Source organism: Beta vulgaris, chromosome 1, assembly GCF_026745355.1.
Source record: "Beta vulgaris subsp. vulgaris cultivar EL10 chromosome 1, EL10.2, whole genome shotgun sequence".
In the NCBI taxonomy this organism is placed as follows: Eukaryota; Viridiplantae; Streptophyta; class Magnoliopsida; order Caryophyllales; family Amaranthaceae; genus Beta; species Beta vulgaris.
Window position 1 is genome coordinate 45,692,077 of NC_079202.1, and position 72,089 is coordinate 45,764,165.

General features: G+C 37.9%; 3 protein-coding genes and 1 non-coding gene across 7 annotated transcripts; 2 read left to right on the top strand and 2 right to left on the bottom strand.

The window, feature by feature from the left end:
• Positions 1 to 24,777: 24,777 nt before the first annotated feature.
• LOC104892639 (uncharacterized WD repeat-containing protein C2A9.03) lies at positions 24,778 to 31,397 on the top strand. 4 transcript variants are annotated; one of them, XM_010678624.3, is made up of 8 exons: positions 24,778 to 24,956; positions 25,077 to 25,259; positions 25,356 to 25,529; positions 27,001 to 27,087; positions 29,688 to 29,822; positions 29,923 to 30,033; positions 30,151 to 30,348; positions 30,461 to 31,397. In XM_010678624.3, the coding sequence occupies exons 2-8, from the start codon at positions 25,089 to 25,091 to the stop codon at positions 30,962 to 30,964; spliced, it is 1,380 nt and encodes a 459-aa protein (XP_010676926.2). In that variant the 5' UTR covers positions 24,778 to 24,956; positions 25,077 to 25,088; the 3' UTR covers positions 30,965 to 31,397. The 4 variants fall into 4 exon arrangements, with proteins under 4 accessions (XP_010676926.2, XP_048498449.1, XP_019104484.2 ...); XM_019248939.3 differs by lacking the exons at positions 24,778 to 24,956; positions 25,077 to 25,259 and adding an exon at positions 28,749 to 28,798 and having other exon boundaries at positions 25,496 to 25,529; XM_048642492.1 differs by lacking the exons at positions 24,778 to 24,956; positions 25,077 to 25,259 and having other exon boundaries at positions 25,465 to 25,529; positions 27,001 to 28,798.
• A 9,215-nt stretch (positions 31,398 to 40,612) lies between these two features.
• Positions 40,613 to 43,003, bottom strand: LOC125492382 (uncharacterized). Its single transcript, XM_048634796.1, has one exon. The coding sequence runs from the start codon at positions 43,001 to 43,003 to the stop codon at positions 40,613 to 40,615; it is 2,391 nt and encodes a 796-aa protein (XP_048490753.1).
• A 27,367-nt stretch (positions 43,004 to 70,370) lies between these two features.
• LOC104893987 (uncharacterized) lies at positions 70,371 to 71,643 on the bottom strand. The gene is made up of 3 exons (XM_057392181.1): positions 71,544 to 71,643; positions 70,642 to 71,432; positions 70,371 to 70,550 (listed from the first exon to the last, which is right to left on the bottom strand). The coding sequence occupies exons 1-3, from the start codon at positions 71,641 to 71,643 to the stop codon at positions 70,371 to 70,373; spliced, it is 1,071 nt and encodes a 356-aa protein (XP_057248164.1).
• An 87-nt stretch (positions 71,644 to 71,730) lies between these two features.
• Positions 71,731 to 71,836, top strand: LOC125494585 (small nucleolar RNA R71). The gene has a single exon (XR_007270824.2). It is a non-coding gene; the product is annotated as a small nucleolar RNA R71 (small nucleolar RNA).
• The last annotated feature ends 253 nt before the right edge of the window (positions 71,837 to 72,089 follow it).

Consider the following 72,089-nt stretch of genomic DNA (forward strand, 5'->3'; position numbering starts at 1 on the left):
ATTCAGCCGCTTGCAGGCCAGATTCGATCGTTCGACGGCTTAGATCACCGACGGGTTTTGAATTTTTCGTCGTTGCTGAAGACGAGTTTACTCGTCGGCCTTATGTCTTGCTGACCGACGGGTTTTGAAGCTAGGGTTTTGAATTAGGATTTTTTTTTTGGGGATTTTTTTTGGTTATTGTGCAGATCTAGTGATGTTTTTTTTATTGGATTTTTTTTATTTTTTAGAATGAATATAATGTTAGTTTTTTAAATTTTTGGTTTTTTTCTTGTGTATTTTTCCTTTATATCTCTTTTTTCATATGAGCTGAATATTTTTTGTAAGAGCACATCTAAAAGTTTTTTATCATTACTTTAAATTGTTGTGTTTTATCTTTTTTTCAACAGTTTTATTTTTAAATTTGATGGTAAAATGCAAATAAAAAAACTTACCCGTACTAGTACCTATTACCGCGGTTTTGGCTAGGAACCGCAGCAATAGGTGTAACATATTGCTACTATTTTGGCTAGGAATTGCAGCAATATATTGAAATATATTATTTACCTATTGTTGCGCCCTTAATTGCTGTACGGCCAAAACCACCGCAATAGGCCACTTAATGACCGCATCCATAAGCAATTATTCTACTAGTGACTATTGTATCTGAAATCTAATATTATACTAACTAATGACTCAGATGTAAAAAAATATCAACTAAGGGAAAGACTAGTGAACGGTTCACCATATATGTAATTCAGGATATATCAAGAACGATGATTAAATAACTCGATGAAATAATCCAACTTGGGCACATATAATTTCTCTCGAACATTACCTCGCTCGAAGCTCACTAAGCCGCTCTTGCATGGTCATAGATCGCTAAGCCTACTATTGAGAGTCTATACAAAATCCTACCTCTCGGTCCATAACTTTGTACTGCAACAATAATCAACACAGTTGGTCAAAGTTGTAGATTAACTTAATTAAATAACTCAATAGCAAGAACAAACAAATCAATGAATTAAAAAATCATTGAATTAATCGCTCATATGCATACATAGATCCCCAAATCCCTAGAAAATAAGCTATTCGCACATAATTGGGAAAAACATAATCACCATTAAATAAGAAGTCACATGATGGAATAACTAAGAAGAATTGAAAAGGGAATAATAAGGGATGAGAAGTAATACCAATTGAAGAAAGAATCCTGAAAACAATTACGACTCTATTGAATCCTTAATGAATTTCTAAATAAAGTAGAATAAACTAGGGTTCTAGAGAGAATACAAGTGTTTAGAAAACTAATGACTGAAATAATAAAAATAAAACATAGTGTATTTACTATAAAAGGATAAGTATTTATATAAAAAATAATAAAATGCACAACACGCTCTTCAAAACACATAAAATTCGCCCCACACAGGTTACCGGGCGGATCTCGCCTGACCGGACGGTTGTCAGGTCATTTTCGTAGAAGTGAAATAGCTCCCGCCCAGTCGAGCGAGATACCGCCTAGTCGGGCCCGCAACATTTTTTTTGTTTTCTTCCAAATCTTCTCCAAACATTGAAATTTGGCTAAGTAAAGGCACTCGAGCAGCCGACGGTCATCAGCCTGCACAATCTCTATTTTCAAAATGCCATAACTTTAGTGTTATTTGGGAATCAAGAAAGTGACCACGCGTTGGAAATATCTTGAAGTTTAGAATCTAAACCAATTTAAATCACTGCATTTGCATTTGTAGAACTTGAGATATGATTAGAAGATTGGACTGTAGTCATTTTTCTACTTCTTTCACTATTCGCTTTCTTTCAAAACTCTTCCAACTCAATGCTCGTGCTCTCAAAAGTACATCATCTCTTGTAGTGATATAATTGAGTAGGAAATATACAAAAAATATGCTAATTCCTACAATGATCAACCTGAAACTACAAACACACTACAACGAGCACATTAGTATTAAAATAGCTGCAAAGAGCACAATTATAAAGACTAATAATCAGTGAGGAACGAGGGTAAAATTCTATGTAAAATAGGTATATCAAAATCCCCCAAGCTAGACTTTTGCTTGTCCCCAAGTAAAGCACAATATGAACATAATTGCTTCACCCCTCGGATAGAAAATTCAGGCTCAAACATTTTCAATACTAAAAAACTTCCAAGCAAGCAAAATTCAAGTTCAGTTGTTCAGATCACACTAACCACCAATCACTCAAGCAAATAATCAAATGCCGCTACCTTACATAACATGCAAATCTTGAAAAGGTTTTCACCAAGGTGTCACTCCTCTAAATTTTGTGGCATGCATAATAAGTGCCGAAAACTCACCAACCCAACCATAATATCCCTTCCCGCTCACACTCTTATGTGTTTAGAAAGGTATAATATCGCTCATCCTAATCAGGTGGACTAAAATAACAAACTTACTCTTTAACTTTGGGAAATACACTCAGCACAATCTAATAAACAATCAAACACGTGCTTAAGAGGCCTTTCTTAGGGTTGTAGTAGCATTCGGTTAGAGGTAACGAAATTATTTAGGGAATGTGGTGGAAGCCAAGAAAAAGGGCAAAAAACACTAGTAACAGTGTTAGGTGTGGCCGAAACAACTCCCATGGCATCAACAACATGACCAAAACAATCACCAACTTTAAAGTCTCACGAACCATCCAATATAGTCTCTTTTAGTATAATTTTCAATAATTTTTGAAATTTAATGAATGAAAATCATAGAGATTTTTCACTTAGTTATTATTCTTTTTTTTTTCTTTGTATCACATAAATATTATTTCCAACCAACCATAAAATCAACCACACATCATAATGTCAACCTAACGAAGGCTCCCCTAAGCTAGGCTAGGGATAATGATCATTGTAAAGGCTCACGGTGTATGATGTGGCTTAATATCAAAATAAAAAGTCATTAGGCTCAACAGGTCTAGGAGGGAAATTAATCTATTTATCAACTCTAAGGCTTAAAATTAAACAAAAGAACGGCTCTATCACAACACACGTCCAAAGTCACCAGAAATCAACTAGTATATTACTAAAATAAAGATCAGATTGCTACGAAAAACTAACATACAATAATAAATTGGATATGGATGTAAATCCATAAGCAACAATGAATTCTCACAGTATAACCAGTTCAAGTATATATGCAGCCAAAATATACGCGTTATCATCAAAATTCACTCAAAATAAAGGCAGTCAAAGATCACATCACAACATCACAATCAAAAATGCCTAACTATCCAGTATAGTGAGTTAAATCATATGTTTTTTCAAAGCACAGTATGAGGAACATGGAATCAATCAATTCACTTGATATTAAACTCGTATTTTTAGTATTTTTTGGCAATTTTTATCATTTTTTGAAAGCAATTAATTTAACTAAACTAAACTAGAAAGCAATAAAAGAGTAAAAGGAAAATAGTACTTACATAAATCCTCCCCCAAGCTGAACTTGGAAATGACCTCATTGCAACAAGGGAAATGCAAGACACATGGACATTAATTGTCCATCAACCTTCCAACAATTTCGTAATGTCTTTCTTTACGCCCTTCCAACCCGAGTTGGACCCGAATGCAGGGGTGATGGCCCTCCTCTTGATGAACTCGATGTGCATTTAAGTCGGGGCTTATTGATGTCAAGTCATTAGTGCTATACCCAATTGCCTTTGTATGAGTCGTCAAGACCGTTAGAAAATGTTCTTCACCTGTATTAGACTCTAAGACAAGCAAATCATCTGAAGTATCACCAGAGGGGGAATGGGGTATGTAATCATGGGTCGCGTTATCAACAACATCAACTTTATAGCATGCTTTCTCTAATATTGGGCTTTTTGGGGCAGCGGTCAGGCTAAAAATAATTTTATCATCCCCCACAGTCAATGTCAATTTCCCACTTTTAACGTCTAAACTGCTCCAGCAGTGTGGACGAAAGGTCTCCCGGGTATAATGGGTGTTTGGGTATCTTCTACCATGCCTAATATTACAAAGTCCACAGGGATAAAGAATTTACCTACTCTAACGGGAAAATCCTCTAATATACCTAGGGGGTATTTCACAGAACGGTCAACCATTTGTATAATAATGGTAGTACATTTTAAGTCACCCATGTTCAGTTGCTTGCGGATAGAAAGAGGCGTGACACTCACACTAGCAGCCAAATCACATAAAGCTTTGTCACTAAATATGGTGCTAATGTGACAGGGGATGGGAAAAATCTCTGGAGCTTTCAATTTTATGTGGAGACTAGTTTGTAAAAGACCGCTGCATTCAATAGTAAAAGCAACAGTTTCCACCTCATTGAGAGTCCTTTTCCGCATCAAAAGTTCTTTTAAAAATTTAGAATAGGCAGTCACTTGATTGAATAATTCTGTAAAAGAAACTGTTACATGCAGGTTCTTTACCACCTCTAGAAACTTATCATACTAGTGGTCAAGCTTCTTTTCGGGCATTCGGTTTGGGAATGGTAGCTTGATCACTGGAGTCGCGGTTTTCTCCTTAGTCACCTTTGTAGTCTTGTCTACAGCTCCTTGCTTTGCCTGAGTTCAGCATCCTCGGGACGTAATGTAATATCCTGAAAATTTAAACTTGCTTAAATTAAATAATAATAATTAGTGGTTAATATTTTCCTTTAATCAAAATTTATTATTGAAATTTTGTTACTCTATATTCACATAATGATAATTAATTTATAAATAAATATATGTTGTAAATAATAACAAGTTATGTTAGATTAAACGATGACATTAGTTAAAGTAGGGAAACAAAGTAATAAACAAATTTGTTACTATAAAAATTAGTAGTATTAAGAATAAAAAGAAAAAGAAAAAGAGAAAAGAAAAGAAAAAGGAAAAGAAAAAGGAAAAAGAAAAAAAAGAAAAAGAAAGAAAACTTAAGGAAACAACAGAATACTTTCATCAACCCATTTCCATTTCCTTCACAAACAACCGGTACAACCCGACAATGGATTTTAATTCAGGACAGATTTTTTTCACATAAACAAATTCAACTGCAATTAGAAACTTCAATTCAATCCAAACCCATCCAAAAATCTAATATTTATCAAATCAAACCCACCCAAATTTCAGTTTTTCTTCATCAAATCAACCCACCAAATTCATGAAATCTATCCCCCAACTATGCCTATAAGTACCCATTACTTCCTCCCTCAATTCACCACCACAACCATTCCATTTTCTTCGCCGGAAACCCGCAAACCCTCGCCGGAAAAAGCCACCAAAACGCTCCCCAAAGCTTCTTTTTTTTTTTTCGCAACCACCCTTCCTCTGTCCTCTGCTTCAGGGCAGCCACCACAGCCCCGCCACAACACCACCACCGTCCGCCATCAGCATCGTCGCGCCTCCTGTGCGCTACCATAGCCACCACCACACCTACCCACCGCCGCCTTCTCCCTCACTCGCTTGCCCCTTCTTTCTTCTTCTCTCTCTCTCTCTCGCGCCTTACCTTATGTTTCTCGCCGTACCGCCATCGCTCGACGAATCCAACGAACCCCTCTGTGCCGCCACTTGCTGTCGGAGCTCCACCACGCCGCACCCAACCTCCCTCCTCCCCTGTTTTTCGTGTTTGCTCATCTGAGCAGGAGGTATGAAAAATACCTCTTCCCCGGTTGTTTTCATTTAGTTTATGTAGATAAGCCCAAATATAATCCATGATTAGTTACTTTTATTATTGGGCCTAAAATCTAGTTTTAGTTTTAATTAAACCAATTAATAAAATCCATATACTTAGTTTGTTAGGCTTAATAGATATTTCATAATTAAGTTGATGAATTGTTCTATAAACTAAATAAATAAAGTTGTGTAACACTAATTGTCAAATTATTCTTGTAATATGAAAATAATGAATGAACATTAGTAATTTACGATTTGCTGGGTTACGACAATTGAAATTGTTTTATTAACTTGTTAGAGATAATTTATGTATTAAATTGAACAAGTTACTTAATAGTATAACATATGATACGTTAAATTATAATTCTATTAATTATAGTAAGGTAAGTAAAGTTAAGTATAAAAGCTTAAATAATGAATCTATGTAACGTCACCAACGACACTCCATAATAAAAGTAATACTAATAAATAAAGGTCAGTTGTTAAAATAAATCGAATATTTATATTTCGTTGAGTCATTTCATGATTAGATTAAAGGGAAAGGATATTACAGCCTCCCCCAGCTTTCAAGTTATTACGCGGGAACCGAGGTAACATCTATTGCTAACACCCACGATCCCCTTCGAAATGTGTTTATGAAATAATGATGTTTATAATTATGTTAAGGATCTTGCAATGTGATTCTTATATGGATTGTGGGATTAAATTATTTTCGAATGAGTTTCGTAAATGATGATCTTATGAGTTATTGATGCTCAAGTATGATTCATGAAAGATTTATGGCTTATGCCGATGAATGCTAAACAAACGAAACATAATAAATAAAAGTGAAAGAGGTTATGGCAGTATAATGTTATGCTTATCTACTTTATGGTCGTGCACGTACCTTCGCACCTGCCGTACACCCGAAAAGGGAGCTGGGCTCCTTGAGGAGTACCGCATGCTATTTTGGTGCGAGCGGTGTATCCAAAAAGGAGCGGGGCTCCTTGAGGATCATCAAGGTGGTGTATCCAAAAAGGGAGCTGGGCTCCTTGAGGATCATCACATGGTGGTGTACCCAAAAAGGGAGCTGGGCTCCTTGAGGGTCATCACATGTCTATACTCGCCAGTTACCAAGCTAAAAGATGAAAAGATAATGGGAATTATGAAGTATCAAGATGATTTATAATTGTTTACTTTGCTATTATTTTGAAATATGTTTACTATATTCTCTTCTCTGTTTGCAAATAAAATGAATTGAAATGAATTTACGTTGTTAGGGTAGTATGTTACTGAGCTTCGGCTCACGATGTTGCTTTTGGTTTTAGGTACGATGAAGATGACGGGATGGCGTAGAAGTGAGGATGGTCAACTACTTTAAATTATGAAAACTATATATTGGTTATGTAATCTAAATCTATGATCACTAGAACACGAACTTAGTTTAACTATAACTACGTAATCATCTATGCTTCAGTATTTATATTAATATAATTAAGATGCTTATTTTAATAACTATAATATGTTTAGCGTCATGAACGAATGTTTGCCTTGTATTTTCTCGAATGGAAAATACGGCAGTAGCGCACCGACCATCTAAGTTCCGCTGCCAATAATAGATTAATTAATTTAAAAATAATGTTTAGAGGCCGGGGCGTTATAGAGTGGTATCAGAGCCGAAGGTTTCTGAAACCTTAAGTAGAACCGCAATGGTTTTACATAAATTAAATTTAATATTAAAATGGTTTAGGTGAAATGGTGTAATAAATAAGGAGAATAATACTATTAATCATAGAATAGAAATGGTTGAGCTATATAAGACAATTAAGGGAAAATAAATAAAAATTTAAGTTCCATAAGTTTATAGAATTAAAAGCCATGAGTGTGAGTGATAGGAACGGGAATGGGATAACTTTTCTTTGCTTTTGAATGCCCTATGCCTTGATTGCGGTAAAAGTAATATGAATGTGAAACGTTCAATGTGATAGAAAATGGCAACAAGTGAGAGTGATCACGCTGAAGGAGGAAACGGAAATCACGTGTCGGATGTGTCACTGGAAGAAATGAGGTTAAGGCTCGATGCTTTGCGAAGTGACCCCATTTTCGGAGAAGCCACCGGCGACGTTGCTAACGATAACAGAACGGACTTATTAAGACTTGTCATAATGGAACTCTTGTAAGGAAATTGACAAAAGCCCAAATCAGAGCAAGAAGAATGTTCTAACATGTTTAAGCGATTTTCTGCTCACAAACCACCGACCTATGATGGCAAGCCGGATCCTACGGAGTTCGAAGAGTGGATTAATCATATGGAGAAACTATTTGACGTCACTCAATGCCCTGAAAAATGGAAGGTGAATTTCGCGGTATTCTATCTCAAAGGGCAAGCAGACCTTTGGTGGAAGACTGCAAAGGAAATGCAAAGTCAACCTGGCTTCGGATGGGAAAATCTGAAGGGAGCAATGAGAAATCAGTTTTACCCTCAAAGCCTGCAACTCAAAATGGAATCCGAGTTCATCCATCTCAAGCAAAGGAGTATGTCTGTGTTAGAGTATGCTGTGAAATTCAACGAGCTTGCTCGATTTGCTCCTAACTTAGTATCGACGGATAGACAAAGGATGAACCGCTTTGAAGAAGGCCTTAATCTTGACCTTCAGGAGAAACTTGCAGCACACATGAGTACATCCTTCCAAGAGCTCTATGATAGGGCTATCAATGTTGAAAGAAAAAGCAAGCTTCGAAAAGAGATCTTTGAGAACGGGAAAAGAAAGAAGAATTTTCAAAACCAACCCAACAATGGGTCATTCAAGAGGCAAGAAACTGGAAATCGAGGTGGAAATTTCGGAAATCAGAATCAAACTCGAAAATGCTCTAAGTGTGGAAAGTGGAACCATACTGAGAAGGAATGTCGATTTGGTACAAGGGAATTTACAAGTGCGGTAGTAAGGATCATATGGTCCGAGATTGCCCTCAATGGCGTCAAGGACAAATCAATGGGAGAAATGAACCAGTTGGTCAGAACCGTGGAAATGGTGGCACTACAAACCGTAATCCTCCACGTGGACCTCCCAAGCTGCACGAGTATTCATGATGCAACGAGAAAAGCAGAAGCCGATGATACCGTCATAACTGGTACTTTTCCTGTCAATTCTATACCTGCTTATGTTCTTTTTGACTCTGGAGCTTCACATTCATTTGTCTCCGCATCATTTGCTAAAAATTTGAAAGTCAGACCATGTTCTCAATTCTCTTCTATGACTATTGCTCTTCCAAATGGTGAATCAATTTCATGCAATGTCCTATATAAGAATTATTCTATCCTCATCAACGAATGTGAATTTCTTGTTGACCTAGTCCTGTTTGAGTTAACCGACTTTGATGTTATATTAGGTATGAATTGGTTATCCAAACACAAAGCCGACATAAATTGTCTTAACCATGAAATAACCCTTAGGAAACCAGACGGAAGTAAGGTATCTTTTCGAAGAATAAAAACCAAACCCAAAATCTTCTCAACCTTAAAAGCCTTCAAACTTCTCATGACTGGTTGCAGGGATACCTTTGCAACATGGTAGACCTAACGACCCCTGAACCTTCTTTGTCTGAAATTCCCATAGCTTGTAATATCCTACGTATTCCCAGAAGAGATACCTGGCATGCCCCCACAAAGAGAAATAGATTTTAGCATTGACTTGATTCCAGGACCGCTCCCATATCCAAGGCACCTTACAGAATGGCACCAGCGAGTTGCAAGAATTAAGAAGCAACTAGATGAGTTACTTGAGAAAGGGTATATTCGACCTAGCGTCTCACCTTGGGGTGCACCGGTGTTATTCGTGAAAAAGAAAGATGGAAGCTTGCGATTATGCATTGATTATCGGAGTTAAACAAGATCACCATCAAAATAAATATCCACTACCCGCATTGATGACTTTTCGATCAGCTACGAGGTGCCAGCACTTTCTCGAAGATTGATTTGAGATCAGGATACCACCAACTCCGAATCAAGCCCAAAGATATCTCGAAAACTGCCTTTAGAACTCGCTATGGTCATTATGAGTTCACAGTAATGTCGTTCGGGCTGACCAATACTCCTGCTGTTTTTATGGATCTGATGAACCGAGTTTTAAAACCCTACCTCGACAAGTTCGTAGTGGTGTTCATTGACGACATATTGGTGTTTTCAAAAAGTTCGAGTGAACATGAAGAACACTTGAGAAAAGTATTGGAGGTATTAAGGGAGAACAAGTTATATGCAAAGTTGAAGAAATGTGAATTCTAGTTGAAAGAAGTTGCCTTCTTAGGGCACATTATTTCAGAGAACGGAATCTCTGTTGACCCACAAAAGATAAAGGCTATAATGGAGTGGCCTAGACCCACAAATGTCACAGAAATCCGAAGTTTTATGGGTTTAGCTGGTTACTATCGAAGATTTGTCCAGGACTTTCCAAAATTGCTTTACCCATAACCCGGCTAGTGAAGAAAGTTGTCAAATTTGAATGGAGCGATGGAAGTGAAGCAGCTTTTCAGGAATTGAAGAAGCGTCTTACCTCCCCCCGTTCTCACCCTCCCATCTGATAAGGAAGGCTTTGTGGTGTATAGCGATGCTTCCAAGCATGGATTAGGGTGCTCTTAATGCAAAACGATAAAGTTATAGCCTATGCTTCTCAGCAACTAAAACCACACGAACAAAACTACCCAACCCATGATCTTGAATTAGCAGCTGTGGTGTTTGCTCTCAAAATATGGCGACACTATCTCTATGGTGTTCCATGCAAAATCTTCACCGACCACAAAAGTCTCAAATATATTTTCACACAAAAAGAGCTAACTTGAGACAACGTAGATGGCTAGAACTCCTCAAGGATTACGATCTCGACATTCAATATCACCCTGGAAAGGCTAATGTTGTGGCGATGCCCTAAGCCGAAAACCCCCTTAAACACCATCCTAACCCTACCCAAAGCTATCCAAAGGGATCTATGGAAGATGAAGTTGAGATCATTCAAGGAAGAGAAATGCATGTTTGAATGCATTGGAGTTAAGGCCGACGCTGTTGGAAGAAATAAAGGAGGCACAAAGCGAAGACATGGAGTTAGAGAAAACAAAAGAGGATGTGAAGAAAGGGAAATCACCAGGATTTGTGATTCAAGAAGATGGTACTTTGAGATTCCAAGGAAGGCTAGTGTTCCCAATAATGAGTCGTTAAAAAGAAAAATTCTAGAAGAGGCTCATAATAGTCCTTTTCGTACACCCGGAGGAAACAAGTTGTATAAAGATTTGAAGCAAACATTCTGGTGGAGTAATATGAAGCAAGAAGTTGCAGAATTCATTTCGAGGTGCTTGACTTGTCAAAGAATAAAGATCGAGCACCAGAGGCCTGCAGGATTGCTACAACCATTAGATGTTCCCACTTGGAAATGGGATTCGATTTCAATGGATTTTATTATGGGATTACCACCATCATCTAGAGGCATGAATTCTATTTGGGTGATTGTAGATAGATTGACAAAATCCGCGCATTTCATGGCTATAAGGAATAATTGGAGTTTGGATAACTAGCGGAGTTGTATATGAACACAATTGTCAAACTACATGGAGTTCCGAGTTCAATTGTGTCTGATCGAGACTCGCGATTTCAGGCGAAGTTTTGGAAAGAATTGCAAAAAGCTCTTGGCACCAGACTTGATTTCAGTACTGCTTTTCACCCGGCAACCGATGGTCAGACAGAACGAACAATTCAGACTCTCGAAGACATGTTGAGAGCATGTATGTTAGATTTCCAAGGAAGCTGGGAGAAATATTTGCCACTGGTGGAATTTTCTTATAACAACAGCCATCAAGCTAGCATCGGGATGGCACCTTATGAAGCACTTATGGAAACGGTGTAGAACACCCCTCTGTTGGAGTGATATAGACGAAGCTAGAGTAATTGGGCCTGACTTGATACAAGAAACGACAGAGAAAGTACGATTGATTCAAGCTAGGATCAAGGCTGCTCAGAGCCGACAAAAGAGCTATGCAGATCGACGAAGGAGACCACTAGAATTCATGGTAGGCGATCATGTCTTTCTGAAAATCTCACCTACTAAAGGTGTCATGAGATTTGGACAGTCTGGAAAACTAAGTCCGAGGTATATCGGTCCATATGAGATTTTGGAGCGAGTCAACGAAGTAGCTTATCGTTTAGCGCTGCCGACAGATTTGGATAGGGTTCACAATGTCTTTCATGTGTCAATGCTGAGAAAGTACATACCAGATCCTAATCATGTGATTAGACACGATCCCCTAGAGCTTAGAAATGACCTAACGTATGAAGAAAGACCGGTCGAAATTCTCGATCGACGAGAAAAGCAACTTAGGAATAAAGTAATCCCTATGGGCTAACCATTCGTCATCAGAAGCAACTTGGGAAGTAGAAGATCAGATGAAAATGAAATACCCTCACCTATTTGCTTAAATGATGATTTTATGCATGTGAATATTTGACTTTGAAATTATGTACTTGTATAAGAGTTAATGAAAATATGATTATTGGCTATCATTATTAAGTTTCGAGGACGAAACTTTTTCTAAGGGGGAGAGGATGTAATATCCCGAAAATTTAAACTTGCTTAAATTAAATAATAATAATTAGTGGTTAATATTTCCTTCAATCATAAGTTATTATTGAAATTTTGTTACTCTATATCACATAATGATAATTAATTTATAAATAAATATATGTTGTAAATAATAACAAGTTATGTTAGATTAAACGATAACATTAGTTAAAGTAGGGAAACAAAGTAATAAACAAATTTGTTACTATACAAATTAGTAGTATTCAGAATAAAAAGAAAAAGAAAAAGAGAAAAGAAAAGAAAAAGGAAAAGAAAAACGAAAAAGAAAGAAAACTTAAGGAAACAACAGAATACTTTTATCAACCCATTTCCATTTCCTTCACAAACAACCGGTACAACCCGACAATGGATTTTAATTCAGGACAGATTTTTTTCACATAAACAAATTCAACTGCAATTAGAAACTTCAATTCAATCCAAACCCATCCAAAAATCTAATATTTATCAAATCAAACCCACCCAAATTTCAGTTTTTCTTCATCAAATCAACCCACCAAATTCATGAAATTTATCCCCCAACTATGCCTATAAATACCCATTACTTCCTCCCTCAATTCACCACCATAACCATTCCATTTTCTTCGCCGGAAACCCGCTAACCCTCGCCGGAAAAAGCCACCAAAACGCTCCCCAAAGCTTTTTTTTTTTTTTTTTCGCAACCACCCTTCCTCTGTCCTCTGTTTCAGGGCAGCCACCATAGCCCCGCCATAACACCACCATCCGCCATCAGCATCGTCGCGCCTCCTGTGCGCCACCATAGCCACCACCACACCTACCCACCGCCGCCTTCTCCCTCACTCGCTCGCCCCTTCTTTCTTCTTCTCTCTCTCTCTCTCTCGCGCCTTACCTTCTGTTTCTCGCCGTACCGCCGTCGCTCGACGAATCCGACGAACCCCTCTGTGTCGCCACTTGCTGCCGGAGCTCCACCACGCCGCACCCAACCTCCCCCCTCCCCTGTTTTTCGTGTTTGCTCATCTGAACAGGACGTATGAAAAATACCTCTTCCTCGGTTGTTTTCATTTAGTTTTTGTAGATAAGCCCAAATATAATCCATGATTAGTTACTTTTATTATTGGGCCTAAAATCTAGTTTTAGTTATAATTAAACCAATTAATAAAATCCATATACTTAGTTTGTTAGGCTTAATAGATATTTCATAATTAAGTTGATGAATTGTTCTATAAACTAAATAAATAAAGTTGTGTAACACTAATTGTCAAATTATTCTTGTAATATGAAAATAATGAATGAACATTAGTAATTTACGATTTGCTGGGTTACGACAATTGAAATTGTTTTATTAACTTGTTAGAGATAATTTATGTATTTCTATTGAACAAGTTACTTAATAGTATAACATATGATACGTTAAATTATAATTCTATTAATTATAGTAAGGTAAGTAAAGTTATATAAAGCTTAAATAATGAATCTATGTAACGTCACCAACGACACTCCATAATAAAAGTAATACTAATAAATAAAGGTCAGTTGTTAAAAAAAATCGAATATTTATATTTCGTTGAGTCATTTCATGATTAGATTAAAGGGAAAGGATATTACAGCCTCCCCCAACTTTCAAGTTATTACGCGGGAACCGAGGTAACATCTATTGCTAGCACCCACGATCCCCTTCGAAATGTGTTTATGAAATGATGTTTATAATTATGTTAAGGATTTTGCAATGTGATTCTTATATGGATTGTGGGATTAAATTGTTTTCGAATGAGTTTCGTAAATGATGATCTTATGAGTTATTGATGCTCAAGTATGATTCATGAAAGATTTATGGCTTATGCCGATGAATGCTAAACAAACGAAACATGATAAATAAAAGTGAAAGAGGTTATGGCAGTATAATGTTATGCTTATCTACTTTATGGTCGTGCACGTACCTTCGCACCTGCCGTACACCCGAAAAGGGAGCTGGGCTCCTTGAGGGGTACCGCATGCTATTTTGGTGCGAGCGGTGTTTCCAAAAAGGGAGCGGGGCTCCTTGAGGATCATCACATGGTGGTGTATCCAAAAAGGGAGCTGGGCTCCTTGAGGATCATCACATGGTGGTGTACCCAAAAGGGAGCTCGGCTCCTTGAGGGTCATCACATGTCTATACTCGCCAGTTACCAAGCTAAAAGATGAAAAGATAATGGGAATTTATGAAGTATCAAGATGATATTTATAATTGTTTACTTTGCTATTATTTTGAAATATGCTTTACTATATTCTCTTCTCTCTGTTTGCAAATAAAATGAATTGAAATGAATTTACGTTGTTAGGGTAGTATGTTACTGAGCTTCGGCTCACGATGTTGCTTTTGGTTTTAGGTACCGATGAAGATGACGGGATGGCGTAGAAGTGAGGATGGTCAACTACTTTAAATTATGAAAACTATATATATTGGTTATGTAATCTAAATCTATGATCACTAGAACACGAACTTAGTTTAACTATAACTACGTAATCATCTATGCTCAGATATTTATATTAATATAATTAATATGCTTATTTTAATAACTATAATATGTTTAGCGTCATGAACGAATGTTTGCCTTGTATTTTCTCGAACGGAAAATACGGCAGTAGCGCACCGACCATCTAAGTTCCGCTGCCAATAATAGATTAATTAACTTAAAAAATAATGTTTAGAGGTCGGGGCTGTTATTTCCCTAGGAACACTACAAGAGGGGGGGTGAATTGTAGGTGTAGAAATAAACGTAACTTTTTGCGGAAATTAAAACTTAAACGAATAAACAAGCTAGAGAAACACAAGGGATTTTTACGAGGAAAAACTTCTTGGGCCCAACAAGAAGAAACAACCTCGACCACTAGGGATTTTGAACTCAACTATTTCACTAATTAGGCCAAACAACTTTGTTACAACCTAATTCTAACTCGAGCCACACCTTGAGTTCCTAAACTCAAGTTCCTGAGCCACTGTTCCCTTACCAGCAGTTCCTCTCAACTTCACTCGAAGTTTTCTCACTCATACAAGCTTCACTCAAAGCCTTTCTCTTACAGAACTTCACTCAAAGTTCCCTTACCCCAAAAACCAAAATACAATTGATCGAAATAAGCTTAGTGGAATTAGAGTAAGAAAGCAAAGAACAAATGGCTATTATGAGAGAATGAAGGCACTGACACTTAATTAGTTAAACTCATTTAATTACTTAGTCAGACACAATGTGGAACTTATCTAGACTTCAATATTTATAGTAATAATCACAAAGAACGTGGGATTAAAACTTGATTACATGTTAAGTCCATTAACCCATGATGTTCCTTCCCCTAAGGAACACATTTCACATCATGTCCCATGATCCCATGATCTAAAAATGAACGTGGATATATTTTAGCCACTACTCCTAAGTAATAGGGGTTCCTTGAGCTTTATCCGAAAATCAGTTTTATAAAAACAATTTTTATCTTTAAAACTGAATTTTTAATCTTTAAGAAAATAATATCTTTTAAACAAATTCTTTCTAAAACCGGATATTTATTTTCTTTATTTTTCCGAAAAACAAAATCTTTTTCTCAAACGGATTTTATTTTAAAACTGATTTTATCATTTGAAATTAGATAAAACTAATTTCTATAATTTAGGCATGACTTACTCAATTGCACATTTAGCCGTTATACTTTTGCACGCCTAAGTCTAGTTCCTTTTATTAACTAAGTTCCTTTAACATATTCTTTTAGTGCCACTTAGTTTGTTCCTTACAAAGGAACAAACTCTCATTCTCAAATAAAGCTGCCACTGTTCCTTACCATTCTAACTTTGTTCCTTTACATTGGAACTAGAAAATAAAACGCCTAGCTTCTATTCTTTTGATCCAATGCTTGCTCCAGTATCAACTTATAGAAACTTCTTTACTTAGCCTTTGAAATCCTCTCTTGACTTCTTCCTTGACTTCGTATTCTCCCAGTTCCTTTCATTGATACCTTAAACATCATACACTTAAATAACTCATTAGTTCACTACTTAGTTTGCATCTTTGTTTCTTTGTCATCATCAAAACTAGGGTTCAACAGGGGCGTTAGACGTAAGGCACGTCTTGTGGTTTCTTAGCAACTGATGATTCCACTTCCAGCATTGTCGGGACATCGTACTGCACTCCACTTTGAAAGGTAATAACATTGGCAGTGTCCCTAAGTTGCACTGGTTGTGAAAGCAATGACTCGGATGGCCTACTGGCAGAAGAACTAGATAGCTGAGCTATTTGTGACTCAAAAATCTTATTGTGTGTCCCTTGTAGCTTAATCTGAGCATGCAAGTTCTCAAACTGAGACCTAATATCTGCTTGAAAGGAAAGAATACCTTTCTGCATCTTCAACTTGAGATTTATGAGTTCAACAATAGTTGGGTCTGAAAGAGGTGTGCTATGTTGCTGTTGAAAATGATTTCTCTGAAATCCAGAGGAAGCTTGTGGTTGTGACTGATGCTGTTGAAACCGGGGTTGTGGTAGGGACTGTTGTTGCTGGTGAGGTTGTGGATAATGTTGTTGTTGCGGTTCAACATATTATTACTCCTATATGAGAGATTTAGATGATCTCGTATCCTAGGATTGTAGTATTATTGGAGTATGGATTAAAGTGAGGCTTGTGTTGAGACTACAATGCATGCACTGGCTCGTTAGAAGCTAAGAGACTAGGGTACTCTTGAGAGTTGTGGCCAACTATCCCACAAGCGTCACATATGATAGCATTATATCCAGAAGCACTAGCCATCGCGTTAACACTCATGTGGGAGCAAGAACTTCAAAAAATCAGTCTTCTGGTTTAGAGCAGCTATGAAATGTAAAGAATAGGCCTCAACATCATGTTTGCCTCCTTTTTCCATAGAAGAGCGAATAGCATACGCTTGATTAGAACGAGTTTCTCCATAATTTCATGCCCTTCATCAATAGCTTTATCAATGAAAAACCCACCAGAGGCTCTATCAATGACCCAACCTTCTCGTATCTGCATCAACTCTACTGTAGAAAATCTAACACAAACACCACTTATCAATACCATGATGAGGACAAAGGCGCTGCAGATCCTTGAATATTTCCCAAGCTTCATACAATGACTCTGGGATCTTGGGTGAAACATTATCTCATGACGCATATCTGCAGTCTTTTGATATGGATACCATTTGATGAGGAAATTTTTTGAAAATGCTGCCCAAGTGGTGATGGAGGCAAGCAACTTCTTGTAGCAAAATAGATCTTTGTCTCGTAGATCGAGAAAAGGCAAATAGAATTATTTTCATCCTGACAACAGAAACACCAGCTTGTTTCTGAGTAGCACAACATTGTGAAAATCGATGCAGGTGCTGGTTTGGGTCTTCAGAAGGTAACCCAACAAATTGATTATTTTGAACCATGTTCAGCACATGAGATTTGGTTTTAAAATTTACAGCAGCGATAGTAGGCATCCGTACCCCTAGTGGGTACATTATAAGGGGATGGTTGTGCATAATCCCCGAAGATTCGGGTAGCATTCTCACATTTTATAAGAGAAATTGGGGTGACAGGGAAGTGTTGTTGCAGTGATGATGGTTGAGTAAGTGTCTAATGGGAAGGTGTTCCTATAGATAACTTTGCTTTCTTAGTTTCCTTTCTGAGTCTACAAGCAGTATTTTCAATTTCTGGATCAAATGGAATTAGATTTGAGGATTTTAGTTTCCTACTCATACACCAAAAACTCTAAAACAAATGTGAGATGCTTTGAAGAACAGGCGTTCTTCATAGTAGGTTAGTGTAATACTATAATTCAGATAAAATAAAAATAAGCCGTCTTCCCGGCAATAATGCCTAAATTTGACAGGTTAGAGTCACATCACCTAATCAAAAATAACCTAAGGTCCACTAACTAGTAGTCAGGATCGAATCCACAAAGAGATAGGTATACTATTGTATTTGAAATCTAATATTATACTAACTAAATCCGATGAAAAGGTTTGGTTTACTAAACTAACCAAATTATCAAATCACGAATATCAAATAAAGGATCGGAAAGACTAGGGAACGGTTCACCATATATGCAATTCAGGATATCAAGAATGATTGAAGAACTCAATGAAATAACCTAACTAGGGCGCATGTAATTTCTCTCGAACATTACCTCCCTCGAAACTCACTAAGCCGCTCTCGCATGGTCATACTTCGATAAGCCTACTATTGAGAGCCTATACAAAATCCTACCTCTCGGTCTATAACTTTGTATTGCGACAATAATCAACATAGTTGGCCAAACTTGTAGATTAACTTAATTAACTCAATAACAAGAACCATATAAATCAATGAATTAAACAATCATTCAATCAATCCATCATATGCGTACATAGATCCAAAAATCCCTAGAAAATAAGCTATTCACACATAATTGGGGAAAACATAATTACCATTAAATAAGAAAGCAACATGATTGAATAACAAAGAAGAATTGAAAAGGGAATAATAAGGGATGAGAAATAATACTAATTAAAGAACGAATCTTGAAAACAATTACTCTATTGAATTTTGAATGAATTTGTAAAGTAGAATAAACTAGGATTTTAAGATAATAAAAGTGCTTAAAAAACTGATGACTGAAATCATAATAATAATAAAAACATAGTTTTTTTTTTACTTTAAAAGGATAAGTATTTATAGAAAAATAATAAAATACGCAACACGCGCTTCAAAACGCATAAAAATCGCCTAGCCTGTGTTACCGCGGCGGATTTCGCCAGACCGGGCGGTTGTCAAATCATTTTTCGAAGAAGTGAAATAGCGCCCCGCCTGGTCGAGCCAGCAACAAAAAATTTGTTTTCTTCCAAATCTTCTCTAAACGTTGAAATTTGGCTAAGTAAAGGTACCCGGGTAGCCAATTAACGATCATTAGCCTGTACAAATCTCTATCTTCAAAACGCCATAACTTATTCGTTATTTGTCAGAAATAGACAAGTGACCATGAGTTGGAGAGATCTTGAAGTTTAGAATCTAACCCAATTCAAATAACTGCATTTGGATTTGTATAAATTGAGATATGATCAATAGAGTGGACTGAAGTCATTTTTCTACTTATTTCATTATTCGATTTCCTTCAAAACTCTTCCAACTCAATGCTTGTGCTCTTAAAAGTACATCATCTCTTGTAGTGATATAAATGAGTAGAAAATTCACTAAAAATATGCTAATTCCTACAATGATCAACCTGAAACAACAAACACACTACAAGGAGCACATTAGTACTAAAAAAAAGCTCCAAAGAGCGCAATTAAGACTAATAATCAATGATAAAAGGGGGTAAATCCTATATAAAATAGATATATTAGTTTCCTTAAAGAGTTAGCTCTTTGTCGTCCTTGCCGATGCGGCCGTCTGCACCGCACCGTATTGTTGCACTATTTCCTTGCGGTGTTATTGTTCTATTGCTGTTGTCGATGTGTTTGCTCATTGTTGTGATTAATGCCCTGCTTTTCTCTCTCGTGTTGTTGCATCTAGGGATGGGCATGGGTCAGGAACTGTAGCAGACGGCCATTCCCGACCAACTTTCAGAGCATTAATGCACAACGGAATTAAAGAATCTGGTCGAGCTGACCAACTGCTATCATCACACTCACTGAACTATATTAGAGAATGTGGAAAACGAAGTCCCGACTATATTAAATTAGAATTAACTATCACAACAACACTTTGATTCTCAGACTTTATAAATATTCTTTTTCGAATTCTAACAGAATTTCCTTTGAAAATCGAACAACCCTAAAGCGGGAAGATTATTATAATTAAATAAAATATAATATCAGCAACAATAAAATAATATATTATCGTTAGAGAATATAATATTCATACTTTAACTCAAATAAAATTAGAGTATTTGATATATGATTTGGCTAACAATTATGATTAACAATAAATAAGACGGTTTAGAAATTGGGGCTATTATAGTCTACCACCCTTATAAGAAGTTTCGTCCGCAAAACTTGCAAACAATTACTTAAAAACAACAATAAGTAAAATAATTAAGAAACAAGATTCATCTTAAATGAATACATACACTTCATACTTGTGTGTTACATTCATTTCAATAAATATAGCAGAGATCTCAAACTTCTAAGATATTAGAACCAACCTCCATTCTACCATCATCTTTCGTATCTCTACTATAACTTGACTCGCGAAATCAAGAAGCAAAGAAGATAAAAGGGGCAAACTTGTTGGCAATGAATTTCAATAATCTTATTTGTTGAAATTTCGTTTGAATTTATTTTAAACTATTCAAAATATAAAGTTTCTTGAAATTCACATTTCATTCCTATACGTACAACTCATACACAAATACAACATATCACATGATATAATACAAAATCTTACTAAGTGTTGGTTTGTTGTCGAAGGATAGTTATGGCAATGTCACAAATTTGCTGAGGATGTGCTTTTCAATGACCACATCATGTGCATGTATGTGTTCCCCAAGATTTCCAAAAAGGACAAAGGGTTGTCTCTGTGGTTTGTAAGACATGGAGGGACATGTGGCATTGGAAATGGTGGATTCTATCCAGAGAGAGTGCATGAATTGGAAAACCGGTCCAAGTCTTGGATCTGCTAGGACATCATTCACAAATAATGGTAGATATCTTAGACAGTGGCTGCATGATGATGATGAAAGTGAGCAGTGAAATATCATGCTCCCCTGCTACAAGATGATCTGAAATTGATGTTTTTTGGGTTTTTTGGATGGATTATTGTATGATTGTATTAGGGGTCTTGGTTGTGATTAGGGATTTGATTTTTTGGTTGTCAACCCTTAGGATATGTAACTAACTAATATAGGGCATCAATGGAAAATGGAATGAGAATACTTATGCAGATGTGTGATTCTAATCCTTCATTGACAAATAAATGCATTATGTATTGATGTAGGTTTTTTTAACTTAGCATTCATGTGCTAAAGTCTTGTGCACCAAGTTACCTTAAGGCTTTGATAAACTCATTAGGGTAACCTTTTACCAAACTCAAATGATGAAGGTGATTGTGGTTACCTTTTACCAAGCTTAAGAGGAGGAAAACTACTGTTCTTTCAGAAGGATACTTGCTTGAACTCACTAGTGGAAAAAAAACGGAAGGGTTGCGGTTAAAACAACTGCATTAAGCCCTTCCGTTTTTTTCCTAGTGACTGTAGTGTCCATTCTACTTAGGACATGAATTTGAAAATGCAATTGAGTTCAGGGATGCATTTACTAACTACTGCATGAACATTGGGAGGGATACTTATTTCACAAGAATAATGCACAAAAAATTGGAGCAAGATGCAAGGCAGATAAGTGCCCTTTCTATGTATATGCATCACTTGTTAGAAGGATATGTCATTTAGTTGTGAAGACATTGGTTCCTCAACACAAATGTGGCAAGTTAGCAGTTGTGAAGAAGATTTGATTTCGTGGATTGCTAAGCTATACCAACAGAAGTTCAAGATTAACCCTTATTATACGAAGCGCTAAGAAAAGTTGACACACTATGGGTTGAAATTGAAGGCAAGAAGGAAGGCTCAAACACTCATACTTGGTGAGTACAAGGAGCGATATGGTTTACTTTACAGATTTGCTGCAGAGAGTAAGAAGTCAACCCTAGAACCACTATCAAGTTAAAGCTCAATAGTGGTGTATTTGAGAGATTGTACATTTGCGATGATGCCATTAAGAAAGGCTTTATAGCTGGGTGTAAGCCCCTTTTTTTAGCATTGATGGTTGTTTCTAGAAAGGAGCTTTTGGTGGATATCTTCTTGTTGTAGTTGGTAGGGATGGAAATCAATCAAATGTTCCAAATAGCTTGGGCTTGGACATAGAAAGTTGAAGCTGGTTTTTGCAATTATTGGCTGATGATCTTGAATGCTACACTATTATGTCTAACCAACATAAAGGCCTCTTAAAAGTTGTATCTCTTGTATGGCCTAGAGCATATACTAGATGTTGTGCTAGACATGTGTACTACAATTAGGCAGTTATTTGGTGGTGGTGTGTAGCACAAAAGTGGCTTTTCCAAAATTGCCAAAAGCACCACTGAAGTCGAGTTTGAGAAGAACATGACACTCTTTGGTGACATTTCCAAGGAGCCAACAAATAATTTAAAGGAGAGAAACCAAAAGAAATGGATGAGAGCTTACTTCACAACCAGTCATCATTCATGTGACTCTATTGACAACAACATGAAAGAGGTTTTTCAATTAATATATTTTGTCATCTAGGCATAAACAAATAATCACAATGCTTGAGGATATTACAGAAGAGTTGATGGAGAGGCTTCACAAAAAAAAGATCTTCATATTTAAGAAAGCAATCCAGGTTTGTCCTAGGATCAAAACTAAGTCGAGGAAGTCAAATGTGGATACAAGGGGTTGGCTAGCATTAATATTTTGTGATGGTCACTTTTCATAAGGGGTTAGGGAGGGGTTAACACAAACTAGGTATATGGTAAACTTTGATAGAACATGTAGATGCAATGCTTGGCAACTTAGTGGAGTGCTTTGTAACCATGCAGTAGCTGCAATATGGAAAGCAAAGGAACTACATGAGCACTATGTGTCACATTACTTCTCAAAAGACACATATTTGAAGGCATACTTCTTCCCATTAGAGCCATTGAATGGACAACAATAGTCGCCTTAATCAACCTATAGCCCAATACTTGCATGCACCTGTTGTCAAAAAGCTACATAATAGGCCTAATGTGGAGAGAAAGCCATCTGTTGATCTGAGGAGGTAGTTGGTACAAGATTTTCTAAGAAGGGGTTACAATGAGGTGCAACAATTATAGAGAGAAGGACACAACAAGAGACCTTATCCTGCTCCATTGAAAGAGTTTGTTCCAGCAGCACCTTAGGCACCTAAGCAGGCAAGCAACCAAACTCTGAATACAAGTGCTACTCCACCAACCCAACATGCATTCACATATAACAGTCTCTATGCACAATACATATGTTGGTGTTTTCACTTACCCAAATGGATTTCAAAGACAAGAAAATGTAATGCAATTTCTATAACTGAATTTTTTATTCAATCACGATTGCAAATTCATGAAACTAATGTGTTTATATATCATAGTTCAACGAAAGTCAATCAAGCTCAAGCAACACAACTAGAACAACCAATATAACTTCAGTTGGGTCCTTAGACTATGGATCAATACAATTATTCTAAGGCTACTACACCGTAATCATTTTTATTCTCTTCATTACATAACATTACATTTTCATTAGCATAAAGAAAATTATGAACACTAAGACTGCCACAATAATCCTATATTTCCTGAGCTTGTTGATGATGTCCTCCGTTTCATCTTCTACTTCCATCTTGCTCTTAACGAAAGCCACCATTTCATCTCTTAATTCAAGAGGACTATCAATCCACTCAAAGAATTGACAACCCCTTCTTTTTCAATAATTTTCACAAATATGGAACCTCATGAAATGATTCGTCACTGTTTTGGAAATATTTTCTTTGCTACTTTGCCATAATCACATAATACCTCATTGAAATACATGTGTCGTTGCAGATTGTTGTTGTGGTTACTTTCATTTTAAGGGTGTTGATCAATGCTGGTTGAAGAAGCTGTAATAGTGTTTTGCTTCTTTTTTGTTTTTTTGGATTGTAAATATATTTTGAGACAATTCCCCCTGCCTTTTTGGTTTGTTTTTACAACTAATATATTGGAACCATAATTCAGCAATTGAAAGTTCCAAATATTTCAACGATTACTTTTGAATTTTAATTTTCTTTTTTTTGTCTAGTTAACCTCAATTGAGTTAACGATGACTCAGACGGTTGTCAACAGGTGCCATACAATACATAAAATAGTTATAGGTCCTAAATGGTGATAAAACTAATAATTTGAATCATTTTGTATCATTAATTCAACCTATATCTAGGACCTTTTATGATAGAACGAGAATTTTAACTTTTTATTATTGCAATGAGTTTTTTGCGGGAATATATCAGGGTATTAGGGCATTTTGTTGGGGGGGGGATATACCTCACTAATTTTTTTTTGTGGGGATATACCAACCTAAATTTAAGTTTTGTTAAAAGCTACCAAACACTCAACTTCCAACGAGAAAGTCAATTTTTTGGCTTTAACTTGGTAGGAATTCGCGGGTGAGTCACAAAATGAGAGTGAACAAGTTGGAGGAAAATGAATGTAATAAAAGCAATTGAATATCACACACTATACAAACAGTAATTAAGTAAGTCAAAGGACAAAAATTTGATTTTCTCACTGAAAATAATATTTTTGGTACCTTTTAACAAAATTTAAATTTAAGTTGATACATTACCATAAAAAAAATTTAATACGTTATATCCCCACAAATTATGATATATATCCAGAAAAAACTCTATTGCTATCAAATATCAAAAAGGACCACGATCACGGCAGCTAACCGCGCTTATACGGCAGGTGACGGTAGACAAGTCCCCTAGGACCCCAACTCTCTCCTGGGCCCCAAAGTCCACGGAATTTCATTTTAAAAATATCCAACTCCAACCAAATCAAATAAAAACAAAACTGTCGTTCACTTGGCAATTCGACCTTTCATCACTGTCCCCCTCTCTCTCACACACATCAAATTCTGCCTCCATTTTCATTATAAGTACCGAGCTATATCTCCAACATTTTCCTCTAAAATTCGGCGAACCAAATTCTCTCTCCTCCGAAATTACTCTCATCCTACTCTGCTTCACTGTTCATTCTCTCTGTATTTTTTTACCAGGTAATGAATCATTAATTCATCATTTGACTATTATGATTTCGCTTCTAATTTTCGTATGACTGTTTCGTAATTCGAAGCGCGAACCCTAGAATTTTCAACGATTTTTAATTTTTTTCGCAGGAAAAGTTTAATATGGCGCATTTTCAGTTCCAGAATGACGAGCTTGAATACGTTGATAATTTTTTTGATATGATCGATTTTGATGACGAACTTCTAGCTTTTTCTGAGAGCTCTTCTTCTCCAATGAGTAATTGCAGCAACAACGATCCTTTTGATTCTGACTTCGAGGATGATTTCGATATCGTAAGTTTTATTCGATTAATTTGTGTTCGTGTTTTTGTTCTATCTTTTAATTTGATTATTTTTGATGATTTGACGTTTTTTCTTTGATTTGAAAAGCAAGGAAAGTCGAAAACAGATACGACAGCGATCGAAGCGAAGAAAGGGAAAGATATGCAAGGAATTCCATGGGAAAGGCTTAATTTCACCAGAGACAAGTACCGTGAGACTCGTTTGAAGCAGTATAAGAACTTTGAGAGTGTTCCTTCTTCCTCTCACGAAGAGCTAGGAAAGGTGAATTTCCATTTGTAGTTTTCTAATAGGTCTTGTTATATTTTGAAGTTGTTTTCTATGATATTTAGAGAATATGAATTGAAGTTGCAAGTTAAATAATCATAGGCCTTAAAAGGATTAATTTCTGCTGAATTTTCAATTGAAATTGCTGGATGAGTTTTACTTATTTTTCTGTTTGATTATTTCGCTTGTTGAAACCCGCCGCTTAAAATTGTTTTTACTGATTTATAGCGGTTCTTGTTAACTAAGGGCGGCTGTGTTCTTTTGGATTGCATTAATGAAAATTTAGTTCATTCAATTAAGACAAATTTAAATAAGTTCAGGAAAATTTAGTTGGATTAGTTTCCTTTCACAGTTTTTATTCATTCAATTCAGACAAAACAGTTTGAGTTCAAACAAATTAAAATTGAGTTCAGACAAATTAATTTGAGTTCAGTTAAAGCGAATCAGTCCAATTCAGTCCAAAAGAACTCAAATTATATTTTCTTAATTTAATTTATTTTTGTGGAACTTATATCTACTAAACCTGCTGTTGCTGAACTTATTTTTGCGGACTTAACCTATTGTTGAACCTTAACTTATTTTTGCTAAACTGAACTTATTTTTGCTAAACTGAACTTATTTTTTTAGAATTTAAGTTATTTTTACATAAACTTATTTTAATAAGCCGAGGAGAACAAAGCTTAAATAATGATGTGTAATAGATTAAACTGGTTTTTGCTAATTCTTTACTCTTTTTTGTGCTGATTAAAACGTATTGTTGTTGATACACTGACTCTTGTGATTAACACTGTTTATTATTGGATTTCCTGTTAGTTGAAGGGGACCTTTTGTCAATTTTTAAAAGTAGCATATATTATAGTTCATCCGTTGTTTTTCTAATTGTAAGTTACTTTCGTTCCTGACATTACTTTACTTTGACCATTAATATCACTGATAATCAATCCGGAAAAATTATAGAAAGTGTATTTTATAAAAAATTCACATTAGAACTAATTAAAGAACATATTATACTTCATATATTGTCAAAGTTAGTTATACAAGTAGTGTAAAAGTCTAAATGTGCGGTTATAAAAGAATGAAGCAAGTATGCATTATTGTTGTAATTTCATTATACTCCATTCATCTTTTATTAGTTGCGACACTTTGGTTTTTGTATCATTCATATACGTCAATTTTTTCGAACTAATTTATATATATATAAAGAAGGTTAGTATATAAAAATGTTATTGAATTTGTCGTGTTATGATACTATCAACTTTTTATGCATATTATTTATATGTAGTTAAAGATATTGATGGTCGAAGTTGTATGTTTCGAAACATGGAGGTGAAAGTTTTACAACTAGTAAAAGACATAGCATGTGTAATTTGTAAGATATTTCTTAAAACTTAAAATTTGAAACTGGTAGCAATACTGAAAATGGACAACTTTCTTTCATGCTTGCTGATGTACAGTGTGTTGTAAACAGGTATGCAAACAAGTGAAGAAAGGCTATGGCTTCTATGATTTTCAATTTAATACAAGACTTGTCAAGTCCACAATCGTACATTTTCAGGTAATGTTTGTGCCTTCCTTTTTTTCCCTTGATTCTTGGTGTTGCAGAATAACACAAGTAGTTGTAATGGAGAAATTACCCAAAATCTATCCAGTCAGTCCATTATAGTAGTCGTCAGTAATATTCTCGTCCTATTTAGTTTTAATTCCATCACTTGTCACCTTCCTATCAAGAAAAAGGAAAAAAGTGGCAGAACGTTAACTGGCATGAATCTTAGTTCATTGTCTATGTTTCCTACGGAAGGGAAAGGCTCCTTTTCTGAATTATAAGTATTGTATTCTAATACAAATATGTGGTATGGTAAACATCTAGTACTGACTTAGTTCATTAGTTCATAATTTTCTAGGTCATTTAAGATATGTTGATCAGTAATCCTTTGATGGGGTCAGGTATAACATAGACATATTCCGTGCAACATCCTGCATCAATCCATGTTGAGGGCTTTCACAAAATTTTCATACAATCATAATGAAGGTTTTCAGTTTGTACATGTTAGATAATAAGATAAGGTAAGTGTACTCAATTTTCGAAAAAAGCCCCAATTGTTTGCTTGATGTTTGCTTTCTATCTGAAGCGCATTAGGTCCAGCTACCATTTTCTTCTTATAAATTTATGCACTTGCACTAGCAAACTTCAGGTTGATGCTAGAATGTAATAACTGGCATGCTGTTTAGTGGTTGAGAAATCTAGTTATTACATTAAGCAAACAACCAAATTCTGGTCTGACCGAACTGTTTTATGTGGCACTAATTAAGCAATCTCATCTTACATAATGATTATCTATTTATATATTGTTTGACCCAGTGGCAATATGCCATGAAGTCCTATTTACTTTGTCCTTTTTGTGCAGATAAATGAAGGTTTAACCATAAATACTCTTGCTTTGATTATATATACACAAATTGTTCTAAAATTAAAGGATGAGTCCTGTAAGGTGCTATCTTTAGTGATTTCTGATAGGTGGTAACATGATCTTTCCTACATGTGTACATATGGCCCCTTGTCTGCTTAGCTAAATACCCTTCTAGGTATATTCATCATTTTCTGCATGTAAGTTATTTTATCTAGCATCTAGTTCTGTGTCTTGGAATTGTTGTTTGGTGGCTGTAAATTGTGTAGGCCTCGCTAAAAGAGCTCCTGAACATGTTCACTTACAGAATATTTGCATCTTTTCTTAATTTTAGAGTGTAAGCAATATATCTCATACATAATCCTTGTTGATGAAGTATAGGAGTGCTTCTAAATGGATTTGCTACTAGCTGACACTGCCACTTTGCCTTCTGAGATTTCTTTTTAATGTTCACTGTATACTTGGAGTCAATACTTGATTGTTGACAAGTTCTATAATTGTATGAGTCAGAGCATCTTGATCTATTGATCTTTATTAACAATGTATGTATTTTTAATTTTATTTTGTTTAGGCGGTTGCAACTTGCAGTCCATGTATTAATTGCTGTCCGACAATGTTGCAAATTTATCTGTTTATACTATCAGATTCTACTGTACTTTTCTATTTGCTTGGACTCGTTTGTGTTGAACTTTGCTCAAAAGCAAAACCATGTTAGCGCTTCAAAGTGGTGTTGCAACTTTATTGTTTTCATTAGCATTATATATTTGCCTTAACCGCTCCGTGGCATTAGAATTTTATCTGTCTGTAGCAGGATGGAGTTGTATCCGAGCAGCTGGCGCTTAAAGGATACGTTGCAATATGGTATGATAGGATAATAATAATTTCTGAACATGTTAAAAGTGTGTATATTTTGCGATCATAATGACAACTTGCTAACTCTTTGATGTTTGTTTCTCTGAAATTTTACTATATAATATTAGCTCCATCTGAATGCATAAATATATATATATGTTCTTTCTTGCGATCTTATTGCTTCTGTACTCTGTAATGCATTGTAGTGTCTCAAATTTAAGCATACCCTTCTGTTAACGTTTGCATATGTGCTACTTTCTATGTTTTGTTGAGCGTTGAATGCTGAAAGCTCATCATGATTACCTATCATCTACTAAAATACGTGTTTAGGGTTCTAACAGATGCCTTAGCCACGTGAATTGGCAACCCAAATAATTAGCTAGCTAGTTCAATACTTCTACTCCATATTTCTATAATGGGTGTATCGAACCATCTTCATTGGCTTCCCAAATTAATCTGCTGCTAGTTAGTGTCCTTGCTCTCTCTGTGTATATCTGATTGTTCAATTCCTCTGACTAGGTGATATTTAGAATTGGTGAAATATTAGGCTGTCTTGTTTCAACTTTTAGTAGTCAAGTTTCCCGAGTGTTCTGAATTTGACAAATACTTCATGATCTGGAATTAGTTATAACTGGACAAGACCATATGATTGCAGTAATCATCCAAGAAACATCAAAGTAGCATATATTTGTACGCGACGTGAAAGGGCTGATCCCCAGTTGATCTTAATATCATAGTGGCGCATACATAAACATAATTTATTAGGATAAGGCTGATCACTTGAGCCTGAGTGATCTCATTCCTGAGCCAGAAGCTTATGTTTTTTTTTTTTTTTTTTTTTTTTTGTTAATGTGAGAATTTTGGTAGTTGCTTACTTGCAGTTTATTTGTGACTGCAGCTGAGGGATCTGCTGTGGGCTACATCTAAACATGATGTTTATCTTATGCAAAACCATTCTGTCATGCACTGGTCTGCTTTACGTAAGAGAGGCAAAGAAGTGCTTAATGTGGCAAGACCAATTATACCTACAACGGTCAGTTTCGTGATTTCATTTGTTTCAAGTATTTAAAAATTTTCAAGGTTGCATTGTTCTAAATTGTTGTCTGAGAGTCAAAATTTGTGATGCATCACAGAAATGCCTCCGATCGCTTCCTCAACCCTTGTCTAGGGTACAAATTAGCACGATGTGTGTGAAGAATAATCTTTTGGTAGCTGGTGGTTTTAATGGGGAGCTCATCTGCAAGGTATAATATGTCAGCTTTTATTCTTCTTTTACTTCAGTTTTACATGAACTCCATCTTGGTACATTTTCTTTTTTTTGACAACCATCTTGTTACATATTTTTGTTTTCTCTCTTGTAGTACTTAAATCAGCAGGAAGTGGCATTTAGTACAAAATTAACGACGGAGGAAAATGCTATCACTAATTCCATAGATATGTTTCAAAGCCCTAGTGGTTCAAACTGGGTGGTAACTGGCAACAATGATGCTCAAGTCAGAGTTTTTGATGCTGCAAACTTTGTTTGCTTCAACCGTTTTTGTTTCCCATGGTCTGTGAATGTGAGTATGAGCCACTCATGGCTTTGTTGTTGAATCCATCCCAACCCTAATACAAAACTAAAGATAATGATTTGAGGGATCTTTGCTGACTTATTTCCTTGCTTTTCTGTAGAACACCTCGGTTAGTCCAGATGGCAAGTTAATGGCTGTCCTTGGTGACAATGCAGACTGCTTGGTTTCTGATTCTCACACAGGGAAAGTCGTTGGTACCCTCAAAGGGCATGTTGATTATTCATTTGCTTCAGCTTGGCATCCTGATGGACAAATCTTGGCCACTGGAAATCAGGACACAACATGCAGACTCTGGGATATCCGAAACATGTCTCAGTCCTTTGCAACACTTAAGGGAAGAATGGGTGCTATAAGAGCATTGAAATTCACCTCAGATGGCCGGTTTATGGCCATGGCTGAGCCAGCCGACTTCGTTCATATCTTCGATACACAATCTGGTTTTGAGAAGGCGCAAGAAATTGATTTGTTTGGAGAGATTGCCGGAATTTCCTTCAGCCCCGACACTGAAGCATTGTTTGTTGGGGTTGCTGATCGGGCTTATGGTAGTGTGTTAGAGTTCAATAGAAAACATTATAGCAGAGGATACTTGGAGGCCATGTTTTAGGGAATGTGCCTCTTGCAAGTGTCTGCCAGAAGACCTGTTGTTTCCAAGAGTGAGGATGTGAGATGCAGATAGTTGGACATAATAGTTGAAGCTTTTCTTTTTGTGCAATTTGCAGTTTGGAGGCATTATTTTTTTGGGCTGATGCCGGTGCCTTGTAAGTTGTAGTCATATAGTTCAGTTTTCGGCTGGTTTTTGTTACAATCGGTTTTTCGTCTTTTTTTTTTTGTGCCTTGCTCGATTGTGGAAGGAGTGTGTTTTGTTAGGTCTGTTCTGATTGTAGGTGGGAAATTATCTTGTTTATATTTGTGCTTCTAGTTTCTGATCGCATGAGAAAATGTAAAAAATATCTTGTTCTTGGGGGATGTTTTTTCAATAGATACTTTGTATATCAAAAAATTTCAATGTGAGATTGTGTAAATGGTGGTTGAAATCATTTTTGTGTTTTACTGATATCTCATTCTTTATTTTATTTTATTTCATTATGGATTATGTCTGGTGCCTTGTAATCCATTTACCTAAGTTGACCTTTTAGATGGATCAAACAGTTCGTGCATGTTTGGCTTAAGTCAATGGAATTGGATATTTAGAGAGTGAATGCCAACAATAACTATTAGTGTGTTGCCATAGAAATTTGACACGGCTATAAATTAATGGAAATACTATAGTTACTCTTATATACTTGAAAACCATTAATCTATTTCTTATACCAAACATGTAATTGTAAATTTTAAAAATCTCATACAAATATTCCCCTTAAGTATTTTAAGTTTTGACTGGAAAATGCTAGATAAGTACAAAATAACTTGGTAAAGATAATCCAACCAATCATGATGATGGAACGTTTTAGATGTTACTATCTAAATTAGTTTCGGACAAGTTAAATTAAGTAGTAATGCTTGATCAGTGTTACCTTGAAGTTGTATTAAGTGTGTACATTTTCTTTTCTTTCGTATTTGATTTGTATACAATAATACAAGTGACAAGGATAAGGTTTAATTATTGATCTTAGATTTCAATTCTTTGGATTATATCAACTAAAATAGCTAATTTTCACACACCAATGGATGTTGAAAACATAGAATAATCAATCACAAATTATTATAAAAGACGGTCTAATTTTAATATAAAATTATACAATCCAAGCCTATATTCTCCTAACAAGTCTATTTCATTTCTCTCGAACCTAACACTATTTCTAGGTATCTTGCACCATCCTAGTTGTCCATTCTCTTCTCCTCCCTTTGTTTCCTTTTGAATCTCGAATTACAACAAACAATTATAAAAAATAGTCTGACATTCTTATGGAGTGGATTGAATTAGTTACTAAATGGATTAAATTAGCCACTAAATGAATTAAAGAATGTTAAAACTAACTACATTAAGCAGGTCACTAAATAGATTAAAATGATCACTAAATAGATTAAAGTAGTCATTATATTAAGCAAGATGTTCCATTCTCTCCTTAACATTGGGCTTGGACCGCGCCTACTTTTAAATTAAAAGTAGACGATTTCTTACCAAATCAACTGATAATCAATTTTTTGGAGAAAAGGAATTACCAAATATTTTTGAGGGGTGAATTGAAATTATTTAAATTCATATTCTTTGTGCCTATATGAGCCATGAGGTTTAACTTGGTTATTGACACAAATCATAGTGGATAGAAGTTCTAGCATAGAACTACATCTGATCATAATTTAATATTTTTTTTCATCCATATATTGGGTCCATTGATCATGATTCGGTGAGTCACACATGAATTCTAAAAGAGGTGTACTCTTTATTTTTGCAATACCAGGCCACGTCTTTCTTTGTGTAGGGCTATATGCCACGTGGCCCACATCTGCCATATATGCTGCTCAACTTTTATATATTGCCCCACAATTACTTAAAATTGCCTTCTAAAAAAATTGAAATTACATATATAATCTTTCTCTTTTCTTTCTTAAATTACCACCATCGTACCATCCCTCTCACCTCTTGCCTGGCTGCCACCACCACCCACCCACCTCACTCCACCACCCTCACCTCCACTTCCTTCGTCACCCACAACCACCACCACCTTCGCGCGTCACGTCGCACAGAACCACCACCACCTTTGCAGCGTCACGTTGCACACAACCACCACTACCTTTGCGTAACCCAAAAGTGTGTGAATTTTTTTTATAACGGCGAACGTCCGGCCAGGACGTTCTAGCCATGGCGCAAACGTCCTGGCCGGACGTTCGCCATTATAAAAAATTTCAAATGCTTTTGGGTTACGCGGCTGTGGTGGACGACATTAGGTGACGGCGGTGGAGGTCGCAAGCAATGAAAAGGTAGGTGGTGGTGGTGGAGGTGGTGGGTGGTGTGGAAAAGAGGAGAGGGTGAAATGGCAGTAGGTTGGTGGTGGTGGCGGTGGAGTGGTGTGGAAAAGAGGAGATGGTGAAATGACAGTAAGTTGGTGGTGGTGGGTGGTGTGGAAAAGGGGAAAGGATATCATACTCATAATACATATGGGAATATGATAAAATTTGTAAATTTTAATAGAAGAGGAGAGAGAAACCACCCTTACAGTAAAACCTTAATTCTTTATTCAATAATAAGCTAAAATTAATAACAAAACTTTAGGGAGTGAGTTGTTAAATAAGGAAAGAACTATAAAACGGAGTATCAACTTAATCGTTGTCGTTTTTGCCAAGTTGCTTAATGAGGAATTATACCACAAACTCATTCATGAGAAGAACGTATCACTATGAAGCAGATGGATTAAGAAGTTTTTTTTGTAGTAGATAACGTTAGTTGATGCACACTAATATGACTTTTTAGCCTTAGTTATCGTGTTATCGTAGTAAATCTACATTTGTCTTATACTAATTATGTTTACACTCTTTAATTAATTTAGGTAACCTGAAGTTGATCTTAGTAATGGTTAGATATGTTATTATGTTAATAACCTTTGCTTTTCATTTTTCAAACCGACCAAAATATTAACATCGACAAGTTTTTGAGAGCGATTTGCATGACATATTATTGAATTAAGCCAATGCATAAACTTCTGAAAGCGGTTTGTGACAAGTGGCAACAAGTGAGCTTTAGTTTCATTGTGTGAGATGAGGTGGGTAGGGCTTAATGTTTGGGCCTTGGACAGTTGGACTGGGCCCTGAGATAGGCAAATCCTATAGGCTTACTTCTATGGACCAAAAAAGAAGCTACAATAGCATGACAGCATATATGAGATTTAAGTCTTTTTTTTTTTTTTTTTTATAAGAGATGAAGTCTAGTTACTAAAGGTAGTTAGTCATACTCGATCTTTTTTTCTTTTTTCATTACTGCTCCACTTTGTCTTTTACATCTCAAATCCACAAATTTTAATATGTTTAAGTCTCAGTGAGTGAAGTCCATAAAAAAATGTAAATTTATGAAAGAATATGTCAAAACAAACTCAACGACATATTATATAATAACATTTATATTTATGTATTTGGAAATAGCTAGGATCAAAGTGATTAAGAGCAACTAATAGAATGAAAGGAGTATTCAGTATGAATTAGACAAGTTAGTTCACCTGTATTAGTGTTCATCATGTAGGACAAATATGGTGTTCCGGTATGGGATAAATTACAGGGTTTTGAACCGTTAAGTCCTTGTATTGAAGCCGGTTTGGATCACTGCAAAAGAGAGTAAGTAAACTAGCCTCGGGGGTTGATCCGAGGAACGCCCCTCCGATGCCTAAGTCAGTATTTGGGTAAAGCCGGTAGCTCTCAAGTACAATGTATTGGGATTCGTGAACGTACCTCATGACTCAGATCAACGGAGTATTTATAGGGACCCGGATAAGCCCATATATGGGTTGGGCCCGGTATTTGCGGGAAATATCCCCAAGAATATTCCCTTAGGATATATTCTTATCTTTTACTGAAAGTATATCTTTTAGGCCCGTAGGCACTGGAGATATAGGCTGGATCCAAGCCCAGGATCGTAAGCCCAAAAGCTACTAAACCGGTATTATGAAAACCGGTATGGAACTTAGTCTGCCCCCATACAACTAGCCCCCAAGCCAGTATGACTAGCATAGACATATCCTGCTTTGTAGGTTTTGAACCGTTAAGGGACATGCTGACTTACTTCTGGCGGGAGAATGCGAAACGTTGGCCAGAGAATTCCAACCGTTGCCTCGAGCTGCGCGCCTGCATTAAGAGCTCTCCAGGAGCAACTGCTTTACAGCTGGGTGCTACTAAATTACACGTGGCATGATCAGGACGGGAAGACGAAGAGTCACTTAATCTCGACCGCGACTTCCTCTATAAATACCTCTTGGGCGCCCGCTTCCCTCATTTTGCATTTTATCTCTCTTGCGTTTGATTTCATAACGGACTTTCTCTCTCTAACTCCCCTTTTTGCGCTCTTGACGGTTGTGCGCGACTTCTCCTTCCAGCCTCACGCTATTTGTTGATTTCGGTGCTTTTACTCCTCGCATTCCTACTTCCAGGTATTTTATCGAAACTTTTTCCATCTTTCATACCGTCTTATTTATAATGTCTTCCAATTCCGAGAACTCTGACTCACAAAATATCTCCAAAAGCCCTTCCGTCATGACGAAAAGTGACGTAGATTCTGATAGTACCTCCCTTAGATCTGTGGGGGTTAATGATTCACCCATGCCTGATCCCGGCCATGAACATAGGATCAATAGCCAGAGAGACTGTAGTGTTTCCGGTAGACAAGAGGATGAACCGGCCATTCGTGCCTCCCCCTTGGGGATAGTGGTAGGACAAGCTGAGGCTTTAGGGGTGAATGCCTATGGACAATACGGGACCATGGTAGGTTTAGCGGAACATTCCCCAGAGCTATTTCCTTCCGGTAAGCCCCCCATCCACCGTTCTACTTTTGAGATTGGTGAGACTTCCCGCAGACCGGTTCCTAGGGAAATTCCGGTTTCTCCTGTGCACTCGGATGCCGTTGAGAGCATAGAGAGGTATGTGGCGGAATCTGACGAGGAGTCCACTACCTTAGAGGATGAGGATGATTCAGACCGGGATGACCCTCCGGAAGTTATTCCTGAGGAGTCAGATGAGGATAACTTAGCAGAACTGTTCATGCCGCCTAGTGACGAAGGTTGTGCCGCCGGTGTTCAGTTGGATAGCGGCTGGGCCGACACTTGCCGAAAGAGCAAGTTCCTTATCAAGGGCCCGAAATATTTTGCTTTCCCTAAGGGATACCGACTGGTACTCCCGGCTGAAGGGAGCCGTGTCACGGATTGCCCTTCCGGCCATGTGGCTATTTATGCCCATATGCTTGATTTTGGGATGAGATTTCCCTTGGACCCTTTCTTTGTAAAAATTTTTAAAGCCTGGAACATATGCTTGGCCTAATTTACCCCCCTAGAATGGCGGAACCTGATGGCTTATGCCTGGGTGGTTCATTACAAGGGATTCCCCGAGACCCTGAACCTCTTTCGTAAGCTGCATTGGATTAAGGATGATGGCTCTGCCAAAGGTAAGGGGGCCGGGAAGAAGAAAAGAGCCCGGGATGATGAGCTCGAAGGCCGGGGTGGATGGATGTCCTTATATACTAAGGCGGGAAAGTTAACGGTATATCCCAAACCGAGTTCTCTCAAACTCTGGAGAGGCCGGTTTTTCTGGGTGCATGTACCGGATGATTTCCCCTGAGGCGTTAGTGGACGAAGCCTCGCTCTTGGATGGAGCACATAAGAGACAGGGGCTTAACTCGCAGGGAGAGAGAGGCGTATGATTTCTTTGCGTCTGACTCCATCCCAGCCTTACGAGGCAAAAAGAGGATACCGGTTCCCAAGTACTGGCTTCCTCATGCCAACTATGTGTTTACGAACCCTGCTCTGTCGGCCTTAGGTTTCTACGAGTCTGATCCCTATGGTGTGTTTATGTTTCTGCTTTGATTTTCTGCTTTTGCCGTTGTATTTTTATTTCTGAAATGTACTAATTGTGATTCCTTCTTTGTTGTTTTCTATTTTCAGGCCGGGACTTTTTAATCTGCGAGGCTCTTCACGTCGATCGGAAATACCGACCGCTTAGTAACATGCCTCCCAAGCCTCATCGTCGATTCGTTCCTATTCAACTACCGGCTGGCGGTGGTCGAGGAGGCCGCGGAGGTCGAGGGAATGACCGGAATTCCGGTCCTGACGAGGACTCCAGGGATTCCAAGCCCCTGTTGCGCCGTCAGGCCGAGGTCGTTGCTCAGAAAGGAAGTCTGAGCAGCACAACGAGGAGCCGCCGGCAAAGAGGTCTGCTTCTAAGGCGAGCAAGGAGAAGGAAATCCCTGCTGCCATGTCTACCCTCCTTCTTACCGGCCGAGTAGCCGAAGTGGGCAGCTCTTCTTTGCGGCCCAAAATCTACAAGCAATTGACTCTGCCGAAAATGGTTCCCGGATTAGAGTCTTTTGCCAAGCCCAGAAAGGTGGGCTTCTTGGAGCGAACCCGGATGGAAATACCGGATATTTTGAAGAAACGCTGGACTCGCTCTCCAGTAAAGAACGGAGAGAAGTTCGATCCAAAGCTGAACGTTTTGGACGACGAATCTCTGTTGTTGGACCGTCCGTTAGAGGGCGGGAACTTGGGCTATCGTATTTTGAAAGCTATGCAGCTTAAATACGATATACCGGTGGACGAGGTGTACACGCTGGCGGCAACGCATGCGCACAACCTGGCCCTGGTAAGCTAAGCCTCCTGTTTTTTCTTTTCTTTGTCTTTTCAAGTGTGCTATCGGAAGTTTTTTTGTACTAACTTCTTGTTAATTTGCCTTTGTCAGTCGGCCCAGTCCGGTAAAGAGCTCTGTGACTTCTACCGGTACTTTCAGACTTCTTACTTCAATGAAGTAAAGGAGAACAAGGAGGTGAGAGGCCGGATTGCTGTCAAGGAGCAAGAGCTGGTAGGCGTGTCGCGCACCTAACAAAAATAAATAACCTAACTAATCCTCCTAACTATGTAGTAGGGTAAGTCAGAGTCGATCCCACAGAGAGAAAGCTGTTCTATGATTAGCCCTTAAATAACGGTAAGACTAAGGGGATTAATATCAAGAATAATGGTGGAATTAAACTATACTAATCAATATAAAAATAAAAGACTTCTACAGTTAAGTATCCCCACTAGCATGAAATATACAAAATAATTTCTACCCCAAACTAATAAATTAAATGTTCACAAGGAAAAGTACACCCTATAAAGTACCATAAACCTCTCCCGAGTATCTATGGCTTCTCTAATATGCATTCAAGCCTACTCCCGTGGAATCATGCAAATTAAAGACATTAAACACGGCACTTTAACTTCCTAACAATCCATTCTACCTACTCCCATGGAGAACTTCATGTCCTTAATTGAAATACTCAAATCCGTCAAAATCCAACTCCCGTTGTGATCAAGACAATGGAATCATAACAATACTAGTTATCCCTAATCTAGTATTGGAATATGCACAATCAATTAAGCAAGAACAATTAACAATTAATATGAGAATTTAAAGAAACAATCATGTATTAAACCATACTAGGGTTCAACTTAACCATAGATAAAAGAAACTACTCTATCATGAAATAAATAATGAAATCTAAATCTATAAAGAAAAGCATAATCAAAGAAATCAACAAAAGAAACTAATAAAACTCATGAATTAATGAAAAAAGAATAAAAACTAGGGTTTACACTAAAAACTAGAGAGAAAGAAGAAGAGAGAAAACTAAAACCTAAAAACCAAGAAGTAACGTGAGAGGGAGGAGGAGAGAGAAAGAATGAAAACCTATCTAAACAAATATTCAATAACCTAATATGACTTGGAAAGTAATTTACAAAATAAGGAAAGTCTTAAATAAATCATTAATAGGCGGATTAGTGATTCGCGCGTACACGTGGCAGATTCCAGCAGAAACAGTGCAATCTTCCGAAAGGCATAACTCCTTGACTAGAAGTCTCCTCGGGGCGTGCCACCTATCGTTGGAAAGCTCTTCAATTCTAGTTTCCAAATATGCTAGAATTACTCGATTCTAAGAATGACATCAAAAGTTACGATCATAAGAGTAGACATGACTCTTTTTCACATTTCTTCTAATGATTTTCCGCTTCGTTTTTGCTCAAACTCGTACTATGACATATCCATACGATCCTTATGCATTGTAGCTTCCTTCCAAGTGCTCATAATCCTCAAGCTTAATTAATCATACTCCAAATATGTCCTCAATGCCTGAAATTCATCAAAAACAAGAAAACATACCGAATAGGAGAACGAGCGTGAGGCCGTGAAGGAGTACCAGAAGGGGATGGACTTCGTCTCTCGCTTACTAAATCGGTACAATGGCGGATGGTCAGCTGCCATGAGGTGCGTCCGGCATACCTTTCCGGACCTTGACTGGTCCAAGATTGAGGACGCCCATGGGCAGCAAGTTCATGGTCTACCGGTTGAGGGCGAAGTCTTAGACCCTGGTGTCACTGAGGCCGACATTGCCAACGCGGATCCCCGGGCGGAGTTCGAAGAGGACGAGGAGGCCGCCAACGACGCTGCTGAAGTTGCCAACACTGCTATCGGTAATGACAAATCGGAAGAGCAAGTGTAGTCGTTGACGGCTCTGAGGAAGAGGATCGTGCTGAGTAGATAGGCTTTTTCCTTCTTTCCCTCCCTTGCCCTTCTTGTATTGGGTCACTTTGTGGGTGGTGTGCTTTTTGCGATCATAACGTCTTTTCCCTTGCGCAGCCAAACTATCTTTATCGTTCTGTAAATCCGTTGCTCCTGTAATCGGTAGCTAGCTTTTGGTTTTACGGTCATGCCGTCTGTGGTTGACTGCTTAGTTTTAGGGCTGTAACGTTTTAGTTTGTTAAGGACAAATATATTTTTCAAGTATGGTGCCATTTTTATCACGTTTTTACCTTTGTTATCGGTTTAATCAATCATGCCTCCAATTCATTATTAGCGGCTTATTGCACGTTTTGATCAATTATTACCGTTAACTCGTATATTCCGGCAGATCCACGAAGGTCATTGACCGGTGTAACATTATTGATTGGTTCAGCAGATCCACTAAGGTCATTGACTGACCAATCAATAACATTTAATTATTCATCCCGGCAGCGGCAGACCCATGAAGGTCATTGACCGGTTTAACACTATTGATTATTTCAGCAGATCCACTAAGGTCATTGACTGACTAATCAATAATATTTAATTATTCATCCCGGCAGATCCACGAAGGTCATTGACCGATTTAACACTATTGATTAGTTCAGCGGATCCACTAAGGTCATTGACTGACTAATCAATAATATTTAATTATTCATCCCGGCAGATCCACGAAGGTCATTGACCGGTTTAACACTATTGATTAGTTCAGCAGATCCACTAAGGTCATTGACTAACTAACCAATAGTATTTAATTATTCATCCCGGCAGATTCACGAAGGTCATTGACCGGTTTAACACTATTGATTAGTTCAGCAGATCCACTAAGGTTATTGACTGACTAACCAATAGTATTTAATTTGTTCTTCCAGTATTGAGACGTTGTGTGTGAAAGATGCTCATTTTATTAAAATAAAACGGCTCTTTTCGGTCATGCCGGAATTATTGCCTACAATGAACTTAGTAACTTTTTTCGGCATAAGCGCCTGATTATTAACTCTTACTGGCAACACTGCCTTTCTGCTAATTATACGTAGTATCTTTTAAGGACACTGGCGTTCCAACTGTTCTTCAGTAGCTTGCCTGCCATATCTTCAAGCCGGTAGGACCCTGGTACTATTTCTTCTTTGACCAAGTAAGGCCCTTCCCAATTAGCCGTAAGCTTCCCATCTACATGGGCTTTTCCAGTTGCGGCCGTTCGCCTGAGGACGAGGTCTTTCTTGGAGATAGGGCGGCTTCGTACTCTTTTATTGTAGGCCTTGCTTATCCGGTCTTTATATGCTGCCGACCTCAGCTCTGCTGCCAATCTGACCTCCGGTAAGAGATCTAGGTCCTCTTTGTGTATCTGTTCGTTTAAGTTTGGCTCGTAGTTCAGGATTCGCCAGTTGGGTAATCCCACTTCTACTGGTAATACTGCTTCTGCTCCGAAAGCTAACCTGAACGGTGTTTCTCCGGTGGCCTCCTTTTCAGTAGTCCTGCTGGACCATAATACTGCTGGTACCATGTCGGCCCATGCTCCCTTCAATTCATCTAACCTCTTTTTTAGGGCATTGAGGATCTGTTTGTTAGCAGCTTCAGCCTGGCCATTGCTTTGAGGGTGGCAAACTGATGAGTTGGCAAACTTGATGTTGTAGGGACGCAAAAAGTCGCGTATTGGGCCGCAATCAAACTGGACGCCATGGTCCATCACTATCCCCATCGGGATGCCGAACCTAGTGATGATGTTCTGCCAGATAAACTTTTTTACCTGATTGGCCGTTATCTTTGTTGTTGGTTCTGCCTCAATCCATTTCGTGAAGTAATCAATCACCACTATCAGGAATTTTCTTCCCCCATATGCCGGTGTGAAGGGCCCTATTATATCCATCCCCCACTGTGCGAAAGGGATTGGGTTCAAGATTGGCTGAAGGTCATTGGCCGGTTGGTTTATCACCGGCGCAAACCTTTGACATTTGTCACACTTTTTTACATAGGCTTGGGCATTCGCTAGCATTGTGAGCCAGTAGAAACCTGCTCTCAGCGCTTTAAGTGCCAACGCCTTTCCACCGATATGGTTCCCACAGACCCCTTCATGAATCTCCTCAATTATTTTCGTTGCTTCGTGGGCCGTGACGCACCTTAGCAGAGGCAACGAGAATCCTTTCTTGTACAGCTGTCCTTGAAAGACGCAGTACCAAACAGAGTCTCTTTTCAATTTTTTCGCCGCCATCTTATCTTCCGGGAGCTCACCCTTGACTTTATATGCCAAAATACCATCGTACCATTCTGGTTCAGAGGTGATTGTATTAACGGACACTGGGATAACCTCTATGCTTCTTTCTTTTAACGTCTCTACCATGACGCTCCTTTTCTTGTCACTGAGACTGGAGCTTGCCAACTTTGATAGGGCATCTGCCGCCATGTTTTCTGCTCTCGGAACCAATTGCACTTCAAAGCTCTGCAACCCTTTTACCATGCTCTTGACTAGGTTGAGGTATTTCTGCATTACCGGTTCTCTAGCTTCATACGTCCCTTCTATTTGGCTCGATATTAACTGCGAGTCCGTTATCATGGTGACGTTTTTGGCTCCAGCCGCAATGCTCAGACTTAGTTCGGCCAGGGCTACTTCGTACTCAACTTCATTGTTGGAGGCTTTAAACCCGAAACGGATGGCATGCTCGAAGATTTCCCCTTCTAGGGACGTCATGACAACCCCGGCCCCAGCTCCACTCTGGGCCGCTGATCCATCTACCTCAATTTTCCACCTGCCGGTGGATTCTATCGTCTCAGTGTAGGTTGTCTCCACTATGAAGTCAGCTAGTGATTGGGCTTTGATTGCGGTACGCGGCCGGTATTCTATGTCAAACTCCGAGAGCTCTATTGCCCATTTTAATAGTCTGCCTGTGGTGTCCAGCTTGTGGAGAGCCTTTTCCAGGGGATGATTGGTAAAGACTTGAACAGTGTGAGAGTCAAAGTATGGTCTGAGCTTCCTTGCTGCAATTAAGACGGCATAGGCCATCTTCTCTAGTAGCTCATACCTTTGCTCAGCGCCTGCTACCACGTGACTGACAAAGTATATTGGGCTTTGCTGCCCCTGCCGGTTTACTAGTAATACTGCCGCGACTGTCTTCTCGGTTACCGATACGTACAACTGCAGCTTCTCCCCCAACTCTGGTCGGGTAATGGTTGGCAGTTTCAGGAAGTGCTTTTTTACTCCTTCAAAGGCTTGCTTCTGCTCTTCCCCCCACTCAAACTTCTTGTTTCCTCTGAGTATCTTAAAGAATAGCAAGGCTTTTTTGGCCGATTTGGAAACAAATCTCGTGAGAGCCGCCATCCTCCCGGTCAACTTCTGAATGTCCCGGATGCTCTTCGGCTCCAGGAGATCACTGATAGCTTTGATCTTGTTGGGGTTGGCATCGATCCCCCTTTCACTCACCATGAAACCCAGGAACTTGCCGGATCACACCCCAAACACGCATTTCTTCGGATTTAGCTTCATCTAATGCTGCCGGATTGTTTCAAAAGTTTTCTCGAGGTCTACTATGTGGTCTTCTTCTGTTAAGCTCTTGATTATACTGTCATCCACATATACCTCTACGTTTCTGCCTTTTTGTCGCTCAAATATTTTGTCCACTAGCTTTTGGTAAGTGGCACTGGCATTCTTGAGCCCAAACGGCATGGCCTTGTAGGCATAAACTCCTGCATCTGTAATGAAAGCCACCTTATTTCTGTCGGATTTCAGTAGACTTATCTGGTGATATCCTGAGAAAGCGTCCATGAAGCTTAATAGTGCGTGGCCGCTAGTTGAGTCTACCAACTGATCAATCCTTGGTAAGGGATAGCAGTCTTTTGGGCAAGCCTTGTTAAGGTCGGTGAAATCTACGCACATACGCCATGACCCGTTGGATTTCTTCACCATCACCACATATGCCAACCATTCCGGGTAATCGCAAGGTTCGATAAAGTCTGCTGCCAGCAACTTGTCCACTTCCTCCTTTATGGCTGCGTTCTTTTCGGCAGAAAAGTTACGCTTCTTCTGCTTTACCGGCCTGACATCCTCATTCACATTTAAACGGTGCACCATGAACTCTGTACCGGGCATTTCGTCCGCCGAGAAAGCGAATATGTCGGCATGACCTCTTAGCAGGGAGATCAGGTTAACCTTAACCTCTTCTCCTAAATCGGCCCCAATTTTCACCGTTCTCTCAGGTCTTTCTTCTTCCAAGCTTATTTCTTCAGTCTCCCCCTCTGGGCTGGGTCTTGGCTGATCTGCCGGCCTTGCCTCGAAGTTTTCCATAGACAAATCCTTCTTGACTTTGTTTTCCAGCCTTCTCCTTTTTCTTGACGGCGGTGTAACCAGAAATTCCACCATGAGGTCCTTGGAACAGGACCCCTCTCCTAATTTTACAGCCAGCTTTACCGTCCCTTCTGGGACAACAGATGCTCCCGTGAAACCGATAACCGGGTAAGAGACCGGTTTCAAACATGCTTCGTCGAACCCAATTTTTCAAACGTTTCTTTATAGAAAATATTGGCGGAGCTTCCTCCGTCGACCAGGACGCGATGGGCCATTGCATTGGATATCTGCAGAGATACTACCAAAGGGTCATCATGGGGGTAAACGATCCCTTTAGCGTCCTCTGAAGTGAAAGCCACAGACGGCATTGATGGAGGTGCCGGCCATTTCCTGGCATTATTGTTGTTCACCTGGTGGCGAACTTCTTTTAGGCTAGTTTTCCCCCCGTGAATGCTGCCGCCTCTTGTCGGTCCTCCGCTTATGACATGGATCTCGGTGATCCTATCCTTTACCGTCCTTCTGTTACTATTTTCATCCTCTCTAGGAGGAGTTTTGCGATCAGTCCTTGCTTGGTACTAGGTGAAATAACCTCGCCTGATGAGGTCTTCAATCCCGTCCTTAAGGTCCTTGCAATCATCTGTCTTGTGGCCGTAATCATCGTGAAATTCACACCATTTGGACTTATCCCTGCCCTTATAGTACATCTTTCTTGGCCTCTGCCATTTCTCGTCTTTGCTATGCAGTTCGAAAATTTGGGCCCGGGATATCGTCAATGGTGTATAATTATGATATTTGTCCGGTCTCCCCTCAAATCCTTTTTTCACCGAGTTGCTCTCCTCTCTCCTGCCAGTGGTGTCAAACCTTTTATCCTTCCGGTACTTGTCGTCCCGGCGATCCTTATCCTTATCTTTCTCCTTGTCTTTTTCTATGGCTGCCGGCCTTTTAGCATTGGCCGCTTTGTCAAATTCTTCTCCTTTGATAAAGTCATTCGCCTTTCCCAAGACCTCTGTTAGGCATGTCATCTTCTTTCTGCCGAGATAACTGCGAAATGGGGTCCCTTCTCGCAGCCCCGTCATAAGGGCCAGGACCGCTACTTCTTGTTGTACTGTTGGGATGGTGACCACTTCAGCGTTGAAACGCGTGACATAGTCCCTCAAGCTTTCTGTCTCCCCTTGTTTGATAGACATTAACTCGCCGGTTGTTTTCTCACGCGCTTTACGACAAAGTGCTTACGAACATGACGTGAGTTGCGGAATCAAAGACGGTTGCCGGGGAATCTTTAAACCAGTTTGCCCTAGTCCAATCAAGGTAGATGGGAACCTTACACCACACCGAGTCGGTATCGGTGTATAACACATATGACCCTCATAAGCCGATATTGTGATCCTCTGGTCAGATTTGCCGTCATACTTGCATGTCGGCATTTTCAGCTTCTCCATGGGCTCCTGCAAAATCGCAGATGGAAAACGACGAATTCCGCAGTGATACCGGCGCTCTGCGCCGATATTCACTTCCCTTTCTCGGCTGGGAGGAATGCTGCTGGACTTCCGTGTCCTGCGCCTCCTCTTCTTCTTCTTCTTCACCCCCCACCTGCTCTGTGGGGGTCTTTGAGTTTGCCACCTGATCCTGATCATGCCGGTCTCGCTCTCCCTGGCGGCCCGTCCACAGTGAGCGGAGCTTTCTCACTGGGCTATGGGCTCTGCTCAGAGGTCGCTTGCCCGGGGACCGGTCGGTGGGGTACCGCTAGCCATTGCCTGGAATACCTCTGCCGCACTTCTAAGTTGTTCTGGGTGAACATATTCTGCAGGGTATGGAATATGTCTTCCTGGGGAGTCTCAGGGGTTTTTCTAGCCGTGTCAACAGGTGGCCGACTTTGCCTAGCGGCCGGCTGTGGAGTTGAGAACCCCGGGGGTGCTTTGTCAATGGGAACATTGTTTTCGTCAGTTTCCGGCATCCCTAATTGCTGCTTAGGATCCATGAGGGTTTTTGTTTGCAAGAGATGGCTTAGACTACAAGGTATTGTTCGCCCCTCCTTCTAGCGCCAATTGTTCCGGTATGGGACAAATTACAGGGTCTTGAACCGTTAAGTCCTTGTATTGAAGCCGGTTTGGATCCCTGCAAAAGAGAGTAAGTAAACTAGCCTCGGGGGTTGATCCGAGGAACGCCCCTCCGATGCCTAAGTCAGTATTTGGTTAAAGCCGGTAGCTCTCAAGTACAATGTATTGGGATTCGTGAACGTACCTCATACTCAGATCAACGGAGTATTTATAGGGACCGGATAAGCCCATATCTGGGTTGGGCCCGGTATTTGCAGGAAATATCCCCAAGAATATTCCCTTAGGATATCTTCTTATCTTTTACTGAAAGTATATCTTTTAGGCCCGTAGGCACTGGAGATATAGGTTGGATCCAAGCCCAGGATCGTAAGCCCAAAAGCTACTAAACCGGTATTATGAAAACCGGTATGGAACTTAGTCAGCCCCCATACATATGGTATTTCATGACAAAAGTAAATTCTCTCTCCTTGAAAAAAATAAGTCATTTTATGGCTCTATGCTTCCTTTGTTTTTCAAAAATTGTCTTATTTTCTTCCTTCCCTTATTAATTTACTTAATTCACTTTGTAGAGAATTAGGAAGAAAATACAAAAGTATGAGAGAGAAATTGAAAAGATGAGAGTATGAAAATTAAGTGAGACAAACTAAAAAATGAATTAAAATATTAAAAAGTGGATGACATAGGTAGAAAAGATGAGAAAGTAGATGAAACATGTTACCAAGAACAAAAAAAACAACAATGTGTAAATTAAAAAACAGACCAAAAAGAAAAACGTATAGACTAAAAGGAAACGGAGGGAGTATTTATATAGTAGTAAAATTAACATTAGAAAACCTCTAACGTTTACTTTTGGAATTTATGATAGAAATAAAACATCATAAAGTCGAAAATTCATTTCAATTTAGTATCAAAGTTTTAAAATTTTTATGTTTATTTTTAAATAGTAAATATAAAAATGTCCAATATATGTAACGGAAATACAAATGTGAAAATTATAAAGGGACGGAAAGAGTATCTATAAAGGATGTTGCAAAATGATACCTCGTTTTTTTTTTAGTACTTGGAAGTTGATGCAAATAGGATTAGTAGATTAAGTAGCCATGATATAATGGCCTAGCGTTTTACAATAACCAGTTACAACAAAATACAACACACAACCATGAATGTTAGTATTAATATTAGCATCTATGCTGGCCAAAAGGGAAGTCCAAAATAAACTACAAGCACCTATAGAAAACCTTCATCTAGAAATCAATATCAAGAACAACAATAGATTGCTGAGTACTGCCCATTGTTGATTCTCTTTCAGCATAATCCATATTAGAGGTAGAGCTTTCGGCCATCTTACCAGCAGTATGAGCATCCCTGAACTCCTTAAAATCATTCTAATAGGCTCCGACCGCCTCCATAGGAACCACAAAGTGAGTTTTCTTTTCCTGTTGCATTTAGAGAGCAAATTGAGCAAGACGATGATCCACACGATTTTCGTCCTGTTTAATATATATGCTGAAGATGGACAATTCAGTTATGACCGAGGAGAGTAATAACATCTTCCAATATCGGGCTCATCTCATGACTAACGTACTCATGGGCATTGTTAATCATAGCTTTGAGGGCTTGAGCATCAATTTCCAACACCACTTTTTCCACCCCGTATTCCTTGGCTAAAAGAAGACTCTCCCTGATTGCAAGGAGTTCAGCAGCTAGGGAAGTGACCGCATGAAACTCATGGGAGAAACCAATCAATGTACCAGAAATCATTGTCTTTGCACAAAATACCACTACTAGTAGCTTTTTGGGGTCCAAGCCATTTGCCATCAGTATTTAAGCTTGATGAACCCACGAGGAGGAGACCAGTAGGTAACTGACCAGAAAGTGGGGGAGTTCGAGGGTCTCTGAAAAGCAATATTAGTAGCATGCCGATCAAATATGAAATTATTAAAAAGGAATTAGCATCAAACAACACATGATCAAAGACAGCTTATTACGATATATCGAATCTGACAAATGGAAATAGCAAAGGTGGAAAACCAAGTTTGAGTTTGAGAGAGATTAAAAAGGAGCCAATCATCCCAATTAGATTGGGTTAATGAAGGTGTCTAAATTAATATTAGAGCCATTTAGATTCTTTTCAATATCATTTTCCAAATTAAAACATTGTAGAACTAGGGCATTCCACAAAGATGTGTAAATTATTCCCCGAATGAACATGGCATTTTTGGCAACTAGGTTTCAAAGAGAGAATTTTAGAATGAAGGTTGGAACTTGTTAGGAGAATAGTATGGAAGATATTCTAAAGGAGCATCTTGTACTTGAAAGGAACTTTAAGCTTCCAAATTCTTTTTCATGGGAAAGGATTGTGCAACAGTAGACAAGGAGGAATTTAATTCACATGAAGACGATATGCACTTTTGACCGTGAAATTGCCTGAGGGGAAGGCCTCCCTTCCATAATGCTATCCATAAAATGGTGAACTTTAGGAAGGGGTAGCAAGAATTTGTTCAATGATACTGTGACGAAGAAGATGAGAGATATCCTGTAAAACCCAACGACCATTGTGGATAATATTGTTATCCAAAAGATGATTTAAATGAGGGATAGGAGAGAGGCTTCAAGATGGATCGGTCTAGGACTAACCCATCGATGGTACCAAAGAGAAGTACTAAGACCATCACAAATAGTGACAATGAGACCTTTAGAAAGGAGTTCCCTCCCTTAAAGGATATCCTCCACATAGGAGACATAGAGGGCTTAGGGTAAAAATGCATGAAATCAATAGAGTGAAGATACTTATTGACCAAAATCCTCACTTATAATTTTGAAGGGTTGTTAAGGATGCGCCAAACTAATTTAGCCATGCATAAAGGCAATATTCCATCTCCTAAGATTTTTGATATCAAGACCCCTAATCCCTGAAGGTTGAGAAATGATATCCCAAGAAATGCGAGACATGTACTGAGATTGATTAACCTTATTTCATAGGAACTTCCTACAGTGTATTTCAAGATCATCAATGATTGAGAGAGGAAGCACTTTAGTTTGCATGCTATAGAGGGGGTAAGAGTTAAGCACAACTTTGATAAGAGTGCATCTACTAGCTAGGTTAAGTAATTTAGCTTGCCAACCTTGAATCTTTTGTTTAGTTTTGTGAAGTAAAGAGAAGTAATCCTGACGTTTGAGATGAGTGGAGCTAATGTTTATCCCTAAGTATATACCAAAGTTGGTAGTATTTTTAAGCCCCGCAACATTAGCTATCTCTGTCCTTATGGCATGCATATTTTCCTAGGAAATATCATACTGGACTTCGGAAGACTAAGGTGAAGGCCAGATTGGTTCTCAAAATCATTTAGAAGACTCATCATGCATGAAATATTATTAGTCAATAAGCTTTACCAAGAAGAAAAACGTCGTTAGCATAAAAGAGATGGGACAAATTATTATAGGGAGATAAGGACAAAAATATAGGGAGATAAGGGGTCCAATCTTTGTCCAAAATCGAGAGTCTCTCAAGGTAAAGAACAAAAATATAGGGAGATAAGGGGTCTTGTTGGTTGATGAATTGCTCTAGAGGGCAGGAAAGGAGGGGTAATTTCACCATTCCATAGTGTAAGAATAGTGACTTGAATGGTGCCTTTAAGGTGTTTGGTAGAATGCGTGAAGAAAGAATGACATAAGGCTGACTTTGAATGGACATATCTCTCAATCTATAAATGATTTTGAGGTGATTCAAAGTGGAGGTGATAGCTTGTTCCAAGAGCTTTCCAACGATAGGTCATATGCCCAATTCCGCTGAGAAACGAGAAAGTTATGTCAGTTTTACGAAGAACTGACGAAACTGTTTTCGCCTCGCCCGGTCGGGCGCGCAAGCTGTTCTGAAAGAGCTGGGGACCGCCCGGTCGGGCGGATTTCGCCCGGCGCCCGGGCGGGTCGGCGGATAACGCGGAAACGCGTTTTTGAGCGCTAAGTATAAATAGGTTATTTGTACCTAGGTTTTAAACGCCGAATTAGCCTAAATTCTCTCTGTCTGGTTTTCCTCACATAATAAAATATTCTCCCTCTCTCTGCCGTGGATGTAGCCAAATTGGTGAACCACGTAAATCTGTTGTCTGTTTTTATCGCTTTTTGCATTCATTATTTGTTCTTTCTCACGTCCGTTATAACAAACTGGTATCAAGAGCTTTGGTGTTCGATCTGTGTGAGAAAGATGTCTGGGGTGAATGTCAAAATCGATAAATTCTCTGGGAGGAATAGTTTTAGTCTGTGGCAGATCAAGATGCAGGCTTTACTGAAGCAACAGGGGTTGTGGGCACCGTTGGCAAAGAAAGCAACGGATTCAGTCACCGCTGAGATGGCCGTTCTGGAGGAGAAGGCTCATTCAACGATTATGCTGTGTCTGGAAGATGACATAATAACTGAAGTCGCGGAGGAGGAAACCGCATCTGGTCTGTGGTTGAAATTAGAGAGTTTGTATATGACAAAATCTCTAACCAACAAGTTGCTTTGAAGCAACGTCTGTTCAGTCTGCGAATGCAGGAAGGTATGCCTCTTAGAGATCATCTAGATCAATTAAATACAATTTTACTAGAATTGCGTAATATTGATGTGAAGGTGGAGGATGAGGATGCCGCTTTAAGCCTGCTTGTTTCTTTACCTATATCGTATGAAAATTTTGTGCAATCTTTCATAGTTGGTAAAGATTCTGTTCCCTAGAAGAAGTTTGATCATCTTGCATACTATGGAATTGCGCCATAAGGCATCTGGTACAGGTACAGGCGATCAGGCTGCTGGATTAGTAGCCAGTAGTAATGGACAGGAGAATTCGGGGAAGAAATCCAGGAAACTGTCTTCTAGGGGTCCTAAACCTAATGATATCTGTAATTATTGTAAGGAAAAAGGGCATTGGAAAAAGGAATGTCCTAAAAGGAAGAATCAGGAGGATGAATCTGGGTCTGGTTCTGCTGCTGTTGCAACAGAAAATTTCAGTTCTGATGATGATATTGCTTTAGTTGCTAATGAACAAACACATTGCAGTGATGTGTGGGTTTTAGATTCTGGAGCGACTTGTCATATGTGTTCGCGCAGGGAATGGTTTATGAACTATAAACAGGTTGATGGAAGTGTTACTATGGCCAACAGTGAGGTCTGTAAGACAGTTGTATAGGGTCCATCAGAATTAGGACATGTGATGGCAAAGTCTGTACTTTGAATGATGTTAGGCATGTTCCACAGGTCACAAAGAATCTGATTTCACTTAGTCTGTTAGACAAGAAAGGGTTCAGTTTCAAAGGTGAGGGTGGAGGGTTGTATGTCTACAGGGGTTCAAAGATGATTCCGAAAGGGGTTAAACGGGAGACATTGTATGTGTTGCAAGGGTCTATGTTATCTGAGTTGAAGCTGCATTCTGAGTTGACAAGTGATGGTCTTGAGTGTGAGGTGGAGCTTATGGGGGCTTCTTCACAGGTTGAGTGGTCAGAGTCAACGGGAATGAGTTCAACAACCGGGTTTGGGAGTACTATTTGGGTTGAGGATAAGAGTGTCAACAATGAGGTAGAGTTTGTGGGAACTTCTACGCAACTGGTTGAAACTAAGGGTCATCAAGAAGAACAACCAAGGGTCTCTCAGCAACAGAGTGGTATGATAAGGTTCGGTTCTATCGATACTTGTGTGCCAGCTTATAGCTATGGGGTCTCGAGCAACATGTCTTTGCCAGGGAGTATTGGGTTGAGAGGTGATTCTGCAAGAAGTCACCAAGAGGTAGCTAGATTGGAACTCCAGGAGGAGTTGCCTGCGTTCCAGTGAGAACGGGATGGAGTGCTCCGGCGCGAGCATAGAAGAACTTCGACGGAAGTTCCCCTGCGCCAAGGGTGATTTGTTTTGGGTACTTAGACGTAAGTGCTAATGGCTCTAGTTGGAGCAACTGGCAGGGTACTGGCTCGTCTTGATTAAGTGGAGCTAGTGTGTTTGCGGTTCAGTGAAGACGATTTGATTTCCGACGGGTAATAAGTTGGGCTTTGGGTGAATGCGCAACATGGGTCTCATAGGCTGTGAGACGAGTCGTTCATGATGAGTGGTCAGCGATCTTGGCGAGATTGGGTGAGACTCATATGGGGGCAATTCTAGGGTCCTTAGGGATAATCTGGTCTGGTTGTCTGTTGGGACAAATCTGGTGTAGGGAGATTCTGGCGTTGTGATCAATGCATCTGTTTTCTGGTATTGTGAGAGGATTCAAGTCAAGGTGGAGATTTGTAAGAATAGTGACTTGAATGGTGCCTTTAAGGTGTTTGGTAGAATGCGTGAAGCAAGAATGACATAAGGCTGACTTTGAATGGACATATCTCTCAATCTATAAATGATTTTGAGGTGATTCAAAGTGGAGGTGATAGCTTGTTCCAAGAGCTTTCCAACGATAGGTCATATGCCCAATTCCGCTGAGAAACGAGAAAGTTATGTCAGTTTTACGAAGAACTGACGAAACTGTTTTTCGCCTCGCCCGGTCTGGGCGCGCAAGCTGTTCTGAAAGAGCTGGGGACCGCCCGGTCGGGCGGATTTCGCCCGGGCGCCCGGGCGGGTCGGCAGATAACGCGGAAACGCGTTTTTGATCGCTAAGTATAAATAGGTTATTTGTACCTAGGTTTTAAACGCGAATTAGCCTAAATTCTCTCTGTAATCTGGTTTTCCTCACATAATAAAATATTCTCCCTCTCTCTGCCGTGGATGTAGCCAAATTGGTGAACCACGTAAATCTGTTGTCTGTTTTTATCGCTTTTTGCATTCATTATTTGTTCTTTCTCACGTCCGTTATAGCACATAGAACCAAAATGAAGGAGTCGTAATACAATTCATAACCAGGTTAAAAAATATTTGAGGAAAGTTGAAACCAATTAAAGTTTCATGGATAAACCCCATTAAGAATCAAATGTTTTAGTTAGATCAATTTTAATTGCCATTAAATTTCTCCCCTTTTTAGCTTTATTAAAGACATGAGCTACCTCTTTTATAATGATAATGTTCTCGTGAATAGCTCTACCAAGAACAAAACTCGATTGTAAAGGGCTAATAATATTGTTAAGAAAAGGATGAATTCTGTTAGCCACATTTTTAGTGATGATTTGTGAATTGTGTTGCATAGGCCAATAGGACTAAAATATTTAAAGGTTTGGGGAGCAAGAATTTTAGGGATAAGGCAAAGATAAGAATAGTTCACAGAACGGAGGAGCAAACCAGTTTTAAAACAGTTTATAACGACCTCTGAGATCGAATGACCAAATCATCTGAATGAGTCTTGAAGAACAGCTGTTGCAAACCGTCCGGACCCGGGCTCTTCAAGGGAACCATGGAAAAGACACAGAACAAACCTCAACAAGAGTCGGTAAAACCTGTCAAATTTTTTATGATCATAATTAATAATAGAAGCCCAAATGAAGGGGGGAGATAACCTAGTAGAGTAAAAATGGGAAGTTTGGAAAAAGTACGAGAAATAATGAAGGCAAAGATGTTTTAGCGTGGCTTGGTCCATAATGTGATTGCCATCAAAATCATTCAAAGCCATAATTTTACTCGACATTTTGCATTTGGCCAAAATATGGAAGTATCTAGTAAAAAAATCGGCATATTTTCTCCAGTTTACGCCGATTTATTGACCCCAAATACAACGTTCAATTTTTTTGATTTGGTGGAGTTGGTTAATGAGATCTTTTTTCAGGTTGATAAGGAAAGAATAGTGCTTACGAGCAAGGAATATTTGAATGCCATTAATACGTTTAAGTATATGCTTTTTTTTACTATTAATTTAGCTGGTATGCAAGCTTTTTTTTTTACTCTACTTAAAATATAACAATTTCTTCGCGCCTATTTTCTCTCAGTGCACGTTAAGAAGACCCTATTCTTAACTGCACCGTCGCCATGGCAGGAAGATCAAAGGCAAAATCGAAGAAATCTCATGCTAAAAGTAACACTAAGGAGAAGAGGAATGGTCATGTGAGTCCAATTTCTAGTCAGAAACACAAATCACTTGCTGAACTTCATGGAGTTGAAGCTCTTTCTATTCAAACCCCTGAATATGATGAACCGATTTCACCAAGAAGTTCACTCGATCAATTGCAGCAGCAGCAACGGAATAAGGTGCAATTATCAGAATGGTTAACAATCATGAAGAAAACACAAGGTAGATTGGAATCCATTAAAAGAGGTATCCCTCAATCTTGTCAATTATTGCGTAATTTTGAGAAGGTTCAAACACAATCACCTGCGAAATCAACCATTAAAATTGACATTGACGATGTGCAAGATGAGATTAAATATTGGGAGTCCTATGTGATATGCTATGTGTTGGGTGCCAATCCTCCATTTCCTGTAATGGAAGGATGCTTACGTAGAATTTGGGGAAAGAAAGGAGTTGATAAAATTGTGGTAGTTTCTAAAGGAATTTTCATTGTGCGATTCATTAATGTGGAAGCTAGGGATGTAATCTTGAATGATTTTTAATTTTTTGATCGCGGACCATTGATTATCAAGAAATGGCACCCTGATATGGATATGAAAAAAGAGGAATTAAAAACCATTCCAATTTGGCTTCAACTACCTGGACTAGATCTAAAATATTGGGGGAACGTTGATTGTTCAAGCTAGTTGCAGCTATCGGGATGTTGAGTCATGTAGTGTTTTGATGATTGTAAACAAATGATGATTATCTAACTAACATGTGTGGTTGAGATGTGCATATTACATTAACATGAAACAAGTCATCAAAGGTACGTTGAATATATCACATCATGAAGGTCTTCCCACAAGTGAAGTTCCTAAAAGAGTTCATATAAGGAACACAAATAGAGCGGTTACGTTCCTAGGTACATCCTATGAGGAACATTGAATATGAAGTTCTGGAGCAGTTCCTGAGTGGGAGCCGCAATATAACGTTTCAGAGTTGAAACAAGAAGTTCCTGAGCAGGAACTATAAGTGCGAAGTTTCTTAAAGGAACTAGCACACTGAAGTTCCAAAGGTGGAGCTATCAACATGCGGTTCTTGAGTTGGAGCAGCATGGAGCATGAAGGCAGAAAATATGAGTTTATTTTCAAGGATTCATGTAAGTATATGGAAACATGAAAGGTAATGGAAAAGGTCTAAAGGAACTCGTAAGGTCAAAGGAATCGTGGAACTTAGAGTCAAAAGTATTTAAGAGTCAATAAATCTGATGCATATTATTATCTTAATCTATAAGAATTTATTAAGAGTTTATTTCTTAATAAATCTCTACGTGGTTAAATATTTATAAATAATATGCGTTAGTTGTTTTAGGATAAGGTTTAGTTTTAAAATAAAAGATAAGTTTTAGTTTTAAAATAAAAGAGGTTTAATAAAATCGGTTTCTTTAAGAATCTGATTTTAATTAATTTAATTTTATCTTTTAGTTTTTGGAAAATAAAAAGCCTAGATTTATAATACGTATAATGAGTATTGTTAAAGAATTGTCTGTCTGTTCCTCTCTAAAGGAACAGACGTGGTAGTCTATTAATCTAAGTTAAAGGAACTAACTATTAAAAGGAACTAGACTTAGGATGGAGCATTACAACGGTCATTATGTCAGTTGAGTAAATATGCCTAGATTATAGGTAACCGTTTTATTTAAGGAAAAATCTGATTTTAGGAAAATCTTTTTAAGGAAAAGATTTTATTTTTCAAAAGATAATAAAAAATTTTTTTTTTAGGAAGAATTTAAAGATAATATTTTTATTAAAAGATTTAATTTCAGATTTAATAATTAAATGTTTTTAATTAAATCAGATTTTCAAATTAATGCTAAAGTGGTTGCTAAAATTAAGGAGCAGTAACTTAATTCTCTCCCACGTTTAACAGTGATCATGGAGATCATGGGATGTTGGAACGTGTTTCCTCGTGAAGGAACATCATGGGATAATGGTTTAACCACTAACACATGATTAATCCCACGTTCATTCTATAAGACTGCTATAAATATACAAGTTCAATTAAGTTTCAAATTGTCTGACTGGTGTCATTCCATAGTGTCTGACTAGTGTCTTTCCATAGTGTTAGACTTATGTCATTCCATAAGTTTGGCTTAAGGAATACGTTACAAAAGAAATATATATTTCTATTCCTTGTTTGAGTCAGTTCCTTTGAGTTTCAAGTTCCTACGAGTGCCATGTTCCTTTACAGTTATTCAGTTTCTATATACTAGAGTTAAACCAAATTATCAAGCGTCTGTATTTGAGTTTGGGGTTAAAGGGTTTGAGTGAACTCTTGTAATGGGAACTTGGTAAAGGGTTTGAGTGAATTCTTGTATCAAGTTCGAGTTAGGAACTTGAGTAAGTTCGAGTTAGGAATTAGTAAGTCTTTTTTGTATGCGTAGACTTAGGGTGAAGTCTATCTAGGGGTGAAGGGTTTGAGTAAACCTTTTGTAAAGAGTTGTGGGAACTCTTGAAAGACTTAGAGTTAAGTCTAGAGTATAGAGTGGAGATTGTGAGAGAGTTGGAGTTCCGAGTGGAACTTGAGTATGTAATAGGTTGAATCATAGGAGATTTCCTATTATAGTGAAGAGTTTAAATCCTGAGTAGGTCTGGTTTTTCTTCTTGTATTGAGACAAGAAGTTTCCACGTAAAAATCTCTCTTGCACTTTCAGTTCCTTATTGCTTATGTTTTAAATTCCGCATTATTTGGGCAATAAGTTCCACACTACAATTCACCCCCCCTCTTGTAGTGTTCCTAGTGAAATAACAATTGGTATCAGAGCCGGAACTCATTGATAAGCAGGAAACCCTGCTGAGTTAAGTTCCTGCAAGAAGAAAGAACACGTACGAGAAAGGAACTCCACCCGATGTCATTCAAAGGAACAAGTGAAGGCTGACTTTTTATACACAATTAAAAGTCACTCAAGGATTATGAACAACCCCTTTGATGTAAGTATCTCTTCCTTGAGATATTCTTTATACGCATATATTACATTGGAACTTGTTCCTTATAGTATTTCTAGTAAGATTGTTTTATTTGGCTTTGATGTTTTTATAGAAATTTAGGATAACTTTAACATTGTTTTCTAAAGACAAAATTCAGATTTCCAATTTCTTTAAAATATCAAAGAATCATATACTAGAAATGGTTGAAGGAACAAGTTATATGGAACAATGCATATTTGTGCCTTTGGAACTTGGTTTCTCATCTTAAGGAAAATCCATTATTTTTAGCATGTTATATCGCGCTCATATTATTATTCATTTGCCAAATGATAGTTTTATTATGCATCATGAATATTTAAATATTTCTTATGTCGGTACATGATGTTCCTTGTTAGTAGTGGTAGATATGTGCGTGCATCATGAATATGATATTTTATGTTGCTCCTACTAACAAGAAAGGACCCAACATATATTTGGGTACCAAAAACCAAGAACTTGCTTATTTTGCAGGTAATGTGAAAGGAACTGACATCTCTTGATGTAGAGGTTAGTTGTTTCTAGAAAGTAGTTCTAGACATGAGTTCCTATGACTACAAAAGCTAGAAAAAGTATGTAAAAGGTGAAATATATTTCTTAGGAAATTGGGTAATAATCTTTACATACTATATATCTTGGTCATTATTATTATCAAATTTGATTTTTGATATCTCTTATAAATACATGATTGAAGAAGGTTATGAAAGAGAAGTTGTTTTATGGTTGTTACATATATATGAATTATTTCAATCTAACTTCTCTTCAAGTTTTTGTGCAAGTAAAATTATATCTTGTAGGTTTGTCTACGGATATAATTAATATTGGTAAAGGAACTTATGATGTAATAAGAGAATGATTATCAGTTCCTCTGAAAGGAACAGACGTATTGGCACAACTAAAAGATTCAATGAACTGATATAGTCATAAGAACATAGTAATTAAGCATGATCATCAACAGTTAATTTATATTCACGTCCTAATGGTAATAGAAGTTTAAGGCTAAAATTTAGGAAGGTTTTAAGAAAAAGATTTTAACTAAGTTAAATCATTTATATTTAAAGAGAAACCTTCTTAGATATTATTAAAAAGAATTGAAATTAAACTCTTGTTTAGGATAAGAAGAGAATAATAAGAATCATGCTTAACAATTTCCTAGAATTTAGGAAAGTGAGATACTGGATATAACACGTTCAATTGAACGTATACAAAGTGGTGCATGATGTGCTTGTTCCTCAAGGAAAGGAACAACGTGAAAATCCATGATCCTATGTTCTAATCTCATGTTTAATCCAAATGACTATTATATAGGAACTTAATGAAGTTTTAAGTGTCTCTAACTAAGTGATTAAGTGAGTTAAGTAATTAAAGTCTCAGTGCCTTTATTCTCTTATAATATCAAATTGTTCTTATTGTCTACTTATACTATTTCAACCAAATTAAATGCATAAAATCAGCTTTTCAAATCAAGAAACATTGACTATTGATTTGAAGGAAGCGATGGTAAACTAAGATTAGTGGAACTATTAAATGGTACAGGAATAATTCAAAATTTGGAACGAGTTTCAAATTCTTTTGAAATCGATTTCGGTTCAAAGGAACAAAGCAGAAATTCCTTTTCACATGAGATTAATTTTGAAACTTTATGTTTATTCTTTGTGCTGTAATTTTATTTACCTCTCTTTTGACTAACCTTCTAGTATTAAAATGCACAAAGTATCTTCTTTTGGGTTTATTCTACAGATTATATTTCTTAGTTTATGTCAACTAGGGGTGTTAACGAGCCGAACCGAGACCGAACATGTCCAGGCTCGGCTCGGCTCGAAAATGTTTGAGATTGAGCTCGACTCGAGCTCGAAGCTCGTCGAGCCTAAAAATCTAGGCTCAGCTCGAGTTCGAAAGACTCAAACCCGAGCTCGGCTCGAGCTCAGCTCGAATTCGGCTCGAAAACAAAAAATTTCAGATATTGAAAAAAATTCAGCAAAAAATTTATTCATTAGGCTTTTGATAAAAATATAGCCCAACATACTTTTGCCAAGATTAAAAACTAATATGAAAGTCAGGTAATGCCCATTTAGTAAATAGCCCAACTTCCATTGAAGTTTGTCACTCTTTATCCACATGCCCTTTTAATGCAAAAAGGTTCACTCTTTCCTTTCCTTCCTCACCAATGTGGGACTTCAGAAATTTCATATAACAAATCTTGCAATCACAAGCTGCAGTTCACCGATGTGGGACACTTGCAATTTCGTATGATGTAGCTGTACCACTCTAGCATGCAATATTTTTTTAATTTTTTTGCAAGAGGCATGCAAGTTTATTTTTTCTTTTGTAATATGTAGTTGTTGACTTAGTGCCACCTTTTTGTAATATTTTATTTAGATATGATGTATTCAATGTTTATATAAATATTTTAAAATAGATGTTTATATAAATATTTTAAAATAATTAAACTAGTTAATTAAAGACTTTATAAATAGTCCAATAATACAAATAAGACATAATTTAAAATGAAGTTTAGTGAAAGGTAGTAAGATTTTATAATGAAAATAAGGTTGTTGTTCACCTTCTATGTCGATGTGGGACATTAATATCTTATATAAAAAATATCTAAAATACTTTCGAGCTAGTTTACGAACTCTCGAGCCGAACTTAGGGAGGCTCAGCTCGGCTCGTTAAGTTCTCGAGCTGATCCCAAACTCGAGCCGAGCCCTCCCGAGCCGAACTTTGACCGAGCTTTGACCGAGCCGAACTCGAATAGTTTGCGAGCCACCCTGGCTCATTAACACCCCTAATGTCAACCCAAAATGAAGACAAGTTCATGTTCTTCCATAAAAGGAACGAACACATTGGGAACAAGTTAAAAAGAGAGTTTCAGAGATTATCTTTCGGATAGAAGATTCCATATGATGGCATTTCCTAGGAACTTGTTTATAGTTCCAGATGAGTTTGATGATGTATGCAGGAACAAGGAACAAGCAAGAAAAAGCAATCAATATCACTTGTTAAATCATCAACAAAGGAATGATTAGAAGTTGATCAACAAGACATCGTATATATGAGATCTTCAAAGGAGGAAACACTAGTATTATGTTCTTAATCATTTGATTTAAGTGTTTTGGAATTAATAGCAATAAGAATCATCTAAGGAACTTTAAAAATAGAAGCGATGAGATTGTGTTAAAATGCACCTCTAATTGCTAAACACACATAGCTTATAGCAAAATGATATATAATGTGTTATAAAGAGTTGACATATTTATTATGAGACTAACTTGTTTGTTCCCAGAAAACAGGTTAAAGATGATTTTTTTTTTTCTAATTTTTATGTTGAACTCACAAGTTCCTATGGAGTTAGAGTTCTTAATATGATATATGTCACTCTAAAGAGTAATAATAGCCAGCTATATTAACATATGGAAAAGAGCTTAAAAATGAAGATCAAATTCAAGTTCATCAAATAAAAGTTCAACTCAATGAATATGTGTAAGCGAGTTCCTACCCAATTAGTGGGAACAAACAGTTCCAATAATCGAGTTTCTTGATTCTAACTGGAACATAAAAAGTATTCCTACGGCTCAGAGACATAAGCAAAGGAACTCTATACAGGTTAGTTGTTGAGAGGAACAACTAAACAAAGGTATTGATTTTGAGGAAACTTTTATTCATATAGTAAGGTCGTGAATATTCTTTTTGTTGCTTACATGGGATTTAGGTTGTTCTAAATAGATTTTCAAGTGTTCAAAATAATTTCTTTTTGCTGGAAATCTACGAGGAACAACATCAAGTTTCTTCTTGAAAAATAATTTCAAAATTAACAATAATTTCTGTTTTCAAGAGGAATTGACTTAGTAGTTGTACATCGTAATATGGATAATATGTTTGGTACACTAACTATTTTATGCAAGAGTTTTTGCTAACCTTATACGCAAATGAGTACACGAGCATGATAAGGGAACTCAACTACTCTCTTGGAGCATAATGATATTATGACAAAAACATGTCAAGGAACTTTTGAAGAACGATGAGTATGAGTCAAGTTGGAATGGAAGTGTCCATCAGATGTGAAGACATCAAAATGATGGAACTAACAGTTCGGGAATTCAAAAGTAAGTCATCAAAATCAGTCCAGTACTTGAGGTTTATATTCATGGTGAAATATGACTTAAGTTATGATGTTCCTATTCACATTAATATATTACATTGTTAAAATTTATTAATCTGAATGCATAAATTTTATAAGTCTTGCTTTAAATTATGTGAATATATGTTCTTTATAATTTCACCTATTCATGGATTGTTTAGAGGAACAAGATGAAGTATGACTTGAGTATAAACATGTTCTTTTCCAAAAGTTTTGTCGAATTGGGTTCTTACACATACTAAAATTGAAGTGATTATATGCACACTAGAGTAAATATGTTACACTTAATTTTTGTGTCGTAAAGGCATGTTCCCTTGCCTAAGAGTTTTTAGAGGTCTCAAAATAGAACTATTTCAAACATGAAAGTCCTAAGTTGCCAAAGATACAATGAAAGAAACCTTGTTGGAACAAGACGGTAAATTCCCTTAATATATTTCATTTCATTTAACTTTTAGAGGGAACAAACCTATTCTTAGCCAACTATCAACAGTTCACACCACATTTCTTCAAATACCCTTTGATTAATTAATTTATCATTCATATCCTGTCACTTAAAATATCCTAATTCCCATTGCTCTAAATTAAAATTCATGACTTTTTATGGTTCAATGATACATAAAGAGTGATAAATGGTAAATACTTTTGAGGGGGAAGTTAAGGAAGAAGTGAGAAGCAAGTATTTTATGTTTTACCAATTGATGCTCAGAAAGATATTCATTAGATGGAACTACTCATATAAGTTCCTAATGATGAAGGAATGGTAAGGAACTCAGGGGGAATAAGGAAGGAATCGATATATATGTTTTCATTCTTGGTGGTGGATTTCAAGTATGTGTGAGTAAGCAATTACTTCTTTGGGGCTGGGAAATGTGACATTCTAGGAAAAGTGCAACGACTTGTAGTGACACCCTAAAAAAAAACAAAAAAAAAAATTGAAAAAAAGGGTGATCCAATCTTTATTATTTCCTAGAAGTCAATATGTCATATATATGGTTGTGAAAATGCTTACTCATGGATTTGATGATTGAGAAGAGGAACATAAACAATGATTGAAAGAACTTGACTATAAAGATGAATTCGTTCAAGTTTCTTCACTCAATGAGTTCCTCATGGCTATTAGTTAAGTAAAGTGAACTTGATAGATATATATCAAGGTGAATGTGTGGGGTTTGACAGAGATTTCAAAAGTGTGAGGTGAAGTGATTAACTCTAATGATTGTTGAGAACCTCTTATTATAAGTCTAAACCATAGAGCACACAATATATCTCAAGTTCCTTCTACTCAAAATTTCCTCAAACTTCTTTCATATTTCTTTGAGCCGGATATTACAATGTCTATCTCTTAATCCATTCTTGACCTTCAAATTGATTTTTGCTTGACTTTTATTTTCTTACTTGTCAAGTTCCTTCAATGGTTTTTGAAGTTGGGTCTTTGGATTGTGAGTTGGAAATTTGTGTAGCACATGCATCCTAAGTTTGAAAACTGAGATTCTTGAGGCTTTGGGACTAACAAGTGCTTAACCATGATGGTGGTAAGTGTAGCATATAAAATAATGTGTATATGATTTACCTAAAATAAATGTGTGAAGATGATCCTTTTCGATAATGACAAAAGGGGAAGAATATGTATGATGCTTATGGTCAAATATAGTTAAGTCTATATCCTTCTATGATGCTTATGGTCAAATATAGTTAAGTCTATATCCTTCTATGATGAATGTGCTTTGTATGATGTGTTTATGTATGTTTATATCTCCTTCATATACATGCATACATGCATGACTTGTTCATTATGGGGATTTAAAGTACATCGTTTATTGCTTAATTTGTGATAAGCATCATTTGTTTGTCCTCATCAAAAAGGGAGAAATTGTTGAGTCATGTAGTGTTTTGATGATTGTAAACAAATGATGATTATCTAACTAACATGTGTGGTTGAGATGTGCATATTACATTAACATGAAACAAGTCATCAAAGGTTGAATATATCACATCATGAAGGTCTTCCCACAAGTGAAGTTCCTAAAAGAGTTCCTATAAGGAACACAAATAGAGCGGTTACGTTCCTAGGTACATCCTATGAGGAACATTGAATATGAAGTTCTGGAGCAGTTCCGGAGTGGGAGCAGCAATATAACGTTTCAGAGTTGAAACAAGAAGTTCCTGAGCATGAACTATAAGTGCGAAGTTTCTTAAAGGAACTAGCACACTTAAGTTCCAAAGGTGGAGCTATCAACATGCGGTTCTTGAATTGGAGCAGCATGGAGCATGAAGGCAGAAAATATGAGTTTATTTTCTAGGAATCATGTAAGTATATGGAAACATGAAAGGTAATGGAACAAGGTCTAAAGGAACTCGTAAGGTCAAAGGAACTCGTGGAACTTAGAGTCAAAAGTATTTAAGAGTCAATAAATCTGATGCATATTATTATCTTAATCTATAAGAATTTATTAAGAGTTTATTTCTTAATAAATCTCTACGTGGTTAAATATTTATATATAATATGCTTTAGTTGTTTTAGGATAAGTTTTAGTTTTAAAATAAAGGGAAATTTCCTCAGGTACCCCTGAGGTTTGACGTAATTCCCAAATTACCCCCCACATTTGGGGAATTCCTCAAATACCCTTGAGGTTTGAGTTTGTGTCTAAAATGCCCTTACTACTCACGGCAGGTTAACAGACGTTATCTGAAGCATCTCAAGCGTGCCAAAGGAGAGAGAGAAAGTTTGTTTTATGTTTGAAAGTTGGAAGTTGGAACATTTAATGCAAGAAAGTAAAGGAAGAAGAGGAATTGGCAGTTGATTGAAGAAATCCCAAAATCTAGGGTTTTTTTGCCAAAAAACGCACCAAATTCTCCAAAGCTTCAAACAAAGGGGGGTTTTTTTTTACAAGGAAGATCAATTTCTGCAAGGCGAGTTCGAATTGCGAGGTATGTAACAGTAATTTCTCTTTTGAACAGTTTCTTCCATGTTAAATGCGTAATTTTTATGATTTCGTAGATGATATTAGGGTTTTCAATCTCGTTATTTTGGCCTGTAAATTGATTGTGGGGATTATTTTGGTGTATGATTTTGTAGGGTTTGGGGTATTATCTCTGAAAATGGTTGCGATTTGGTTAACTATTCACTATGAACACAATGGTTATGACATAAGAGTAGAAGAAACTGATCAATATAGCTTCATGTGTTTGCTACAAGACTTAGAACAAGAAGCTCATAAGCAAAACGTCACACCTGCCAAAAATCCTGTTATTAAGTACTATCCACCTGGGATTCAACAGTTAGTTGAGGTTACTTGTGATGTGCATCTTATTAGGATGTTTAGTTTGTTTCAAAATAAAATGGAGATAGATTTATACATAACAAACTCAGAGGTTCCTTCTAGTTATGTTGAGAGTTATCATAAACTGAAAGCATACAAGGAACAGAAAGAAAAGGAAAAATTGGAGAGGCAAAGAAAATGGGCTGAGAGTCAAGAGAGGTTGAGAAAAATGATGGAGGAGCAAGAAATGTATAGACAACAGAGAGAGAGGGAGGATGCAGAGAAAAAAAAAGGAAGAAGAAAAAAGGAGGGAGGCAGAAGAAAAAAGGAGGGAGGCAGAAGAAAATAGCAGGGATGAGGTCATAGATATAGAGCCTTTGGCTAGAGAGGTCCCTGTGTTTGATGTTGATGGGGATCTGAAGGAAGGAGTGGACTATGTGTTTGTAAGTCCTGAGAAAGAGAAGAAGTGGGATCAGTCCCAAGAAAGTTGTTCAGGACCAGCAGGTAGAACAAGGTCTAAGCCCAATCCATTTGCTGCTTCCCCTCCTAGGCCCCACTTCACAGAATCCCAGGCCCAAAACCAAACACCACCAAAATCAAAGGCCAGGAAGAAACTGACCCCAAAAAAAGCAGCACCAAAAAACCCTAAGAAAACCCAGGCCAATCAAACCAAGCCAACTGTGCCCAACCCAACCTAGCCTACTCAGTCCACCCAAACCCAGCCCACTGAGCCCAGCCCAACCCAAGCAACTCAGCCCAGCCCACCCCAAGCAACTCAGCCCAACCCACCCCAACCTACTCAGCCCACCCAAACCCAACCAACTGAACCCACCCCACCACAACCTACTAAGGCCACTGAAAACCAGCCCACTCAAACTGAGCCCACTCAAACAACAGAATCACAACAAAACCCTAGGACCAGAAGGGTGCCAAAGACAACAGCTAAAGGGGGGGTACATTCCAACAATCACAAAGACAGCAACATAGACAAACTGAGCCTGAACAAACTGGAGAAGAAGAAATAGGCAGGCAACAAGATGATGATGTGCATGAGGGGTTTCCTGATTTAGGTGATGAGGTTGAAAATGAGAGTTATCTACACAAGGTTTATAGAAATGGAAAGTTGTTTACTGAACAACCTTTTGGTCAAATAGAGCTACAACAATGGCATCTTTTCTTAGACAAGAAACATATGGTGCAAGCAGTTAGGGATTTCTTTGTGCAAGTAGGGGTTGATTTGGTTAGGCTGAAAGTTGATGCAAAGAGGTACACTGTCATATGTGCAAACCAAGATTGTGGATGGAGATTACATGCCTCAGTCTTGCCTGATAAAGTGACATGGGCAATTAAGTCTCTGAGTGAGCCACATTCTTGTCACAGACTTGAACATAACCCTATGGCTGGTATTAAGTGGCTTGCAGGGAAAATTTTGGATCAGGTGAGGGTTAATTTTGAAGTACCCTGTCAGTCCCTTGTTGAATTGGTGTTGGATAAATATGGGGTAACTGTACCCAAGTCCACCATGTATAAGGCTAGGGCTCAGGCTGTTAAAGAGATCCAAGGAGCACATGATGAGTCATATGGGCATCTGCCCCATTATGTTTGTATCATTAAGGAGCACAACCCTGATGCCTTTGCCTTCATCAGTTGGATAAATGAAGGCCCTGCTACTCCACTAACATTTAAGAGGATTTATGTTAGTTTTGATGCTATGTTCAAGGGGTTTATGAAAGGATGCAGACCATTAATTGGCATTGATGGTTGCCATTTGAAAGGAAGCTTCAATGGATGCTTGCTATCTGCAATAGCCCTAGATGGAAATCAACAAATTTTCCCAGTAGCATATGCAGTGGTTAGTGAGGAGAGTTCAGACAACTCGGACTACTTCTTTAGGTGTTTGAGGCTAACATTGGCAACAGCAGAGAAAGATGATTGGACTTTTATGAGTGACAGAATGAAGGTACCTTATTTTCATTATTTACCTTGTTTACAATGCCTAATCTGTTGCTATGCCTAATCAATTGCTATATTGATCAGGGGGTTGAAGCTTCATTGCAGGCAAGTTTCCCAAATTCTTCCAGAAGAATTTGTTGTAGACACTTGTTCAAAAACTTCAGTGTAAGTATGGTGGTTCACTTATGTATCATTGCAATGTTCAAAAACATGTAAGTATGGTGGTTCACTTAAGTATGGGGGGTAATTTGTGAATTATGTCAAACCTCAGGGGTACCTGAGGAAATTTCCCTAAAATAAAAGATAAGTTTTAGTTTTAAAATAAAAGATAAGTTTTTAATAAAATCGGTTTCTTTATGAATCTGATTTTAATTAATCTAATTTTATCTTTTCAGTTTTTGGAAAATAAAAAGCCTAGATTTATAATACGTATAATGAGTATTGTTAAAGAACTTGTTTGTTTGTTCCTCTCTAAGGAACAGACGTGATAGTCTATTAATCTAAGTTAAAGGAACTAACTATTAAAAGGAACTAGACTTAGGATGGAGCATGGTAGGCGTGTCGCGCACCTAACAAAAGTAATTTCCTAACTAACCTCCTAACTATGTAGTAGGGCAAGTCAGGGTCGAATCCACAGGGACAAACAGTATCAAACACTAGATATCTTGACTCAATCTAACTAAACAAGTGACAAACAATGATGAAAAGGATGTTGAACTAAGACTAAAGCTAAACTATGACAATTACTAGAAACACAAAGGGTATAATCAATTAATTAAAACATCTAGAATTAAGCATCACCACTAGCATGACCAATACATGAATAATTTCCATCCCAATAAACATAATCAACGATTCAAGAGGAGTAATGCACCCTATAACTACCAAAGACCTCTCCCGAGTACCAATGGCTACTCTAAACAAACAATCAAACCTACTCCCATGGAATCATGCAAGAAAGAGACATTAAGCATAGCATCACAATTAAATTCCTAGCAATCCTATCTACTTATTCCCATAGAGATATTCATGCCATGGATTGAATCAACAAAACCATCTTGATTCAATTCCCATTGAAAACAAGATATACTGAGTCAAATCAAAATCATCTATCCCTAGTATGATAATGAACATAAGAACAATTCAATCAAACAAGAACAATTGATCATATAAACTTGGGATTAATGGAGGAATTCATGCATTAATCATTGCTAGGGTTTAACTTAACCCTAGACTAATAGACTACTCACACATAATTGAATTAACAAAACAAATAATAAACAAATTAAAAGACATACTAATAATGAAGGAAAGGAAGAGATTAAGAAAACTTAGTCTTTACTTGAAGAAATCAAAGCGTAGTAATCAATGTTCAACAATGGAGTATTCTCAAAAGCTCTCTAAAAAGTAATAAAATGTATGCTCAAATAAAAAGGCGTAGTTTTTAACTCTAAGAAAATAAGTATTTATATGTCTCGCAAAAGTGGCGCAACACGCGCTTCAAACGGCCCAGATTTCGTCTAGCCCGATCGGCCCGGGCGGATTTCGCCCGGTTGGGCGGTCGTCAGGTCATAAACCGTAGAGTAGAATATAGCCCCCCCCACCCCGGTCGGGCGAGATTCCTCCCGGTCGGGACCGCAACAAAATATTTTCTTCTCATCAAAATCTTCTCCAAACGATGAAATTTGGCTAAGTAAGGGTGCCCGGGCAGCCGGGGCGGATTCCGCCCGGCCGGGCGGTCGTCAGACTACACAAAATCTCAATCTTTAAAACGCCATAACTTCTTCGTTATTCGTCGGAATTAGGCAAATGACCACTCGTTGGAAAGCTCTTGAAATGTAGAATCTAACACAATTAAGATCACTCTATTTGGATTTGTATACCTTGAGATATAATCAAAAGAGTGGACTGGAGTATTTTCTACTTCTTTTATTATTCGCTTTGCTTCAAAACTCTTCCAACTAATGCTCGTGCTCTCGAAAGTACATCATCTCTTGTAGTGATATAAATGAGTAGGAAATGCACTAAAAGTGCAAATTCCTACAATGATCAATCTGAAAATACAAACACACTACAAGGAGCACATTAGTAGTAAAAATGGCTCCGAAGAGCGCAATTAAGACCAATAATGAATGAGGAACGGAGGTAAAATCTCTATATAAAATAGACATATCAAACTCCCCCAAGCTAAACTAATGCTTGTCCACAAGCATTCCAACATGAAACATAGGGAAAGTAAGATAAAAAAAAAAACTCTTCAAACACACACAACACGGTTTTCAAATCAATCTTCAATGTGAAAATAAGACCATGAAGGGAATAACCCAAAAATATTCAATCTAAATCCTAGGTCTCATAGTTGTGACTTGACAACCAATACTACCACTTTGCTCCCCCAAGCTTGCCTTGACCATACATGATAAACCCTCACTCTAGTCGTGCACACAACACTCATGTGTATAAAAGGGTCAAATAGTCGCTCAAAGCTCCATTCCATTGACTATATCCTACCATAAGCTTGCACATCTTCTCGCTCTCCACCGCTTCAGGATTATGTTATATGCAAAGAATCATGAGGACTTTATATGGCTTGTAATGAAGGCTTAAGGTATGGGTGTGGAAAGTTCTAGGAAAGTGGTGCTCAAAGGGGAAAGTGAAGCTCCTTTTTTTTTTCTTCAAACATCCTTGACAACAATTACCAATCCTCACACACACATTTTAATTTCACTTCATTTTCTCTTTCTCTATTGCTACTTCATAACTCCTCAAATTACAACTCCAATTTCCTTTTCTTACGCACTAAAGACATAAATCACAATCTTTTGGGTTTTTTTTTTTCTTTCTTTTTCATTTTCTCTTCTTTTTTTTTCAATAATGATTTAACAAATCATCTACAAGAGGAAATCGATAGGAGTTTAAAAGTAAGTAACTATGAGGAGTGAACTCAATACAACAAACACACAACCCAAAATATCTTAATGTCACATATAACTTCATCAACATAGCTTCACAATCCCTAGGTAGGACAAGGTAAAGGGCTAAAGATGTAGTTAATCAAGAGAAACAGGCTAGGCTCAGAGGGGTGACAAAAGGAAATAATCAATGTGGTGGCATTTGGTTATGTAGCTCGAAATAGCAGATGCCTCAATCATATTCAATGCAAAACAAGTCAATGCGGTCTCAAGGAGTATCAATGCAAGTTCTAGAGAATATACAAGGAAGAGCATCCACATGAAAAGAAAGACTAAAAAAATGTTAGTCATTAGGCTCAAATACCTCACTAGGTAGATTTTGGCTAACAAGATAGTCAAGTCTCCCTTGGGAGGATCAAACCGTCTTACCACAAACCATTCAAACACAACGAGCAAGGAGAGATCAAAAATAGTTCAGAGTTATTCAAATCATGCTTTGACTTCACATAGAAACGAGCATAGAACCAGGCTTAGTGTGTACTATCAGCAGAGATCGATCCTACTTGCAACCTAGAATGCAACTAAATGATGAAACTATATGCAAAAAGGAAAATAAAAATAAATATGCCTAAATGATGATATGTACAGATGATGTGGTAAATCCCTCCCCCAAGCTAGCATGTCACAATGTCCGCAATGTGACAAAGGTAAAGAGTAACACAAAGAAAGGGGCAGGGTACTCACAAATCCTCACTAAGGAGGGGAGAGCGAAGGGATCGAAACCCTGGTGACTGCATCCAAGTATTGAGGTTTTCCAAGATTGTGAATATGGATGACAAGTTCTTCTTAATAATGCACTGCTCTGCCTTAATCTCAGCAACTGAATGTTGGATTTTTGCAAGTGATCTCTCAATCGACATAGAAGAAGGAGTGCTAGATTAACCGGGGTATCCTCATTGAGAACATCCACTATATCAACAATTTCTCCCATAGATGGAGAAGCCTTGGAGTTTGTGAGTGTGTACTCCATCTTCTCATCACCTATTTCAAAGGTGATTTTTCCCTTTTTCATATCAATTATGGCTTCAGCAGTGGCCAAAAAGGGTCTCCCAAGAATAATGGGAACGTTTGCATCTTCTTCCATTTCCATAACAACAAAATCACATGGAATTAAAAATTTTCCGACTCTAAGAGGAACATCTTCAAGGATGCCAAGGGGGAACTTGACTGTTCTATCTGCTAGTTGTAAGGAGATGCTGTGGGTTTCAGTTCACCCATATTGAGCTTCTTGCAGATTGACAAGGGCATGAGACTGACACTTGCCCCAAGATCACATAAGGCATTCTTGATCTCAATATCACCAAGCTTAACAGGAATAGAATAACTGCCTGGATCTCCTAGCTTCTTTGGAAGCTTGTTCTGCAAAATGCACTACACTCAACTGTTAGTGAAACAGTGACATTCTCTTCAATTTTCTCTTGTTGGAAAGCATGTCTTTCAAAAACTTAGCATAAGAAGGCATCTCTGAGATAGCATCCAAGAAAGGGATGTTAATGTGCAACTTCTTCAAAATATCAAGGAACTTCCCATACTTCTTCTCTAGCTTTGCTTGTGCCAATTTTGAGGGAATGGAACAGGTGGCTTGTATGGTGCAATAGGTATGACAAATAGGTTCCTTTTTCTCAGTCTCCTTAGCTTCCTCTTCCAACACTTTTTCGCCTTGATCTTCTTCACTCGGCTTTTTGGACTCTTTTGCACTCTTCCTTTGGTCATTCATCTTCCTATATGGATCTTGCCATTCTCTACCACTTCTCAATGAGATAGCATGGGTATACCCCTTCGGATTTGGTTCCGTTTGTCCTGGAAGTTGGCCTGAAGGTTTTGAGAGGTGACTGATTTGTTGAGCAAGTTGGGTCATCTGATTTTCCATCATTTTATTATGAGCATGAATTTGTTGAAGGGAGTTGCTGAAGAAGTCATTCTGCTTCGCTTGATATTCAATTTGCTTTGCCTGAGAAGAAGCTAAATTCTCTATGATGGTTTCAAGGTTGGATGTTGAGGATGAGGAGTAGTTGAATGGTGGCCTTTGTTGGAAACCAGGTGGTTGGGTGTATTTTGTGGGTGGAGGTTGAGGTTGGTTATTTTTGTAAGAGAAGTTTGGATGATTCTTCCAACCTGGGTTATATGTGTTTGAGTATGGGTTGTTTTGTGGTCTTGTGTTTGTGTTTAGGAGGGCGTTAGCTTGCTCAGTCACCGCTCCCATGGTATTGTATTTACACTCATTAAATGAGTGACCTTGCACTTCACAAAGCTCACAAACAGGTGCTATTGATCTGCTACTCAATTGTCAACCTTGCTGCCAAAACCTCACAGTGTTAGATAAAGTAGCAATAGCATCAACCTCATACTTACCTCCCTTTTTAGGGCTCCACGAGACAACTCCATCATTCAAGTAATTGTTGGCAGCCATATCATCCAACAATGTCTTCGCAGCTTCTGGAGTTTTGGCCATGAAAGTACACCAGATGCGGCATCAATAGAACTGCGAACTTCATGCTTCAGACCATTGTAGAATGTCTGAATTAGTAGCCACTCAGGAATGCCATGGTGTGGACACTGCCTTTGCAAAGCCTTGTATCTCTGCCATGCTTCATAAGAGACTCCAATTCATGTTGTTGAAAGCCAGATATCTCATTTCTGAACTTGGAAGTTCTCATAGGAGGGAAGAACTTGTAAAGAAAGCCTTTTCAGTTCTGGCCATGTGGCAATCTTCCTCACTTCTTCTTCTTAAACCATTCCTTTGCTTCGTCCCTGAGAGAAAAAGGAAAAGACAATACGAATTAAATCATCAGAAACATTTGTTAATTTCAAAGTATTGCATTTTTCTAAGAAATTAGCCAAATGATCAGTAGGGCTCTCTTTGGGTGTTCCCGCATATGAGTCCTGTGAGATGAATTG

Excerpts from the sequence above, each read along its gene's own strand:
- LOC104893987 (XM_057392181.1), bottom strand. The coding sequence starts at position 71,643 with ATGGCCAAAACTCCAGAAGCTGCGAAGACATTGTTGGATGATATGGCT. Across the intron at positions 71,433-71,543 it reads GTGGAGCCCTAAAAAGGGAG|TGCAAGGTCACTCATTTAAT; the intron begins GTAAGTATGAGG and ends AGCTTTGTGAAG. Across the intron at positions 70,551-70,641 it reads TCTCAGAGATGCCTTCTTAT|AACAAGCTTCCAAAGAAGCT; the intron begins GCTAAGTTTTTG and ends TGCATTTTGCAG.
- LOC125492382 (XM_048634796.1), bottom strand. The coding sequence starts at position 43,003 with ATGGTGAGTGAAAGGGGGATCGATGCCAACCCCAACAAGATCAAAGCT.
- LOC104892639 (XM_010678624.3), top strand. The coding sequence starts at position 25,089 with ATGGCGCATTTTCAGTTCCAGAATGACGAGCTTGAATACGTTGATAAT. Across the intron at positions 25,530-27,000 it reads CTCACGAAGAGCTAGGAAAG|GTATGCAAACAAGTGAAGAA; the intron begins GTGAATTTCCAT and ends TGTTGTAAACAG. Across the intron at positions 30,349-30,460 it reads GTTTCCCATGGTCTGTGAAT|AACACCTCGGTTAGTCCAGA; the intron begins GTGAGTATGAGC and ends GCTTTTCTGTAG.